Here is a 72,089-nt window from a genome sequence, read left to right on the forward strand (position 1 = left end):
TTAGTTGTATGCCCTTATCATAAAGGTGTTTCTTAGAATGCTTCTGTCTAGTTTTTATGTAAAGTTGTTTCCTTTTACACCGTAGGCTTCAAAGCACTCCTAATGAACACTTGCAAATACTGGAAAAAGACACTTTCAAAACTTCTGCATGAAAAGGAAAGTTCAACTCTGTGCGTTGAATTCACACATCATACAGGTGTTTCTGAGAATGCTTCTGTCTAGGTTTCATGTGAAGATATTTCCCTCTCCACCGTAGGCCTCAATGCACTCCAAATGAACACTTGCAGAGTCTACAAAAATGGTGCTGCAAAACGGCTCTATCAAAGGAAAGGTGCAACTCTGTGAGTTGAACACACACATCAGAAAGCAATTTATGAGAACGCTTCTGTCCAGTTTTTATTTGAAGATACTCCCGTTTCCAACGAAGGCCTCAAAGAGCTGCAAGTATCCACTTGCAGATTTTGTAAAAAGACTCTTTCAAAACTGCTCCATGAAAAAGAAGGTTCAACTCTGTGACTTGAATGCACACATCATAAAGAAGTTTCACAGAATGCTTCTGTCTAGATTTTATGTGATGATATTTCCTTTTCCACTGTAGGCCTCAAAGCACACCTAATGAACACTTGCAGATTCTACAAAAAGAGTGCTACAAAACTGTTCTATCTAAAGATGGATTCAAATCTGTGAGTTGAACGCATACAACAGAAAGCAGTTTCACAGAACACTTCTGTCTAGTTTTTATGTGAAGATAGTCCCGTTTCCAACGAACTCTTCAAAGAGCTCCAAATATCCACTTGCAGATTCTGCAAAAATATTGTTTCAAAACTGCTCTGTCCAAAGGAATGTTCAACTCTGTTAATTGAATGCACACATCATAAAAAAGTTTCAGAGAATGCTTCTGTGTAGTTTTTATGTGAAGTTGTTTCCTTTTCCTCCGTAGGCTTCTAAGTTCTCCCAATGAACACTTGCAAATTCTACAAAAAGAGTGTTTCAAAAGTGCTCTATCAAAACAAAGGTTGAGCTCTGTGTGTTGAGTGCACACAACACAAAGCAGTTTCTGAGAACACTTCTGTCTAGTTTTTATGTGAAGATATTCACGTTACCAACGAATGCCTCAAAGAGCTCCGTATGTCCAATTGCAGATTCCACAAAAAGACTCTTTAAAAACTGCTCCATCAAAAGGAAGTTTGAACTCTGTGAGTTGAAAGGTCACATCAGAAAGAATTTCAGAGAATGCTGCTGCCTGGATTTTATGTGAAGATATTTCCTTTTCCACTATTGGCCTCATAGCGCTCCTACTGAACAATTGCAGATTCTACAAAAAGAGGGTTTCAAAACTGCTCTTTGAAAAGAAGTGTTCAACTCTGTGAGTTGTTTTCACACTATGCAAAGCTGTTTCACAGAATGCTTCTGTCTAGTTTTTATTGAAGACAGTCCCGTTTCCAACGAAGGCCTGAAAAAGCTCCAAATATCCACCTGCAGATTCTGCAAAACACGGTTTCAAAACTGCTCTATCAAAAGGAAGGTTCAACTCTATGAGTTGAATGCACACGTCATAAAGATGTTTCTGAGAATGCTTCTGTGTGGTTTTCATGTGAAGATATTTCCTTTTCCACTATAGGACTCAAAGCGCTCCAAATGAACACTTGCAGAGTCTACAAAAAGGGTGTTTCAAAACTGCTGTATCAAACGAAAGATTCAACTCTGTGAGGTGAACACACACATCACAAAGCAGTTTGTGAGAATGCTTCTGTCCAGTTTTTATGTGAAGATATTCCCGTTTCCAATGAAGGCCTCAAAGAGCTCCAAATATCCACTTGCATATTTGACAAAAAGACTCTTTCAAAACTGCTCCATGAAAAGGATGGTTCAACCCTGTGAGTTGAATGCACACATCATAAAGCAGTTTCAGAGAATGTTTCTGTCTAGATTTTATGTGAAGATATTTCCTTTTCCACCATAGGCCTCAAAGCGCACCTAATGAACACTTGCAAATTCTACCAAAAGAGTGTTTCAAAAGTGCTCTTTCAGAAGATAGGTTCAACTCTGTGTGTCGAGTGCACACAACACAAAGTAGTTTCTTAGAATGCTTCTGTGTAGTTTTTATGTGAAGATATTCACGTTTCCAATGAAGGCCTCAAAGAGCTCCAAATATCCACTTGCAGATTCCAAAAAAAGAGTGTTTCAAAACTGCTATTTCAAAAGGAAGGGTGATTTCTGTGAGTTGAAAGCTCACCTCATAAAGAACTTTCAGAGAATGTTTCCGTCTGGATTTTATGTGAAGATATTTCGTTTTCCACCATAGGCCTCAAAGCGCTCCTAATGAACAATTGCAGATTCTGCAAAAAGAGTGTTTCAAAACTGGTCTTTCAAAAGAAGTGTTGAATTCTGTGAGTTGGATTCACACTACACAAAGCAGTTTCCCAGAACGCTTCTATCTAGCTTTTATGTGAAGATATTCCCGTTTCCAAAGAAGGCCTGAAAGAGCTGAAAATATCAGTTGCAGATTCTGCAAAAACACTGTTTCAAAAGTGCTCTATCTAAAGGAGTGTTCAATTCTGTGAGTTGAATGCACACATCATAAAGATGATTCTGAGGATGCTTCTGTCTAGTTTTTATGTGAAGATATTTCCTTTTCCACCATAGAACTCAAAGCCGACCAAATGAACACTAGCAGATTCTACAAAAAGAGTGTTTCAAAACTGCTCTATGAAAAGAAATATTCAAATCTGTGAGTTGAATACATACAACAGAAAGCAGTTTCAGAGAACACTTCTGTCTAATTTTTTTGGGAAGATATTCCGGTTTCCAACGAAGGCCTCAAGAGCTCCAAATATCCATTGCAGATTCTGCAAAAGCACTGTTTCAAAACAACTCTATCAAAAGGAAGGCTTATCCCTCTGAGTTGAATACACACATCATAAAGATGTTTCTGATAATGCTTCTGTCTAGTTTTTATGTGAAGATATTTCCTTTTCCATCATAGGCCTCAAAGTGCACCTAATGAACACTTGCAGGTTGTACAAAAAAGTGTTTCAGAACTGCTCTATCAAAAGAAAGATTCAACTCTGTGAGTTGAATGCATACAACACAAAGCAGTTTCAGAGAATATTTCTGTCTAGTTTTTATGTGAAGATATTCCCGTTTCCAACAAAGGCCTCAAGAGCTCAAAATATCCACTTGCAGATTCTGCAAAAACACTGTTTCAAAACTGCTCTATCCAAAGGAAGGTTTAACTCTGTTAGTTGAATGTACACATCATAAAGTTGTTTCTTAGTATGCTTCTGTCTAGTTTTTATGTGACGTTCTTTCCTTTTCCACAATAGGCTTGAAAGCGCCCCTAATGAACACTTGCAAATTCTACAACAAGAGTGTTTCAAAAGTACTGTTTCAAAAGAAAGGTTCAATTCCGTGTGCTGAGTGCACACAACACAAAGCAGAATGTGAGAATGCTTCTGTCTACTTTTTATGTGAAGATATTCACGTTTCCAACGAATGCCTCAAAGAGCTCCAAATATCCACTTGCAGACCCTATAAAAAGAATGTTTCAAAACTGCTCTTTCAAAAGGAATGTTGAACTCTGTGAGTTGAAAGCACACATCCAAAATAACTTTCAGAGAATGCTTCTGTCTGGATTTTATGTGAAGATACTTCGTTTTACACCACAGGCCCCAAAGCGCTCCTAATGAACAATTGCAGATTGTAGAAAAAGAGGGTTTCAAAACTGCTCTTTTAAAAGAAGTGTTCAACTCTGTGAGTTGGATTCACACGACACAAAGCAGTTTCACAGAACGCTTCTGTCTAGTTTTTATGTGAGGATATTCCCGTTTCCAACGAAGGCCTGAAAGAGCTGCAAATATCACTTGCAGATTCTGCAATAACACTGATTCAAAACTACTCTATCAAAATGAAGGTTCAGCTCTGTGAGTTGAATGCACACATCATAAATGTGTTTCCGAGAATGCTTCTGTCTAGTTTTTATGTGAAGATAATCCGGTTTCCAATGAAGGCCTCAAAGAGCTGCCAATATCCACTTGCAGATTTTTCAAAAACACTATTTCAAAACTGCTCTATCAAAAGGAAGGTTCAATTCTGTGAGTTGAATGCACACATAATAAAGATGTTTCCGAGAATGCTTCTGTCTAGTTTTTATGTGAAGATATTTCTTTTTCCACCATAGGCCTCAAAGCGCACCTAATGAACGCTTACAAATTCTACAAAATGAGTGTTTCAAAAATACTCTATCTAAGCAAATATTCAGCCCTGTGAGTTGAATGCATACAACACAAAGCAGTTTCAGAGAACACTTCTTCGGTCTATTTTTTTGTGAAGATATGCCCGTTTCCAATGAAGGCCTCAAGAGCTCCAAATATCCACTTGCAGATTCTGCAAAAACACTCCTTCAAAACTTCTCTATCAAAAGGAAGTCTCATCTGTTTGTATTGAATGCATACATCATAAAGATTGTTTGAGAAGTCTTCTGTGTAATTTTTAGGTGAAGATATTTCCTTTTCCACCATAAGCCTCAAAGTGCTCCAAATGAACATTTGAAGATTCTACAAAAAGGGTGTTTCAAACTGCTCTATCAAAAGAAAGGTTCAACACTGTGAGTTGAACACACACAACACAAAGCATTCTGAGAGAATGATTCTGTCCAGCTTTTATGTGAAGATATTTGCATTTCCTATGAAGGCCTCAAAGAGCTCCAAATATCCACTTGCAGATACTGCAAAAAGACTCTTTCAAAACTGCTCCATGAAAAGGAAGGTTCAACTCTGTGAGTTGAAAGCACACATCATAAAAAAGTTTCAGAGAATGCTTCTGTCTAGATTTTATGTGAAGATATTTCCTCTTCCACCATAGGCCTCAAAACGCACAGAATGAACACTTGCAGATTCTACAAAAAGAGTGTTTCAAAACCGTTCTAGCAAAGAAAAGTTCACCTCTGTGAGTTGAATGCATACAACACAAAGCAGTTTCAGAAAGCACTTCTGTCTAGTTTTATGTGAAGATAGTCCCGTTTCCAACGAACACCTCAAAGAACTCCAAATATCCTCTGGAAGATTCTTCAAAACCTCCGTTTAAAAACTGCTCTTTCCAAAGGAAAGTTCAACTCTGTTAGTTGAACGCACACATCATAAAGCTGTTTCTTAGAATGCTTCTGTCTAGTTTTAATGTGAAGTGGTTTCCTTTTCCACCGAATTCTTCAAATCACTCGTAATGTACACTTCCTAATTCTACAAAAGGAGTGTTTGAAAAGTGTTCTAACAAAAGAAAGGTTCAACTCTGTGTGTTGAGTGCACACAACACAGAGCAGTTTTTGGAAATGCTGCTGTCTGGTTTTTATGTGAAGATATTCACGTTTCCAATGAAGGCCTCAAAGAGCTCCAAATATCCACTTGCAGATTCTGCAAAAGACTCTTTCAAATCTGCTCCATCAAAAGGAAGGTTGAGCTGTCTGTGCTGAAAGCACACATCATAAGGAATTTTCAGAGAGTGCCTCTGTCTGGATTTTCTGTGAAGACATTACCTTTTCCACCATAGGCCTCAAAGCGCACCTAATGTACAACTGCAGATTCTACAAAAAGAGTGTTTCGAAACTGCTCTTTCAAAAGAAGTGTTCAAATCTGTGCGTTGGATTCACACTACACAAAGCAGTTACACAGAACGCTTCTGTCTAGTTATTATGTGAAAATATTAACGTTTACAACGAAGGCCTGAAAGAGCTCCAAATATCCACATGCAGATTCTGCAAAAACACTGTTTCAAAACTGCTATCAAAAGGAAGGTTCAACTCTCTGAGTTGAATGCACACATCATAAAGATGTTTCTGAGAATTCTTCTGTCTAGTTTTTATGTGAAGATATTTCCTTTTCCAACATACGCCTCAAAGCACACATAATGAACACTTGCAGATTCTACAAAAAGAGTGTTTCAAAACTGCTCAATCAAAAGAAAGATTTAACTCTGTGAGTTGAATGCATACAACACAAAGCAGTTTCAGAGAACGCTTCTGTCTCGTTTTTTTGTGAAGATATTCCCGTTTCCAATGAAGGCATCAAGAGTTCCAAATATCCACTTGCAGATTGTGCAAAAATACTTTTTCAATACTGCTCTATCCAAAGAAAGGCTTATCTGACTGGGTTGAGTGCACACATCATATAGATGTTTCTGAGAATGCTTCTGTCAATTTTTTATGTGAAAATACTTACTTTTCCACCATAGGCCTCAAAGTGCTGTGAATGAACACTTGCAGATTCTACAAAAAGGGTTTTTCAAAACTGCTCTGTCAATGGAAATGTTCAAATCGGTGAGTTGAACACACACATCACAAAGAAGTTTCTGAGGATGCTTCTGTCCAGGTTTTATGTGAAGATATTCCCGTTTCTAACGAAGGCCTCAAGAGCTCCAAATATCCACTTGCAGATTGTGCAAAAATACCTTTTCAATACTGCTATATCCAAATAAAGGCTTATCTGTCTGGGTTGAGTGCACACATCATATAGATGTTTCTGAGAATGCTTCTGTCAATTTTTTATGTGAAAATACTTGCTTTTCCACCATAGACCTCAAAGCGCTGTGAGTGAACACTTGCAGATTCTACAAAAAGGGTTTTTCAAAACTGCCCTGTCAAAGGAAATGTTCAAATCTGTGAGTTGAACACACACCTCACAAAGAAGTTTCTGAGGATGCTTCTGTCCAGTTTTTATGTGAAGATATTCCCGTTTCCAAAGGCCTCAAAGAACTCCAAATATCCACTTGCATATTCGACAAAAAGACTCTTTCAAAACTGCTCCATGAAAAGGATGGTTCAACCCTGTGAGTTGAATGCACACATCATAAAGCAGTTTCAGAGAATGTTTCTGTCTAGTTTTTATGTGAAGATATTTCCTTTTCCACCATAGGCCTCAAAGCGCACCTAACGAACACTTGCAGTTTCTACAAAACAGTGTTTCAAAACTGATCTATCAAAAGAAATGTTCAACTCAGTGAGTTGAATGTATACGACACAAAGCATTTACAGAGAACACTTCTGTCTAGGTTTTACGTGAAGATAGTCAGGTTTCCAACGAACGCTTCACAGAGCTCCAAATTTCCTCTTGCAGATTCTGCAAAAACACTGTTTCAAAAATGCTCTAAGAAAAGGAAGGTTCAACTCTGTTACTTGAATGCACACATCATAAAGGTGTTTCTTAGAATGCTTCTGTCTAGTTTTTATGTGAAGTTGTTTCCTTTTCCACCGTAGGCTTCAAAGCACTCCAAATGAACACTTGCAAATTCTACGAAAAGAATGTTTCAAAAGTGCTCTATCAAAAGAAACGTTCAACTCAGTGTGTCGAGTGCCCACAACATAAAGCCGTTTCTGAGAATCCTTCTGTCTAGTTTTTATGTGAAGATATTCACGTTTCCAACGGAGGCCTCTAAGAGCTCCAAATATCCACCTGTAGATCCTGCAAAAAGACCCTTTCAAAATTGCTCCATCAAAAGGAAGTTTGAACTCTGTGAGTTGAAACCACACATCATAAAGAACTTTCAGAGAATGCTTCTGTCTGGATTTTATGTGAAGATATTTCCTTTTCCACAATAGGAATCAAAGTGCTCCTAAAGAACAATTGCAGATTCTACAGAAAGAGTGTTTCAAAACTGCTCTTTTAAAAGAAGTGTTCAAATGTGTGTGAGTTGGATTCACACTACACAAAGAAGTTTTACAGAATGCTTCTTTCTGGATTTATGTCAAGATATTCCCGTTTCTAACGAAGGCCTCAAAGAGCTCCAAATATCCACTTGCAGATCCTGCAAAAACACTCTTTCAAAACTGCTCTATCAAAAGAAAGGTTCAACTCGGTGAGTGCAATGCACACATCATAAAGATGTTTCTGAGAATGCTTCTCTCTAGTTTTTATGTGAAGATATTTCCTTTTCCACCATAGGCCTCAAAGCGAACCAAATGAAAGCATGCAAATTCTACAAAAAAGTGTTTCAAAACTGCTCTATCAAAAGAAAGATTCAACTCTGTGAGTTGAGTTCATAGAATACAAAGCAGTTTCAGAGAACACTTCTGTCTAGTTTTTTTGTGAAAATATTCCCATTTCCAACGAAGACCTCAAGAGCTCCAAATATCCACTTGCAGATTCTGCAAAAACAGTTTCAGAACTGCTGTATCAAAAGGAAGGCTTATCTCTCTGAGTTGTATGCGCACAACATAAAGTTGTTTCTGAGAATGCTTCTGTCTATTTGTTATGTGAAGATATTTCCTTTTCCACCATAGACCTCAAAGCCCTCCAAATGAACACTTGTAGATTCTACAAAAAGGGTGTTTCAAAACTGCTCTATCCAAAGGAAGGTTCAACTCTGTGAGTTGAATGCATACAACACAAAGCAGTTTCAGAGAATGCTTCTGTCTAGTTTTTTTGTGAAGATATTCCCGTTTCCAGCGAAGGACTCAAAGAACTCCAAATATCCACTTGCAGATTCTGGAAAAAGACTCTTTCAAAACTGCTGCATGAAAAGGAAGGTTCAAGTCTGTAAGTTGAATGCAAACATCAAAAGGATGTTTCAGAGAATGCTTCTGTCTAGATTTTATGTGAAGATATTTTCTTTTCCACCATAGGCCTTAAAGCGCACCAAATGAACACTTGCAGGTTCTACAAAAAGAGTTTTTCAAAACTGCTCTACTAAAGAAAGATTCAACTCTGTGAGTTTAACCCACACATTGCAAAGCTGTTCCTCAGAATGCTTCTGTCCAGTTTTCAAGTGAAGATATTCCCGTTTCCAATGAACGCTACAAAGAGCTCCAAATATCCACATGCGGATTCTGTCAAAACACTGTTTCAAAACTGCTCTACCCAAAGGAAGGTTCAACCCTGTCAGTTGAATGTACACATCATGAAGTTGTTTCTTAGAATGCTTCTGTCTAGTTTCTATGTGAATTTGTTTCCTTTTCCACAGTAGGCTCCAAAGCGCTCCTAAAGAACACTTACAAAATCTACAAAAAGAGTGTTTCAAGAGTGCTCTGTCAAAAGAAAGGTTCAACTCTGTGTGTCAAGTGCACACAACACAAAGCAGTTTCTGAGAATGCTTCTGTCTAGTTTTTATGGGAAGATATTCACGTTTCCAACGAAGGCCTCAAAGAGTTCCAAATATCCACTTGCAGATATTTTAAAAAGAGTGTTTCAAAACTGCTCTTTCAAAAGGAAGGGTGAACTCTGTGATTTGAAAGCACACGTCATAAATAACCTTCAGAGAATGTTTCTGTCTGGATTTTATGTGAAGATATTTCCTCTTCCACAATAGGCCTCAAAGCACTCCTAATGAACAATTGCTGATACTACAAAAAGAGTGTTTCAAAACTGCTCTTTCAAAAGAAGTGTTCAACTCTGTGGGTTGTATTCACGCTACAGAAAGCAGTTTCACAGAACGCTTCTGTCTACTTTTTATTTGAAGGTATTCCCTTTTACAACGATGGCCTGTAAGTTCTCCAAATATCCACTTGCAGATTCGGCAAAAGCACTGTTTCAAAACTGCTCCATCAAAAGGAAGTTTCAACATTGTGTGTTGAATGCACACATCATAAAGATGTTTCTGAGAATGCTTCTGTCTAGTATTTATGTGAAAATATTTCCTTTTCCACCATAGGTCTCAAAGCGCACCAAAGGAAAACTTTTAGACTCTACAAAAAGAGTGTTTCAAAACTGCTTTATCAAAAGAAAGATTCAACTCTGTGAGTTGAATGCATACAACACAAAGCAATTTCAGGGAACACTTCTGTCTACTTTTTTGGTGAAGATATTCCCGTTTCCAACGAAGGCCTCAAGAGCTCCAAATATCCCCTTGCAGATTCTGCAAAAACACTGTTTCAAAACTGCTCTATCAAAAGGAAGGCTTATCTGTCTGAGTTGAATGCACACATCATAAAGATTTTTCTGAGAATGCTTCTGTCCAGTTTTTATGTGAAGCTATTTCGTTTTCCACCATAGGCCTCAAAGCCTTCCAAATGAACGCTTGCAGATTCTACAAAAAGGGTGTTTCAAAACTGCTGTATCCAAAGGAAAGTTCAACTCTGTTAGTTGTATGCCCTTATCATAAAGGTGTTTCTTAGAATGCTTCTGTCTAGTTTTTATGTAAAGTTGTTTCCTTTTACACCGTAGGCTTCAAAGCACTCCTAATGAACACTTGCAAATACTGGAAAAAGACACTTTCAAAACTTCTGCATGAAAAGGAAAGTTCAACTCTGTGCGTTGAATTCACACATCATACAGGTGTTTCTGAGAATGCTTCTGTCTAGGTTTCATGTGAAGATATTTCCCTCTCCACCGTAGGCCTCAATGCACTCCAAATGAACACTTGCAGAGTCTACAAAAATGGTGCTGCAAAACGGCTCTATCAAAGGAAAGGTGCAACTCTGTGAGTTGAACACACACATCAGAAAGCAATTTATGAGAACGCTTCTGTCCAGTTTTTATTTGAAGATACTCCCGTTTCCAACGAAGGCCTCAAAGAGCTGCAAGTATCCACTTGCAGATTTTGTAAAAAGACTCTTTCAAAACTGCTCCATGAAAAAGAAGGTTCAACTCTGTGACTTGAATGCACACATCATAAAGAAGTTTCACAGAATGCTTCTGTCTAGATTTTATGTGATGATATTTCCTTTTCCACTGTAGGCCTCAAAGCACACCTAATGAACACTTGCAGATTCTACAAAAAGAGTGCTACAAAACTGTTCTATCTAAAGATGGATTCAAATCTGTGAGTTGAACGCATACAACAGAAAGCAGTTTCACAGAACACTTCTGTCTAGTTTTTATGTGAAGATAGTCCCGTTTCCAACGAACTCTTCAAAGAGCTCCAAATATCCACTTGCAGATTCTGCAAAAATATTGTTTCAAAACTGCTCTGTCCAAAGGAATGTTCAACTCTGTTAATTGAATGCACACATCATAAAAAAGTTTCAGAGAATGCTTCTGTGTAGTTTTTATGTGAAGTTGTTTCCTTTTCCTCCGTAGGCTTCTAAGTTCTCCCAATGAACACTTGCAAATTCTACAAAAAGAGTGTTTCAAAAGTGCTCTATCAAAACAAAGGTTGAGCTCTGTGTGTTGAGTGCACACAACACAAAGCAGTTTCTGAGAACACTTCTGTCTAGTTTTTATGTGAAGATATTCACGTTACCAACGAATGCCTCAAAGAGCTCCGTATGTCCAATTGCAGATTCCACAAAAAGACTCTTTAAAAACTGCTCCATCAAAAGGAAGTTTGAACTCTGTGAGTTGAAAGGTCACATCAGAAAGAATTTCAGAGAATGCTGCTGCCTGGATTTTATGTGAAGATATTTCCTTTTCCACTATTGGCCTCATAGCGCTCCTACTGAACAATTGCAGATTCTACAAAAAGAGGGTTTCAAAACTGCTCTTTGAAAAGAAGTGTTCAACTCTGTGAGTTGTTTTCACACTATGCAAAGCTGTTTCACAGAATGCTTCTGTCTAGTTTTTATTGAAGACAGTCCCGTTTCCAACGAAGGCCTGAAAAAGCTCCAAATATCCACCTGCAGATTCTGCAAAACACGGTTTCAAAACTGCTCTATCAAAAGGAAGGTTCAACTCTATGAGTTGAATGCACACGTCATAAAGATGTTTCTGAGAATGCTTCTGTGTGGTTTTCATGTGAAGATATTTCCTTTTCCACTATAGGACTCAAAGCGCTCCAAATGAACACTTGCAGAGTCTACAAAAAGGGTGTTTCAAAACTGCTGTATCAAACGAAAGATTCAACTCTGTGAGGTGAACACACACATCACAAAGCAGTTTGTGAGAATGCTTCTGTCCAGTTTTTATGTGAAGATATTCCCGTTTCCAATGAAGGCCTCAAAGAGCTCCAAATATCCACTTGCATATTTGACAAAAAGACTCTTTCAAAACTGCTCCATGAAAAGGATGGTTCAACCCTGTGAGTTGAATGCACACATCATAAAGCAGTTTCAGAGAATGTTTCTGTCTAGATTTTATGTGAAGATATTTCCTTTTCCACCATAGGCCTCAAAGCGCACCTAATGAACACTTGCAAATTCTACCAAAAGAGTGTTTCAAAAGTGCTCTTTCAGAAGATAGGTTCAACTCTGTGTGTCGAGTGCACACAACACAAAGTAGTTTCTTAGAATGCTTCTGTGTAGTTTTTATGTGAAGATATTCACGTTTCCAATGAAGGCCTCAAAGAGCTCCAAATATCCACTTGCAGATTCCAAAAAAAGAGTGTTTCAAAACTGCTATTTCAAAAGGAAGGGTGATTTCTGTGAGTTGAAAGCTCACCTCATAAAGAACTTTCAGAGAATGTTTCCGTCTGGATTTTATGTGAAGATATTTCGTTTTCCACCATAGGCCTCAAAGCGCTCCTAATGAACAATTGCAGATTCTGCAAAAAGAGTGTTTCAAAACTGGTCTTTCAAAAGAAGTGTTGAATTCTGTGAGTTGGATTCACACTACACAAAGCAGTTTCCCAGAACGCTTCTATCTAGCTTTTATGTGAAGATATTCCCGTTTCCAAAGAAGGCCTGAAAGAGCTGAAAATATCAGTTGCAGATTCTGCAAAAACACTGTTTCAAAAGTGCTCTATCTAAAGGAGTGTTCAATTCTGTGAGTTGAATGCACACATCATAAAGATGATTCTGAGGATGCTTCTGTCTAGTTTTTATGTGAAGATATTTCCTTTTCCACCATAGAACTCAAAGCCGACCAAATGAACACTAGCAGATTCTACAAAAAGAGTGTTTCAAAACTGCTCTATGAAAAGAAATATTCAAATCTGTGAGTTGAATACATACAACAGAAAGCAGTTTCAGAGAACACTTCTGTCTAATTTTTTTGGGAAGATATTCCGGTTTCCAACGAAGGCCTCAAGAGCTCCAAATATCCATTGCAGATTCTGCAAAAGCACTGTTTCAAAACAACTCTATCAAAAGGAAGGCTTATCCCTCTGAGTTGAATACACACATCATAAAGATGTTTCTGATAATGCTTCTGTCTAGTTTTTATGTGAAGATATTTCCTTTTCCATCATAGGCCTCAAAGTGCACCTAATGAACACTTGCAGGTTGTACAAAAAAGTGTTTCAGAACTGCTCTATCAAAAGAAAGATTCAACTCTGTGAGTTGAATGCATACAACACAAAGCAGTTTCAGAGAATATTTCTGTCTAGTTTTTATGTGAAGATATTCCCGTTTCCAACAAAGGCCTCAAGAGCTCAAAATATCCACTTGCAGATTCTGCAAAAACACTGTTTCAAAACTGCTCTATCCAAAGGAAGGTTTAACTCTGTTAGTTGAATGTACACATCATAAAGTTGTTTCTTAGTATGCTTCTGTCTAGTTTTTATGTGACGTTCTTTCCTTTTCCACAATAGGCTTGAAAGCGCCCCTAATGAACACTTGCAAATTCTACAACAAGAGTGTTTCAAAAGTACTGTTTCAAAAGAAAGGTTCAATTCCGTGTGCTGAGTGCACACAACACAAAGCAGAATGTGAGAATGCTTCTGTCTACTTTTTATGTGAAGATATTCACGTTTCCAACGAATGCCTCAAAGAGCTCCAAATATCCACTTGCAGACCCTATAAAAAGAATGTTTCAAAACTGCTCTTTCAAAAGGAATGTTGAACTCTGTGAGTTGAAAGCACACATCCAAAATAACTTTCAGAGAATGCTTCTGTCTGGATTTTATGTGAAGATACTTCGTTTTACACCACAGGCCCCAAAGCGCTCCTAATGAACAATTGCAGATTGTAGAAAAAGAGGGTTTCAAAACTGCTCTTTTAAAAGAAGTGTTCAACTCTGTGAGTTGGATTCACACGACACAAAGCAGTTTCACAGAACGCTTCTGTCTAGTTTTTATGTGAGGATATTCCCGTTTCCAACGAAGGCCTGAAAGAGCTGCAAATATCACTTGCAGATTCTGCAATAACACTGATTCAAAACTACTCTATCAAAATGAAGGTTCAGCTCTGTGAGTTGAATGCACACATCATAAATGTGTTTCCGAGAATGCTTCTGTCTAGTTTTTATGTGAAGATAATCCGGTTTCCAATGAAGGCCTCAAAGAGCTGCCAATATCCACTTGCAGATTTTTCAAAAACACTATTTCAAAACTGCTCTATCAAAAGGAAGGTTCAATTCTGTGAGTTGAATGCACACATAATAAAGATGTTTCCGAGAATGCTTCTGTCTAGTTTTTATGTGAAGATATTTCTTTTTCCACCATAGGCCTCAAAGCGCACCTAATGAACGCTTACAAATTCTACAAAATGAGTGTTTCAAAAATACTCTATCTAAGCAAATATTCAGCCCTGTGAGTTGAATGCATACAACACAAAGCAGTTTCAGAGAACACTTCTTCGGTCTATTTTTTTGTGAAGATATGCCCGTTTCCAATGAAGGCCTCAAGAGCTCCAAATATCCACTTGCAGATTCTGCAAAAACACTCCTTCAAAACTTCTCTATCAAAAGGAAGTCTCATCTGTTTGTATTGAATGCATACATCATAAAGATTGTTTGAGAAGTCTTCTGTGTAATTTTTAGGTGAAGATATTTCCTTTTCCACCATAAGCCTCAAAGTGCTCCAAATGAACATTTGAAGATTCTACAAAAAGGGTGTTTCAAACTGCTCTATCAAAAGAAAGGTTCAACACTGTGAGTTGAACACACACAACACAAAGCATTCTGAGAGAATGATTCTGTCCAGCTTTTATGTGAAGATATTTGCATTTCCTATGAAGGCCTCAAAGAGCTCCAAATATCCACTTGCAGATACTGCAAAAAGACTCTTTCAAAACTGCTCCATGAAAAGGAAGGTTCAACTCTGTGAGTTGAAAGCACACATCATAAAAAAGTTTCAGAGAATGCTTCTGTCTAGATTTTATGTGAAGATATTTCCTCTTCCACCATAGGCCTCAAAACGCACAGAATGAACACTTGCAGATTCTACAAAAAGAGTGTTTCAAAACCGTTCTAGCAAAGAAAAGTTCACCTCTGTGAGTTGAATGCATACAACACAAAGCAGTTTCAGAAAGCACTTCTGTCTAGTTTTATGTGAAGATAGTCCCGTTTCCAACGAACACCTCAAAGAACTCCAAATATCCTCTGGAAGATTCTTCAAAACCTCCGTTTAAAAACTGCTCTTTCCAAAGGAAAGTTCAACTCTGTTAGTTGAACGCACACATCATAAAGCTGTTTCTTAGAATGCTTCTGTCTAGTTTTAATGTGAAGTGGTTTCCTTTTCCACCGAATTCTTCAAATCACTCGTAATGTACACTTCCTAATTCTACAAAAGGAGTGTTTGAAAAGTGTTCTAACAAAAGAAAGGTTCAACTCTGTGTGTTGAGTGCACACAACACAGAGCAGTTTTTGGAAATGCTGCTGTCTGGTTTTTATGTGAAGATATTCACGTTTCCAATGAAGGCCTCAAAGAGCTCCAAATATCCACTTGCAGATTCTGCAAAAGACTCTTTCAAATCTGCTCCATCAAAAGGAAGGTTGAGCTGTCTGTGCTGAAAGCACACATCATAAGGAATTTTCAGAGAGTGCCTCTGTCTGGATTTTCTGTGAAGACATTACCTTTTCCACCATAGGCCTCAAAGCGCACCTAATGTACAACTGCAGATTCTACAAAAAGAGTGTTTCGAAACTGCTCTTTCAAAAGAAGTGTTCAAATCTGTGCGTTGGATTCACACTACACAAAGCAGTTACACAGAACGCTTCTGTCTAGTTATTATGTGAAAATATTAACGTTTACAACGAAGGCCTGAAAGAGCTCCAAATATCCACATGCAGATTCTGCAAAAACACTGTTTCAAAACTGCTATCAAAAGGAAGGTTCAACTCTCTGAGTTGAATGCACACATCATAAAGATGTTTCTGAGAATTCTTCTGTCTAGTTTTTATGTGAAGATATTTCCTTTTCCAACATACGCCTCAAAGCACACATAATGAACACTTGCAGATTCTACAAAAAGAGTGTTTCAAAACTGCTCAATCAAAAGAAAGATTTAACTCTGTGAGTTGAATGCATACAACACAAAGCAGTTTCAGAGAACGCTTCTGTCTCGTTTTTTTGTGAAGATATTCCCGTTTCCAATGAAGGCATCAAGAGTTCCAAATATCCACTTGCAGATTGTGCAAAAATACTTTTTCAATACTGCTCTATCCAAAGAAAGGCTTATCTGACTGGGTTGAGTGCACACATCATATAGATGTTTCTGAGAATGCTTCTGTCAATTTTTTATGTGAAAATACTTACTTTTCCACCATAGGCCTCAAAGTGCTGTGAATGAACACTTGCAGATTCTACAAAAAGGGTTTTTCAAAACTGCTCTGTCAATGGAAATGTTCAAATCGGTGAGTTGAACACACACATCACAAAGAAGTTTCTGAGGATGCTTCTGTCCAGGTTTTATGTGAAGATATTCCCGTTTCTAACGAAGGCCTCAAGAGCTCCAAATATCCACTTGCAGATTGTGCAAAAATACCTTTTCAATACTGCTATATCCAAATAAAGGCTTATCTGTCTGGGTTGAGTGCACACATCATATAGATGTTTCTGAGAATGCTTCTGTCAATTTTTTATGTGAAAATACTTGCTTTTCCACCATAGACCTCAAAGCGCTGTGAGTGAACACTTGCAGATTCTACAAAAAGGGTTTTTCAAAACTGCCCTGTCAAAGGAAATGTTCAAATCTGTGAGTTGAACACACACCTCACAAAGAAGTTTCTGAGGATGCTTCTGTCCAGTTTTTATGTGAAGATATTCCCGTTTCCAAAGGCCTCAAAGAACTCCAAATATCCACTTGCATATTCGACAAAAAGACTCTTTCAAAACTGCTCCATGAAAAGGATGGTTCAACCCTGTGAGTTGAATGCACACATCATAAAGCAGTTTCAGAGAATGTTTCTGTCTAGTTTTTATGTGAAGATATTTCCTTTTCCACCATAGGCCTCAAAGCGCACCTAACGAACACTTGCAGTTTCTACAAAACAGTGTTTCAAAACTGATCTATCAAAAGAAATGTTCAACTCAGTGAGTTGAATGTATACGACACAAAGCATTTACAGAGAACACTTCTGTCTAGGTTTTACGTGAAGATAGTCAGGTTTCCAACGAACGCTTCACAGAGCTCCAAATTTCCTCTTGCAGATTCTGCAAAAACACTGTTTCAAAAATGCTCTAAGAAAAGGAAGGTTCAACTCTGTTACTTGAATGCACACATCATAAAGGTGTTTCTTAGAATGCTTCTGTCTAGTTTTTATGTGAAGTTGTTTCCTTTTCCACCGTAGGCTTCAAAGCACTCCAAATGAACACTTGCAAATTCTACGAAAAGAATGTTTCAAAAGTGCTCTATCAAAAGAAACGTTCAACTCAGTGTGTCGAGTGCCCACAACATAAAGCCGTTTCTGAGAATCCTTCTGTCTAGTTTTTATGTGAAGATATTCACGTTTCCAACGGAGGCCTCTAAGAGCTCCAAATATCCACCTGTAGATCCTGCAAAAAGACCCTTTCAAAATTGCTCCATCAAAAGGAAGTTTGAACTCTGTGAGTTGAAACCACACATCATAAAGAACTTTCAGAGAATGCTTCTGTCTGGATTTTATGTGAAGATATTTCCTTTTCCACAATAGGAATCAAAGTGCTCCTAAAGAACAATTGCAGATTCTACAGAAAGAGTGTTTCAAAACTGCTCTTTTAAAAGAAGTGTTCAAATGTGTGTGAGTTGGATTCACACTACACAAAGAAGTTTTACAGAATGCTTCTTTCTGGATTTATGTCAAGATATTCCCGTTTCTAACGAAGGCCTCAAAGAGCTCCAAATATCCACTTGCAGATCCTGCAAAAACACTCTTTCAAAACTGCTCTATCAAAAGAAAGGTTCAACTCGGTGAGTGCAATGCACACATCATAAAGATGTTTCTGAGAATGCTTCTCTCTAGTTTTTATGTGAAGATATTTCCTTTTCCACCATAGGCCTCAAAGCGAACCAAATGAAAGCATGCAAATTCTACAAAAAAGTGTTTCAAAACTGCTCTATCAAAAGAAAGATTCAACTCTGTGAGTTGAGTTCATAGAATACAAAGCAGTTTCAGAGAACACTTCTGTCTAGTTTTTTTGTGAAAATATTCCCATTTCCAACGAAGACCTCAAGAGCTCCAAATATCCACTTGCAGATTCTGCAAAAACAGTTTCAGAACTGCTGTATCAAAAGGAAGGCTTATCTCTCTGAGTTGTATGCGCACAACATAAAGTTGTTTCTGAGAATGCTTCTGTCTATTTGTTATGTGAAGATATTTCCTTTTCCACCATAGACCTCAAAGCCCTCCAAATGAACACTTGTAGATTCTACAAAAAGGGTGTTTCAAAACTGCTCTATCCAAAGGAAGGTTCAACTCTGTGAGTTGAATGCATACAACACAAAGCAGTTTCAGAGAATGCTTCTGTCTAGTTTTTTTGTGAAGATATTCCCGTTTCCAGCGAAGGACTCAAAGAACTCCAAATATCCACTTGCAGATTCTGGAAAAAGACTCTTTCAAAACTGCTGCATGAAAAGGAAGGTTCAAGTCTGTAAGTTGAATGCAAACATCAAAAGGATGTTTCAGAGAATGCTTCTGTCTAGATTTTATGTGAAGATATTTTCTTTTCCACCATAGGCCTTAAAGCGCACCAAATGAACACTTGCAGGTTCTACAAAAAGAGTTTTTCAAAACTGCTCTACTAAAGAAAGATTCAACTCTGTGAGTTTAACCCACACATTGCAAAGCTGTTCCTCAGAATGCTTCTGTCCAGTTTTCAAGTGAAGATATTCCCGTTTCCAATGAACGCTACAAAGAGCTCCAAATATCCACATGCGGATTCTGTCAAAACACTGTTTCAAAACTGCTCTACCCAAAGGAAGGTTCAACCCTGTCAGTTGAATGTACACATCATGAAGTTGTTTCTTAGAATGCTTCTGTCTAGTTTCTATGTGAATTTGTTTCCTTTTCCACAGTAGGCTCCAAAGCGCTCCTAAAGAACACTTACAAAATCTACAAAAAGAGTGTTTCAAGAGTGCTCTGTCAAAAGAAAGGTTCAACTCTGTGTGTCAAGTGCACACAACACAAAGCAGTTTCTGAGAATGCTTCTGTCTAGTTTTTATGGGAAGATATTCACGTTTCCAACGAAGGCCTCAAAGAGTTCCAAATATCCACTTGCAGATATTTTAAAAAGAGTGTTTCAAAACTGCTCTTTCAAAAGGAAGGGTGAACTCTGTGATTTGAAAGCACACGTCATAAATAACCTTCAGAGAATGTTTCTGTCTGGATTTTATGTGAAGATATTTCCTCTTCCACAATAGGCCTCAAAGCACTCCTAATGAACAATTGCTGATACTACAAAAAGAGTGTTTCAAAACTGCTCTTTCAAAAGAAGTGTTCAACTCTGTGGGTTGTATTCACGCTACAGAAAGCAGTTTCACAGAACGCTTCTGTCTACTTTTTATTTGAAGGTATTCCCTTTTACAACGATGGCCTGTAAGTTCTCCAAATATCCACTTGCAGATTCGGCAAAAGCACTGTTTCAAAACTGCTCCATCAAAAGGAAGTTTCAACATTGTGTGTTGAATGCACACATCATAAAGATGTTTCTGAGAATGCTTCTGTCTAGTATTTATGTGAAAATATTTCCTTTTCCACCATAGGTCTCAAAGCGCACCAAAGGAAAACTTTTAGACTCTACAAAAAGAGTGTTTCAAAACTGCTTTATCAAAAGAAAGATTCAACTCTGTGAGTTGAATGCATACAACACAAAGCAATTTCAGGGAACACTTCTGTCTACTTTTTTGGTGAAGATATTCCCGTTTCCAACGAAGGCCTCAAGAGCTCCAAATATCCCCTTGCAGATTCTGCAAAAACACTGTTTCAAAACTGCTCTATCAAAAGGAAGGCTTATCTGTCTGAGTTGAATGCACACATCATAAAGATTTTTCTGAGAATGCTTCTGTCCAGTTTTTATGTGAAGCTATTTCGTTTTCCACCATAGGCCTCAAAGCCTTCCAAATGAACGCTTGCAGATTCTACAAAAAGGGTGTTTCAAAACTGCTGTATCCAAAGGAAAGTTCAACTCTGTTAGTTGTATGCCCTTATCATAAAGGTGTTTCTTAGAATGCTTCTGTCTAGTTTTTATGTAAAGTTGTTTCCTTTTACACCGTAGGCTTCAAAGCACTCCTAATGAACACTTGCAAATACTGGAAAAAGACACTTTCAAAACTTCTGCATGAAAAGGAAAGTTCAACTCTGTGCGTTGAATTCACACATCATACAGGTGTTTCTGAGAATGCTTCTGTCTAGGTTTCATGTGAAGATATTTCCCTCTCCACCGTAGGCCTCAATGCACTCCAAATGAACACTTGCAGAGTCTACAAAAATGGTGCTGCAAAACGGCTCTATCAAAGGAAAGGTGCAACTCTGTGAGTTGAACACACACATCAGAAAGCAATTTATGAGAACGCTTCTGTCCAGTTTTTATTTGAAGATACTCCCGTTTCCAACGAAGGCCTCAAAGAGCTGCAAGTATCCACTTGCAGATTTTGTAAAAAGACTCTTTCAAAACTGCTCCATGAAAAAGAAGGTTCAACTCTGTGACTTGAATGCACACATCATAAAGAAGTTTCACAGAATGCTTCTGTCTAGATTTTATGTGATGATATTTCCTTTTCCACTGTAGGCCTCAAAGCACACCTAATGAACACTTGCAGATTCTACAAAAAGAGTGCTACAAAACTGTTCTATCTAAAGATGGATTCAAATCTGTGAGTTGAACGCATACAACAGAAAGCAGTTTCACAGAACACTTCTGTCTAGTTTTTATGTGAAGATAGTCCCGTTTCCAACGAACTCTTCAAAGAGCTCCAAATATCCACTTGCAGATTCTGCAAAAATATTGTTTCAAAACTGCTCTATCCAAAGGAATGTTCAACTCTGTTAATTGAATGCACACATCATAAAAAAGTTTCAGAGAATGCTTCTGTGTAGTTTTTATGTGAAGTTGTTTCCTTTTCCTCCGTAGGCTTCTAAGTTCTCCCAATGAACACTTGCAAATTCTACAAAAAGAGTGTTTCAAAAGTGCTCTATCAAAACAAAGGTTGAGCTCTGTGTGTTGAGTGCACACAACACAAAGCAGTTTCTGAGAACACTTCTGTCTAGTTTTTATGTGAAGATATTCACGTTACCAACGAATGCCTCAAAGAGCTCCGTATGTCCAATTGCAGATTCCACAAAAAGACTCTTTAAAAACTGCTCCATCAAAAGGAAGTTTGAACTCTGTGAGTTGAAAGGTCACATCAGAAAGAATTTCAGAGAATGCTGCTGCCTGGATTTTATGTGAAGATATTTCCTTTTCCACTATTGGCCTCATAGCGCTCCTACTGAACAATTGCAGATTCTACAAAAAGAGGGTTTCAAAACTGCTCTTTGAAAAGAAGTGTTCAACTCTGTGAGTTGTTTTCACACTATGCAAAGCTGTTTCACAGAATGCTTCTGTCTAGTTTTTATTGAAGACAGTCCCGTTTCCAACGAAGGCCTGAAAAAGCTCCAAATATCCACCTGCAGATTCTGCAAAACACGGTTTCAAAACTGCTCTATCAAAAGGAAGGTTCAACTCTATGAGTTGAATGCACACGTCATAAAGATGTTTCTGAGAATGCTTCTGTGTGGTTTTTATGTGAAGATATTTCCTTTTCCACTATAGGACTCAAAGCGCTCCAAATGAACACTTGCAGAGTCTACAAAAAGGGTGTTTCAAAACTGCTGTATCAAACGAAAGATTCAACTCTGTGAGATGAACACACACATCACAAAGCAGTTTGTGAGAATGCTTCTGTCCAGTTTTTATGTGAAGATATTCCCGTTTCCAATGAAGGCCTCAAAGAGCTCCAAATATCCACTTGCATATTTGACAAAAAGACTCTTTCAAAACTGCTCCATGAAAAGGATGGTTCAACCCTGTGAGTTGAATGCACACATCATAAAGCAGTTTCAGAGAATGTTTCTGTCTAGATTTTATGTGAAGATATTTCCTTTTCCACCATAGGCCTCAAAGCGCACCTAATGAACACTTGCAAATTCTACCAAAAGAGTGTTTCAAAAGTGCTCTTTCAGAAGATAGGTTCAACTCTGTGTGTCGAGTGCACACAACACAAAGTAGTTTCTTAGAATGCTTCTGTGTAGTTTTTATGTGAAGATATTCACGTTTCCAATGAAGGCCTCAAAGAGCTCCAAATATCCACTTGCAGATTCCAAAAAAAGAGTGTTTCAAAACTGCTATTTCAAAAGGAAGGGTGATTTCTGTGAGTTGAAAGCTCACCTCATAAAGAACTTTCAGAGAATGTTTCTGTCTGGATTTTATGTGAAGATATTTCGTTTTCCACCATAGGCCTCAAAGCGCTCCTAATGAACAATTGCAGATTCTGCAAAAAGAGTGTTTCAAAACTGGTCTTTCAAAAGAAGTGTTGAATTCTGTGAGTTGGATTCACACTACACAAAGCAGTTTCCCAGAACGCTTCTATCTAGCTTTTATGTGAAGATATTCCCGTTTCCAAAGAAGGCCTGAAAGAGCTGAAAATATCAGTTGCAGATTCTGCAAAAACACTGTTTCAAAAGTGCTCTATCTAAAGGAGTGTTCAATTCTGTGAGTTGAATGCACACATCATAAAGATGATTCTGAGGATGCTTCTGTCTAGTTTTTATGTGAAGATATTTCCTTTTCCACCATAGAACTCAAAGCCGACCAAATGAACACTAGCAGATTCTACAAAAAGAGTGTTTCAAAACTGCTCTATGAAAAGAAATATTCAAATCTGTGAGTTGAATACATACAACAGAAAGCAGTTTCAGAGAACACTTCTGTCTAATTTTTTTGGGAAGATATTCCGGTTTCCAACGAAGGCCTCAAGAGCTCCAAATATCCATTGCAGATTCTGCAAAAGCACTGTTTCAAAACAACTCTATCAAAAGGAAGGCTTATCCCTCTGAGTTGAATACACACATCATAAAGATGTTTCTGATAATGCTTCTGTCTAGTTTTTATGTGAAGATATTTCCTTTTCCATCATAGGCCTCAAAGTGCACCTAATGAACACTTGCAGGTTGTACAAAAAAGTGTTTCAGAACTGCTCTATCAAAAGAAAGATTCAACTCTGTGAGTTGAATGCATACAACACAAAGCAGTTTCAGAGAATATTTCTGTCTAGTTTTTATGTGAAGATATTCCCGTTTCCAACAAAGGCCTCAAGAGCTCAAAATATCCACTTGCAGATTCTGCAAAAACACTGTTTCAAAACTGCTCTATCCAAAGGAAGGTTTAACTCTGTTAGTTGAATGTACACATCATAAAGTTGTTTCTTAGTATGCTTCTGTCTAGTTTTTATGTGACGTTCTTTCCTTTTCCACAATAGGCTTGAAAGCGCCCCTAATGAACACTTGCAAATTCTACAACAAGAGTGTTTCAAAAGTACTGTTTCAAAAGAAAGGTTCAATTCCGTGTGCTGAGTGCACACAACACAAAGCAGAATGTGAGAATGCTTCTGTCTACTTTTTATGTGAAGATATTCACGTTTCCAACGAATGCCTCAAAGAGCTCCAAATATCCACTTGCAGACCCTATAAAAAGAATGTTTCAAAACTGCTCTTTCAAAAGGAATGTTGAACTCTGTGAGTTGAAAGCACACATCCAAAATAACTTTCAGAGAATGCTTCTGTCTGGATTTTATGTGAAGATACTTCGTTTTACACCACAGGCCCCAAAGCGCTCCTAATGAACAATTGCAGATTGTAGAAAAAGAGGGTTTCAAAACTGCTCTTTTAAAAGAAGTGTTCAACTCTGTGAGTTGGATTCACACGACACAAAGCAGTTTCACAGAACGCTTCTGTCTAGTTTTTATGTGAGGATATTCCCGTTTCCAACGAAGGCCTGAAAGAGCTGCAAATATCACTTGCAGATTCTGCAATAACACTGATTCAAAACTACTCTATCAAAATGAAGGTTCAGCTCTGTGAGTTGAATGCACACATCATAAATGTGTTTCCGAGAATGCTTCTGTCTAGTTTTTATGTGAAGATAATCCGGTTTCCAATGAAGGCCTCAAAGAGCTGCCAATATCCACTTGCAGATTTTTCAAAAACACTATTTCAAAACTGCTCTATCAAAAGGAAGGTTCAATTCTGTGAGTTGAATGCACACATAATAAAGATGTTTCCGAGAATGCTTCTGTCTAGTTTTTATGTGAAGATGTTTCTTTTTCCACCATAGGCCTCAAAGCGCACCTAATGAACGCTTACAAATTCTACAAAATGAGTGTTTCAAAAATACTCTATCTAAGCAAATATTCAGCCCTGTGAGTTGAATGCATACAACACAAAGCAGTTTCAGAGAACACTTCTTCGGTCTATTTTTTTGTGAAGATATGCCCGTTTCCAATGAAGGCCTCAAGAGCTCCAAATATCCACTTGCAGATTCTGCAAAAACACTCCTTCAAAACTTCTCTATCAAAAGGAAGTCTCATCTGTTTGTATTGAATGCATACATCATAAAGATTGTTTGAGAAGTCTTCTGTGTAATTTTTAGGTGAAGATATTTCCTTTTCCACCATAAGCCTCAAAGTGCTCCAAATGAACATTTGAAGATTCTACAAAAAGGGTGTTTCAAACTGCTCTATCAAAAGAAAGGTTCAACACTGTGAGTTGAACACACACAACACAAAGCATTCTGAGAGAATGATTCTGTCCAGCTTTTATGTGAAGATATTTGCATTTCCTATGAAGGCCTCAAAGAGCTCCAAATATCCACTTGCAGATACTGCAAAAAGACTCTTTCAAAACTGCTCCATGAAAAGGAAGGTTCAACTCCGTGAGTTGAAAGCACCCATCATAAAGAAGTTTCAGAGAATGCTTCTGTCTAGATTTTATGTGAAGATATTTCCACTTCCACCATAGGCCTCAAAACGCACAGAATGAACACTTGCAGATTCTACAAAAAGAGTGTTTCAAAACCGTTCTAGCAAAGAAAAGTTCACCTCTGTGAGTTGAATGCATACAACACAAAGCAGTTTCAGAAAGCACTTCTGTCTAGTTTTATGTGAAGATAGTCCCGTTTCCAACGAACACCTCAAAGAACTCCAAATATCCTCTGGAAGATTCTTCAAAACCTCCGTTTAAAAACTGCTCTTTCCAAAGGAAAGTTCAACTCTGTTAGTTGAACGCACACATCATAAAGCTGTTTCTTAGAATGCTTCTGTCTAGTTTTAATGTGAAGTGGTTTCCTTTTCCACCGAATTCTTCAAATCACTCGTAATGTACACTTCCTAATTCTACAAAAGGAGTGTTTGAAAAGTGTTCTAACAAAAGAAAGGTTCAACTCTGTGTGTTGAGTGCACACAACACAGAGCAGTTTTTGGAAATGCTGCTGTCTGGTTTTTATGTGAAGATATTCATGTTTCCAATGAAGGCCTCAAAGAGCTCCAAATATCCACTTGCAGAATCTGCAAAAGACTCTTTCAAATCTGCTCCATCAAAAGGAAGGTTGAGCTGTCTGTGCTGAAAGCACACATCATAAGGAATTTTCAGAGAGTGCCTCTGTCTGGATTTTCTGTGAAGACATTACCTTTTCCACCATAGGCCTCAAAGCGCACCTAATGTACAACTGCAGATTCTACAAAAAGAGTGTTTCGAAACTGCTCTTTCAAAAGAAGTGTTCAAATCTGTGCGTTGGATTCACACTACACAAAGCAGTTACACAGAACGCTTCTGTCTAGTTATTATGTGAAAATATTAACGTTTACAACGAAGGCCTGAAAGAGCTCCAAATATCCACATGCAGATTCTGCAAAAACACTGTTTCAAAACTGCTATCAAAAGGAAGGTTCAACTCTCTGAGTTGAATGCACACATCATAAAGATGTTTCTGAGAATTCTTCTGTCTAGTTTTTATGTGAAGATATTTCCTTTTCCAACATACGCCTCAAAGCACACATAATGAACACTTGCAGATTCTACAAAAAGAGTGTTTCAAAACTGCTCAATCAAAAGAAAGATTTAACTCTGTGAGTTGAATGCATACAACACAAAGCAGTTTCAGAGAACGCTTCTGTCTCGTTTTTTTGTGAAGATATTCCCGTTTCCAGCGAAGGACTCAAAGAACTCCAAATATCCACTTGCAGATTCTGGAAAAAGACTCTTTCAAAACTGCTGCATGAAAAGGAAGGTTCAAGTCTGTAAGTTGAATGCAAACATCAAAAGGATGTTTCAGAGAATGCTTCTGTCTAGATTTTATGTGAAGATATTTTCTTTTCCACCATAGGCCTTAAAGCGCACCAAATGAACACTTGCAGGTTCTACAAAAAGAGTTTTTCAAAACTGCTCTACTAAAGAAAGATTCAACTCTGTGAGTTTAACCCACACATTGCAAAGCTGTTCCTCAGAATGCTTCTGTCCAGTTTTCAAGTGAAGATATTCCCGTTTCCAATGAACGCTACAAAGAGCTCCAAATATCCACATGCGGATTCTGTCAAAACACTGTTTCAAAACTGCTCTACCCAAAGGAAGGTTCAACCCTGTCAGTTGAATGTACACATCATGAAGTTGTTTCTTAGAATGCTTCTGTCTAGTTTCTATGTGAATTTGTTTCCTTTTCCACAGTAGGCTCCAAAGCGCTCCTAATGAACACTTACAAAATCTACAAAAAGAGTGTTTCAAGAGTGCTCTGTCAAAAGAAAGGTTCAACTCTGTGTGTCAAGTGCACACAACACAAAGCAGTTTCTGAGAATGCTTCTGTCTAGTTTTTATGGGAAGATATTCACGTTTCCAACGAAGGCCTCAAAGAGTTCCAAATATCCACTTGCAGATATTTTTAAAAGAGTGTTTCAAAACTGCTCTTTCAAAAGGAAGGTTGAACTCTGTGAGTTGAAAGCACACATCATAAAGAACTTTCAGAGAATGCTTCTGTCTGGATTTTATGTGAAGATGTTTCGTTTTCCACCATAGGCCTCAAAGCAGTCCTAATGAACAATTGCAGATTCTACAAAAAGAGTGTTTCAAAACTGCTCTTTCAAAAGAAGTGTTCAACTCTGTGAGTTGATTCACACTACACAAAGTAGTGTCACAGAACTTTTCTGTCTAGTTTTTATTTGAAGATATTCCCGTTTCCAAAGGCCTGTAAGAGCTCCAAATATCCACTTGCAGATTCTGCAAAAACACTGTTTCAAAACTATTTTATCAAAAGGAAGGTTGAACACTGTGAGTTGAATGCACACATCATAGAGGTGTTTCTGAGAATGCTTCTGTCTAGTTTTTACGTGAAGATATTTCCTTTTCCACCATAGGTCCCTAAGAACACCAAATGAACACTTGCAGATTCTTCACAAAGTGTTTTTCAAAACTGCTCTATTGCAACTCTGTGAGTTGAATGCATAAAAACAAAGAAATTTCAGAGAACACTTCAGTCTTCTCTTTTGTTGAAGATATTCATGTTTCCAACGAAGGACTCAAGAGCTCCAAATATCCACTTGCAGATTCTGTAAAAACTCTGTTTCAGAACTGTTCTATCAAAAGAAAGGCTTATCTGTCTGAGTTGAATGAGCACATCATAAAGTTGTTTCTGAGAATGCTTCTGTCTATTTGTTATGTGAAGATATTTCCTTTTCCACCATAGACCTTAAAGCCCTCCAAATGAACACTTGTAGATTCTACAAAAAGGGTGTTTCAAAACTGCTCTATCCAAAGGAAGGTTCAACTCTGTGAGTTGAATGCATACAACACAAAGCAGTTTCAGAGAATGCTTCTGTCTAGTTTTTTTGTGAAGATATTCCCGTTTCCAGCGAAGGACTCAAAGAACTCCAAATATCCACTTGCAGATTCTGGAAAAAGACTCTTTCAAAACTGCTGCATGAAAAGGAAGGTTCAAGTCTGTAAGTTGAATGCAAACATCAAAAGGATGTTTCAGAGAATGCTTCTGTCTAGATTTTATGTGAAGATATTTTCTTTTCCACCATAGGCCTTAAAGCGCACCAAATGAACACTTGCAGGTTCTACAAAAAGAGTTTTTCAAAACTGCTCTACTAAAGAAAGATTCAACTCTGTGAGTTTAACCCACACATTGCAAAGCTGTTCCTCAGAATGCTTCTGTCCAGTTTTCAAGTGAAGATATTCCCGTTTCCAATGAATGCTACAAAGAACTCCAAATATCCACATGCGGATTCTGTCAAAACACTGTTTCAAAACTGCTCTACCCAAAGGAAGGTTCAACCCTGTCAGTTGAATGTACACATCATGAAGTTGTTTCTTAGAATGCTTCTGTCTAGTTTCTATGTGAATTTGTTTCCTTTTCCACAGTAGGCTCCAAAGCGCTCCTAATGAACACTTACAAAATCTACAAAAAGAGTGTTTCAAGAGTGCTCTGTCAAAAGAAAGGTTCAACTCTGTGTGTCAAGTGCACACAACACAAAGCAGTTTCTGAGAATGCTTCTGTCTAGTTTTTATGGGAAGATATTCACGTTTCCAACGAAGGCCTCAAAGAGTTCCAAATATCCACTTGCGGATTCTGCAAAAAGACTCTTTCAAATCTGCTCGATCAAAAGGAAGTATGAACTCTGTGAGTTGAAAGCACACATCATAAAGAACTTTCAGAGAATGCTTCTGTCTGGATTTTATATGAAGATATTTCCTTTTCCACCATAGGACTCAAAGCTCTCCAAATGAACAATTGCAGATTCTACAAAAAGAGTGTTTGAAAACTGCCCTTTTAAAAGAAGAGTTCAACACTGTGAGTTGGTTTCATACTACACAAAGCAGTTTCACAGAACGGTTCTGTCTAATTTTTATGTGACGATATTCCAGTTTCCACCGAAGGCCTGAAACAGCTCCAAATATCCACTTGCAGATTCTGCAAAAACACTGTTTAAAAACGGCTCTATGAAAAGGAAGGTTCAACTCTGTGAGTTCAACGCACACATCATAAAGTTGTTTCCGAGATTGCTTCTCTCTATTTTTTATGTGAAGATATTTCCTTTCAACCATAGGCCTCAAACTCACGTAGTGAAAACTTTCAGATTCTACCAAAAGAGTGTTTCAAAACTGCTCTCTCAAAAGAAAGATTCAACTTTGTGAGTTGAATGCATACAACACAAAGTAGTTTCAGAGAAAACTTCTGTCTAGTTTTTTTGTGAAGATATTCCCGTTTCCAGCGAAGACCTCAAGAGCTCCAAATATCCACTTGTATACTCTGCAAAAACACTGTTTCAAAACTGTTCTATCAAAAGGAAGGCTTATCTCTCTGAGTTGAATGCACACATTTAAAGATGTTTCTGAGATTGCTACTGTCTAGTTTTTATGTGAAGATATTTCCTTTCACGCCATAGGCCTCAAAGCTCTCCAAATGAACACTTGCAGATTCTACAAAAAGGGTGTTTTAAAACTGCTCTCCCAAAGGAAAGTTTCAAATTTGTGAGTTGAACACACACATCAAAAAGTAGTTTCTGAGAATGCTTTTGTCCAGCTTTTATGTAAAGTTATTCTCGTTTCCAACGAACGTTTCAAAGAGTTCCAAATATCAACTTGCAGATTCTGCAAAAAAGACTCTTTCACAACTGCTCCATGAAAAGGAAGGTTCAACTCTGTGAGCTGAATGCACACATCATAAAGAAGTTTCAGAGAATGCTTCTGTCTAGATTTTATGGAAGATATTTCCTTTTCCAACATAGGCCTCGAAGCCCACTGAATGAACACTTGCAGATTCTACAAAAAGAGTGTTTCAAAACTGCTCTATCAAAAGAAAGTTTCAACACTGTGCATTGAATGCAAACAACACAAAGCAGTTTTAGAGAACACTTCTGTCTAGTTTTTATGTGAAGATAGTCCCGTTTCCAATGAACGCTTAAAGAGCTCCAAATATCCACATGCAGATTCTGCAAATACATTGTTTCAAAACTGCTCTGTCAAATGGAAGGCTTATATGTCTGTGTTGAATGCATACATAATAAAGATGTTTCTGAGAATGCTTGTGTCTAGCTTTTATGTGAAGATATTTCCTTTTCCAACGTAAGCCTCAAAGCGCTCCTAATGAACACTTGCAGATTCTACAAAAAGTGTGTTTCAAAACCACTCTATCAAAAGACAGATTCTACTCTGTGAGTTGAACGCATGCAACACAAAGCTGTTTCCGAGAACACTTCTGTCTAGTTTTTATGTGAAGATAGTCTCCTTTCCAACGAAGGCCTCAAAGAGCTCCAAATATCCACATGCAGATTCTGCAAAAACACTGTTTCAAAACTGCTCTATCCAAAGGAAAGTTCCACACTGTTAGTTGAATGCACACATCATAGAGAAGTTTGAGAGAATTCTTCTGTCTAGTTTTTATATGAAGTTGTTTCGTTTTCCACCTTAGGCTTCAAAGTTCTCCTAATCAACACTTGCAAATTCTACAGAAAGAGTGTTTCAAAAGTGCTCTATCAAAAGAAAGTTTCCAATCTGTGTGTTGAGTTCACACAACAGAAAGCAGTTTCTAAGAACACTTCTGTCTAGTTTTTATGTGAAGATATTCAGGTTTCCAATAGAGGCCTCAAAGAGCTCCAAATATTCACATACAGATTCGGTAAAAACACTGTTTCAAAACTGCTCTATCCAAAGTAACTTTCAACTCTTTTAGTTCAATGCATGCATCAACAAGCTGTTTCTTAGAATGCTTCTGTCTACTTTTTATGTGAAGTTGCTTCCTTTTCCACCGTAGGCTTCAAAGCGCTCCTAGTGGACAACTGCCGATTCTACAAAAAGTGTGTTTCAAAACTGCATTTTCAAAAGACGTGTTCAATTCTAAGTTGGATTCACACTACACAAACCAGTTTCAGAGAACGCTTCTGTCCAATTTTTATGTGAAGATTGTCCCGTTTCCAACGAAGGCCTGTAAGAACTCCAAATATCCACTTGCAGATTCTACAAAAACACTCTTTCAAAACTGCTCTATCCAAAGGAATTTTCAACTCTGTTAGTGAAATGCAGACATCATAAGGAAGTTTCAGAGAATGCTTCTGTCTTGTTTTTATGTGAAGTTGATTCCTTTTCCACCGTAGGCTTCAATGTGCTCCTAATGAAAACAAGCAAATTCTACAAAAAGAGTGTTTCAAAAGTGCTCTATCAAAAGAAAGGTTCAAATCTGTGTCTTGACTGCACACACACAAAGCAGTTTCTGAGAATACTTCTGTCTAGTTTTTATGTGAAGATATTCATGTTTCCAATGAAGGCCTCAAAGAACTCAAAATATCCACTTGCAGATACTTTAAAAAGAGTGTTTCAAAACTGATCTTCCAAAAGGAAGTTTGAGCCCTGTGAGTTGCAAGCACACATCATAAAGAACTTTCAGAGAATGCTTCTGTCTGGAATTTATGTGAAGATATCTCATTTACCATCATAGGCCTCAAAGCGCTCCTAATGAACAATTGCAGATTCTCCAAAAAGTGTGTTTCAAAACTGCCCTTTCAAAAGGAGTGTTCAACTCTGTGAGTTGAACTCACACTACAAAAAGCAGTTTCACAGAACGCTTCTATCTAATTTTTATGTGAAAACAGTCCCGTTTCCAACAAAGGCCTGAAAGAGCTCCAGTTATCTACTTGCAGATTCTGCAAAAACAGTTTCAAAACTGCTCTATGAAAAGGAACGTTCAACTATGTGAGTTGAGTGCACACATCATAAAGGTGTTTCTGAGAATTCTTCTCTCTAGTTTTTATGTGAAGTTGTTTCCTTTTCCACCAAAGGCTTCAAATCGCTCGTAATGGACACTTGCTAATTCTACAAAAAGAGTGTTTCAAAAGTACTCTAACAAAAGAAAGGTTCAACTCTTTGTGTCCAGTGCACACAACAGAGAGCAATTTCTGGGAATGATTCTGTCTAGTTTTGTTGGAAGATATTCACGTTTCCAATGAAGGCCTCAAAGAGCTCCAAATATCCACTTGCAGATTCTGCAAAAGGCTCTTTCAAATCTGCTCCATCAAAAGGAAGTTTGAACTGTCTGAGTTGAAAGCACACATAACAAAGAACTTTCAGAGAATGCTTCTGTCTGGATTTTATATGAAGATATTTCATTTTCCACCATAGGCCTCAAAGTGCTCCTAATGAACAATTACCGATTCTACAAAAAGAGTGTTTCAAAACTGCTCTTTCAAAAGACATGTTCAAATCTGTGCATTGGATTCACCATGCACAAAGCAGTTTCACAGAACGCTTCTGTGTAGTTTTTATGTAAAGATAATCCCATTTCCAAAAAGGCCGGAAAGAGCTCCAAATATCCAAATAGAGATTCTGCAAAAACACTGTTTCAAAACTGCTCTATCAAAAGGAAGGTTCAACTCTTTGAGTCGAATGCACACATCATAAAGATGTTTCTGAGAATGCTTCTGTCTAGTTTTTATGTGAAGATATTTCCTTTTCCACCATAGGCCTCAAAGTGAACCTAATGAACACTTGCAGATTCTACAAAAAGAGTGTTTCAAACCTGCTCAATCAAATGAAAGATTCAACTCTGTGAGTTGAATGCATACAACACAAAGCAGTTTCAGAGAAGAGTTCTGTGTAGTTTTTGTGTGAAGATATTCCCGTTTCCAATGAAGGCCTCAACAGCTCCAAATATCCACTTGCAGACTCTGCAAAAATACTTTTTCAATACTGCTGTATCAAATTATCTGTCTGAGTTGAATGCACTCATCATAAAGATGTTTCTGAGAATCTCTCTGTCTAGTTTTTATGTGAAGATATTTTCTTTTCCACATAGGCCTCAAAGTGCTCCAAATGAACACTTGCAGATTCTATAAAAAGGGTGTTTCAAAACTGCTCTATCAAAGGAAAGCTTCAACTCTGTGCCTTGAACACAAATAACAAAGCAGTTTCTGGGAATGCTTCTGTCCAGTTTTTATATGAAGATATTCCCGTTTCCACCGAAGGCCTCAAAGAGGTAAAAATATACACTTGCAGATTCTGCAAAAAGCCTCTTTCAAAACTGCTCCATGGAAAGGATGGTTCAACTCTGTTAGTTGAATTCAGACATCAAAAAGTAGTTTCAGAGAATGCTTCTGTCTAGATTTTATGTGAAAATATTTCCTTTTCCACCATAGGCCTCAAAGCGCACCTAAAGAACACTGGCAAATTCTACCAAAAGAGTGTTTCAAAACTGCTCTATCAAAAGAAAGGTTCACCACCTCTGTGAGTTGAATGTATACAACACAAAGCAGTTCCAGAGAACACTTCTGTCTATTTTTTATGTGACGATAGTCCCGTTTCCAACGAATGCTTCAAAGAACTCCAAGTATCCTCCTGCAGATTCTGCAAAAACACTGTTTCAAAACAGCTCTATCCAAAGAAAGGTTCAACTCTGTTCGTTAAACGCTCACATCATAAAGGTGTTTCTTAGAATGCTTCTGTCTAGTTTTTATGTGAAGTTGTTTCCTTTTCCACCGTAGGCTTCAAAGTACACATAATGAACACTTCCAAATTCAACAAAAGGAGTGTTTCAAAATTGCTCTATCAAAAGAAAGTTTCAACTCTGTGTATTGAGTGCACACAACACAAAGCAGTTTCTGAGAATTCTTCTGTCTAATTTTTAAGTGAAGATATTCATGTTTCCAACGAAGGCCTCAAAGAGCTCCAAATATCCACTTGCAGATTCTTTAAAAGAGTGTTTCAAAACTGCTCTTTCAAAAGGAAGGTTGAACTCTGTGAGTTGAAAGCACACATCATAAATAACTTTCATAGACTGCTTCAGTCTAGATTTTATGTGAAGATATTTCGTTTTCCACCATAGGCCCCAAAGCGCTCCTAATGAACAATTGCAGATTCTACAAAAAGAGTGTGTCAAAACTGGTCTTTCAAAAGAACTGTTCAATTCTGTGAGTTGGATTCACGCAATGCAAAGCAGTTTCAAAGAACTCTTCTGTCTAGGTTTTATTTGAAGATATTCCCGATTCCAACGAAGGCCTGTAAGAGCTCCAAATATCCACTTGCAGATTCTGCAAAAACATTGTGTCAAATCTGCTTTATCAAAGCAAGTTGCAACTCTGTGAGCTTAATGCGCATATCATAAAGATGTTTCTGAGAATGCTTCTGTCTAGTTTTTATGAGAAGATATTTCCTTTTCTACTATAGGCCTCAAAGCGCTCCAAATGAACACTTGCAGATTCTACAAAAAGAGTGTTTCAAAACTGCTCTATCAAAGGAAAGTTTCAACTTTGTGAGTTGAAGACACACATCACAAAGCAGTTTCTGAGAATTCTGCTGTCCAGTTTTTATGCGAAGATATTCCCACTTCCAACGAAGGCCTCAAAGAGCTCCAAATATCCACTTAGAGATTCTGCAAAAAGACTCTTTCAAAACTGCTCCATGAAAAGGATGGTTCAACTCTGTGAGTTGAATCCACACATCATAAAGAAGTTTCAGAGAATACTTCTGTCTAGATTGTATGTGAAGGTGTTTCTTTTTCACCATAGGCCTCAAAGTGCACCTAATGAACACCTGCAGATTCTACAAAAAGAGTATTTCCAAACTGCTCTATCAAAAGAAAGATTCAACTCTGTGAGTTTAATGCATACAACACAAAGCAGTTTCAGAGAACACTTCTGTCTAGTTTTTTTGTGAAGATATTCACGTTTCCAATGAATGCCTGTAAGAGCTCCAAATATCCACTTACAAATTCTGCAAAAACACTGTTTCAAAACTGCTCTATCAAAATGACGTTTCAACCCTGTGACTTCAATGCACACACCATAAAGATGTTTCTGAGAATGCTTCTGTCTACTTTTTATGTGAAGATACTTCCTTTTCTACTGTAGGCCTCAAAGTGCTCCAAATGAACACTAGCGGACACTACAAAAAGGGTGTTTCAAAATTGCTCTATCGAAAGAAATCTTCACCTCTGTCAGTTGAACACAAATATCACAAAGCACTATCTGAGAATGCTTCTGTCCAGTTTTTATGTCAAGATATTCCCGTTTCCAACGAAGTCCTCAAAGAGCTCCAAATATCCTCTTACAGATTCTGAAAAAAGACTCTTTCAAAACTGCTCCATGAAAAGGAAGGTTCAACCCTGTGAGTTGAATGCACACATCATAAAGAAGATTTAGAGAATGTTTCTCTCTAGATTTTATGTGAAGAGATTTGCTTTTCCACCATAGGCCTCAAAGCACTCCTAATGAAAAAGAGCAGATTCTACAAAAAGAGTGTTTTAAAACTGCTCTTTCAAAAGAAGTGTTCAACTCTGTGAGTTGGATTCACACTACACAAAGCAGTTTCACAGAACGCCTCTGTCCAGTTTTTATGTGAAGATAGTCCCATTTCCAACGAAGGCTTGTAAGAGCTCCAAACACCCAATTGCAGATTCTGCAAAAACATGGTTTCAAAACTGCTCTATGAAAAGGAAGGTTCAACTCTGTGAGTTGAATGCACACATTTTAAAGATGTTTAGGACAATGCTTCTGTCTATTTTTTATGTGAAGATATTTCCTTTTCACCATAGGTCTCAAAGTGCACCAAATGAACACTTGGAGATCCTACAAAAAGGGTATTTCAAAACTGCTCTATCAAAAGAAAGATTCAATTATGTGAGTTGAATGCATACAACACAAAGCAGTTTCAGAGAACACTTCGGTCTTGTTTTCTGGTGAAGATATTCCCGTTTCCAACGAAGGCCTCAAGAGCTCCAAATATCCACTTGCAGATTCTGCAAAGACACTGTTTCAAAACTGCTCTATCAAACGGAAGGCTTATCTCTCTGAGTTGAATGCACAGATCATAAAGATGTTTGTGAGAAGGCTTCTGTCTAGTTTTTATGTGAAGATATTTCCTATTCCACCGTAGGCCTCAATGTGCTAGAAATAAACCCTTGCAGGTTCTACAAAATGGTGTTTCAAAGCTGCCCTATGAAAGGAAAGTTTCAACACTGTGAGTTGAACACACACATCACAAAGCAGTTTCAGAGAACACTTCTGTTCAATTTTTATGTGAAGATATTCCCGTTTCCAATGAAGACCTCAAAGAGCTCCAAATATCCACTAGTAGGTTCTGCAAAAAGACTCATTCAAAACTGCTCCAACAAAGGGTAGGTTTAACCCAGTGAGTTGAATGCACACATCATAAAGTAGTTTCAGAGAATGCTGCTGTCTAGGTTTTATGTGAAGAGATTTCCTTTTCCACCATAGGCCTCAAAGCGCACCTAAGGAACACTTGCAGATCCTACAAAAAGAGTGTTTCAAAACTGCTCTATCAAAAGAAAGATTCAGCTCTGTGAGTTGAATGCATACAACATAAAGCAGTTTCAGGGAACACTTCTGTCTAGTTTTTATGTGAAGATAGTCCCGTTTCCAATGAACGCATCAAAGAGAGGCAAATATCCTCTTGCAGTTTCTGCAAAAACAGTTTCAAAACTGCTCTATCGAAAGGAAAGTTCAACTGTGTTAGTTGAATGCACACATCATAAAGGTTTTTCTTAGAATGCTTCTGTCTAGTTTTTATGTGAAGTTGTTTTCTTTTTCACCGTAAGTTTCAAAGCCCTCCTAATGAACACTTGCAAATTCAACAAAAAGAGTGTTTCAAAAGTGATCTATCAAAAGAAAGGTTGAAATCTGTGTGTTTAGTGCACACAACACAAAGCAGTTTCTGAGAATGCTTCTGTCTAGTTTTTATGTGAAGATATTCCGGTTTCCAACGTAGGCCTGAAAGAGCTCCAAATATCCACCTGCAGATTCTGCAAAAAGACTCTTTCAAAACTGCTGTTTCTATTGGAAGGTTGAACTCTGTGAGTTGAAAGCACACATTATAAAGTACTTTCAGAGAATGCTTCTGTGTGGATTTTATGTGAAGATATTTCCTTTTCCACCATAGGCCTCAAAGCGCTCCTAATGAACAATTGCAGATTCTACAAAAAGAGTGTTTCAAAACTGCTCTTTCAAAAGAAGTGTTCAACTCTGTGAGTTGGATTCACGCTACAGAAGGCAGTTTCACAGAACGCTTCTCTGTAGTTTTTATGTCAAAGTATTCCCTTTTCCAAAGAATGCCTGTAAGAGCTGCAAATATCCACTTGCAGATTCTGCAAAAAACGTTGTTTCAAAACTGCTCTATCAAAAGGAAGGTTCAACTCTGAAAGTTGAATGTGCACATCATAAAAATGTTTCTGACAATGCTTCTTTCTAGTTTTTATGTGAAGATATTTCCTTTTCCACCACAGGCCTGAAAGTGAACCTAATGAACACTTGCAGATTCTACAGAAAGAATGTTTCAAAACTGCTCTATCAAAAGAAAGATTCATCTCTGTGTGTTCAATGCATACAACACAAAGCAGTTTCAGAGAACACTTCGGTCTAGTTTTTTTGTGAAGGTATTCCCGTTTCCAACGAAGGCCTCAAAGAGCTCCAAATATCCACTTGCAGATCCTGTAAAAACACTGTTTCAAAACTGCTCTATCAAAAGGAAGGTCCAACTCTGTTGGTTGAATGCACACATCTTAAAGTTGTTTCTGAGAATGCTTCAGTCTAGTTTTTATGCGAAGATATTTCTTTTTCAGCATAGGTCTCAAAGTGCACCAAATGAACACTTGCAGATTATACAAAAAGAGTGTTTCAAACCTGCTCTATGAAAAGAAGGATTCAACTCTGTGAGTTGAATGGATACAACACAAGGCAGTTCAAGAGAACACTTCTGTCTAGTTTTTTTCTGAAGATAATCCCGTTTCCAATGAAGACCTCAAGAGCTCCAAATATCCACTTGCAGATACTGCAAAAACACTGTTTCAAAACTGCTCTATGTAAAGGAAGGTTCAAATCTGTGAGTTGAATGCACCCATCATAAAGGTGTTTCTGAGAGTGCTTCTATCTAGTTTTTATGTGAAGATATTTCCTTTTCCACCATAGGCCTCCAAGCGTTCCAAATGAAAACTTGGAGATTTTATAAAAATGGTGTTTCAAAACTGCTCTATCAAAGGAAAGGTTGAACTCTGTGAGTTGAACTCACCCATGACAAAGCAGTTTCTGAGAATGCTGCTCTCTAGTTTTTATGTGAAGATATTCCCGTTTTCAGCAAAGGCCTCAAAGAATTCCAAATATCCACTTGCAGGTTCTGCAAAAAGATTTTTTCAAAACTGCTCCATTAAAGGGAATGTTCAACTTTGTGAGTGGAATGCACACATCATAAAGAAGTTTCAGAGAATGCTTCTGTCTAGATTCAGTGTGAAGATATTCATTTTTCGACCATAGGCCTCAAAGCACACCAAATGAACAATGGCAGATTCTACAAAAAGAGTGTTTCCACACTGCTCTATCAAAGGAAAGATTCAAATCCGTGAGTTGAATGCACACAACACAAAGCAGTTTCAGAGAACACTTCTGTCTATTTTTTTTTGTGAATATATGCCCGTTTCCAACGAAGGCCTCAAGAGCTCCAAATATCTACTTGCAGATTCTGCAAAAACAGTGTTTCAAAACTGCTCTATCCAAGGTAAGGTTCAACTCTGTTAGTTGAATGCACATATCATAAAGTTGTTTCTCAGAATGCTTCTGTCTATTTTTTATGTGAAGATATTACCTTTTCCACCATAGGCCTCAAAGCACACCAAATGAACACTTGCAAATTCTACAAAAAGAGTGTTTCCAAACTGCTCTATCAAAAGAAAGATTCAACTCTTTGAGTTGAATGCATACAACACAAAGCAGTTTTAGAGAACATTTCTGTCTAGTTTTTTTGTGAAGATATTCCCATTTCCAACGAAGGCCTCAAGAGCTCCAAATATACACTTGCAGATTCTGTAAAAACGCTGTTTCAAAACCGCTCTATCAAAAGGAAGACTTATCTCTCTGAGTTGAATGCACACATCATAAAGATGTTTCTGAGAATGCTTCTGTCTAATTTTTATGTGAAGATATTTCCTTTTCCACCATAGGCCTCAAAGCGCACCTAGTGAACACTTGCAGATCCTACAAAAAGAGTGTTTCAAAACTGCTCTATCAAAAGAAAGATTCAGCTCTGCGAGTTGAAGGCATACAATGCAAAGCAGGTTCAGAGAACACTTCTGTGTAATTTTTATGTGAAGTTAGACCCGTTTCCAACGTTCGCTTCAAAGAGCTCAAAATGGCCACATGCAGATAGTGCAAAAAGACTCCTTCAAAACTGCTCCATCAAAAGGAAGGTTGAATTCTGTGAGTTGAAAGTGCACATCATAAAGAACTTTCAGAGAATGCTTCTGTCTGGATTTTATGTGAAGATATTCCCGTTTTCAGCAAAGGCCTCAAAGCGCTCCTAATGAACAATTTCAGATTCTACAAAAAGAGTGTTTCAAAACTGCTCTTTCAAAAGAAGTGTTCAACTCTTTGAGTTGGATTCAAACTACATAAAGCAGCTTCACAGAATTACTCTGTCTAGTTTTTATGTGAAGATAGACCCATTTCCAACGAAGGCCTGCAAAGCTCGAAATATCCACTTGCAGATTCTGCAAAATCACTTTTTCAAAACTTCTCAATCAAAAGGAAGGCTTGCATCTCTGAGTTAAATGCACACATCAGAAATACGTTTCTGAGAATGCCTCTGTCTAGTTTTTTTGTGAAGATATTTCCTTTTCCACCATTGGCCTCAAAGCGCACCTAATGAACACTTGCACATTCTACATAAAGAGTGTTTCCAAACTGCTCTATCAAAAGAAAGATTCAAGTCTGTGAGTTGAATGCATACAACACAAAGCAGTTTCAGAGGACATTTCTGTCTAGTTTTTTTGTGAAGATATGCCCGTTTCAAATGAAGGCCTCAAGAGCTCCAAATATCCACTTGCAGATACTGCAAAAACATTGTTACAAAACTGCTCTATCAAAAGGAAGGCTTATCTGTCTGAGTTGAATGTCTACAACATAAAGTTGTTTCTGAGAATGCTTCTGTATATTTTTTATGTGAAGGTATTTCCTTTTCCACCATAGGCCTCAAAGTGCTCCAAATGAACACTTGCAGATTCCACAAATAGGGGTTTTCAAAGCTTCTCTATGAGATGAAAGGTTCAACTCTGTGAGTTGAACACACACGTCACAAAGAAGTTTCTGAGAATGCTGCTGTCCAGTTTTTATGTGGAGATAGTCCTGTTTCCAACGAACGCTTCAAAGAACTCCAAACATCCTCTTGCAGTTTCTGCAGAAACACTGTTCCAAAACTGCTCTATAAAAAGAAAAATTCAAATCTGTTAGTTGAATGCACCCATCATAAGAGTGTTTCTTAGAATGCTTCTGTCTAGTTTTTATGTGAAGTTGTTTCCTTTTCCACCATAGCCTTCAAAGCGCTCCAAATGAACACTTGCAAATTCTACAAAAAGAGTGTTTCAATAGTGCTCTATCAAAAAAAGGTTCAACTCGGTGTGTCAAGTGTACACAACAGAAGACAGTTTCTGAGAATTCTTCTGTCTAGTTTTTATGTGAAGATATTCACGTTTCCAACGAAGGCCTCTAAGAGTTCCAAATATCCACTTGCGGATTCTGCAAAAAGACTATTTCAAAACTGTTGCATCAAAAGGAAGGTTGAACTCTGTGAGTTGAAAGCACACATCATAAAGTACTTCCAGAGAATGATTCTGTCGGGATTTTATATGAAGATATTTCCTTTTCCACCATAGGCCTCAAAGCGCTCCCAAGGAACACATGCAGATTCTCCAAAAAGAGTGTTTCAAAACTACTCTTTCAAAAGAAGGATTTAAGTCTGTGAGTTGGGTTCACACTACACAAAGCAGTTTTATGGAACGCTTCTGTCTAGTTGTTATGTGAAGATATTACCGTTTCCACCGAAGGCCTGAAACAGCTCCAAATATCCACTTGCACATTCTGCAAAAACACTGTTTCGAAACTGCTCTATCAAAAGGAAGTTTCAACTCTGTGAGTTCAATACACACATCATAAAGTTGTTTCTGAGAATGCCTCTGTCTGGTTTTTATGTGAAGATATTTCCTTTTCCACCATAGGCCTCAAAGCTCACGTAATGAACAATTGCAGATTCTACAAAAAGAGTGCTTCAAAACTGCCCTCTCAAAAGAAAGTTTCAACTCTGTGAGTTGAATGCATACAACACAAAGCAGTTTCAGAGAACACTTCTGTCTAGTTTTTTTGCGAAGATATACCCGTTTCCAACGATGACCTCAAGAGCTCCAAATATCCAGTTGTGTGTTATACAAAAACACTGTTTCAAAACTGCTCTATATAAAGGAAGGCTTATCTGTCTGAGTTGAATGCACACATGATGAAGATGTTTCTGAGAATGCTACTGTCCAGTTTTTATGTCAAAATATTTCCTTTTACGCCATAGGTCTCAAAGCGCTCCAAATGAACACTTGCAGATTCTACAAAAAGAGTGTTTCAAAACTGCTCTCTCAAAGGAAAGGTTCAACTCTGTGAGTTGAACACACAAATCAAAAAGTAGTTTCTGATAATGCTTCTGTCCTGTTGTTATGGGAAGATATTCTCTTTTCCAATGAACGCCTCAAAGACCTCCAAATATCCACTTGCAGATTCTGCAAAAAGACTCTTTCAAAACTGCTCCATGAAAAGGAAGTTTCAACTCTGTGAGCTGAATGCACACATCATATAGAAGTTTCAGAGAATGCTTCTCTCTAGATTTTATGTGAAGATATTTCCTTTTCCAATATAGGCTTCGAAGCCCACCTAATGAACAATTGCAGATTCTATAAAAAGAGTGTTTCAAAACTGCTCTATCAAAAGAAAGATTCAGCTCTGTGAGTTGAATGCATACAACATAAAGCAGTTTCAGGGAACACTTCTGTCTAGTTTTTATGTGAAGATAGTCCCGTTTCCAATGAACGCATCAAAGAGGGCCAAATATCCTCTTGCAGTTTCTGCAAAAACAGTTTCAAAACTGCTCTATCCAAAGGAAAGTTCAACACTGTTAGTTGAATGCACACATTATAAAGGTGTTTCTTAGAATGCTTCTGTCTACTTTTTATGTGAAGTTGTTTCCTTTCTCACCGTAGGCTTCAAAGTGCTGTTAATGAACACTTGCAAATACCACAAAAAGAGTTTTTCAAATGTTCTCTATCAAAAGAAAAGTTCAACACTGTGTGTCCAGTGCACACAACACAAAGTAGCTTCTGAGCATGCTTCTGTCCAGTTTTAATGTGAAGATATTCACGTTTCGAACGAAGGCCTCAAAGAGCTCCAAATATCCACTTGCAGATTCTACAAATAGTCTCTTTCAAAACTACTCCATCAAAAGAAAGTTTGAACTCTGTGAGTTGAAATCACACATCATAAAGAAATTTCAGGGAATGCTTCTGTCTGGATTTGATGTGAACATATTTCCTTTTTCACCACAGGCCTCAATTCACACCTAATAAACACATGCAGATTCTACGAAAAGTGTGTTTCAAAACTACTCTTTCAAAAGAAGTGTTCAACTCGGTGAGCTGGATTCACAGTACAGAAAGCAGTTTCACAGAACGCTTCTGTCTAGATTTTATGTGAAGATATTCCCGTTTCCAACGAAGGCCTGAAAGAGCCCCAAATATCCACTTGCAGTTTCTGCAAAAACACTGTTTCAAAACTGCGCTATCAAAAGGAAACTTCAAGTCTGTGATTTCAATGCACACATCGTGAAGATGTTTCTGAGAATGCTTCTGTCTAGTTTTTATGTGAAGATATTTCCTTTTCCACCATAGGCCTCACAGCACACGTAATGTACACTTACAGATTGTACAAAAAGACTTTTTCAAAACTGCTCTATCAAAAGAAAAGTTCACCTCTGTGAGTTGAATGCATACAACACAAAGCAGTTTCAGAGAACACTTCTGTTTAGTTTTTATGTGACGATATCCCCGTTTCCAATGAATGCTTCAAAGAGCTGCAAGTATCCTCTTGCAGATTCTGCAGAACACTGTTGCAAAACTGCACTATCCAAAGGAAAGTTCAACTTTGTTAGTTGAATGCACACATCATAAAGTTGTCTCTTAGAATGCTTCTGTCAAGCTTTTATGTGAACTTGTTTTCTTTTCCGCTGTAGGCTTCAAAGCACTCCGAATGAACACTTGCAAATACTACAAAAAGAGTTTTTAAAAAGTGCTCTTTCAAAAGAAAGTTTCAACTCTGTGGGTCGAGTGCACACAACACAAAGCAGTTTCTGAGAATTCTTCTGTCTAGTTTTTATGTGGAGATATTCACGTTTCCAACGGAGGTATCAAAGAGCTCCATATAACCACTTGCAGATTCTGGAAAAAGATTCTTTCAAAACTCTCCCTGAAAAGGAAGTTTCAACTCTGTGAGCTGAATGCACCCATCATAAAGAAGCGTCAGAGAATGCTTCTGTCTAGATTTTATGTGAAGATATTTCTTTTTCCAACATTGGCCTCGAAGCCCACCTAATGAACACTTGCAGATTCTACAAAAAGAGTGTTTCAAAACTGCTTTATCAAAAGAAAGATTCAACTCTGAGTGTTGAATTCATACAACAATAAACAGTTTCAGAGAACACTTTTGTCTAGTTTTTATGTTAAGATAATCCAGTTTTGAACGAAAGCTTCAAAGAGCTCCAAATATCCTGTTGCATATTCTGCAAAAACACTGTTTCAAAAATGCTCTATCCAAAGGAAGATTCAACTCTGTTACTTGAATGCACACATCATTAAGGTGTTTGTTAGAATTCTTCTGACTAGTTTTTATGTGAAGTTGCTTCCTTTTCCACCGTAGGCTTCAAAGCACTCCTAATGAACACTTGCAAATGCTAGAAAAAGAGTGTTTCAAAAGTGCTCTCTCAAAAGAAAGGTTCAACTCTTTCTGTCGAGTGCGCACAACACAAAGCAGTTTCTGAGAATGCTTCTGTCTAATTTTTATGTGAAGATATTCACGTTTCCAACGAAGGCCTCAAGGAGCTCCAGATATCCACTTGCAGCATCTGCAAAAATACTCTTTCAAAACTGCTCCATCAAAAGGAAGGTTGAACTCTGTGTGATGAAAGCACACATCATAAAGAACTTTCAGAGAATGCTTCCGTCTGGATGTTATGTGAAGATATTTCATTTTCCACCATAAGCCTCACAGCGCATCTAATGAACAATTGCAGATTCTACAAGAAGAGTGTTTTAAAACTGCTATATCAAAAGAAGAGTTCACTTCTGAGGGTTAGATTCACACTACACAAAGCAGTTTCAGAGAACGCTTCTGCCTAGTTTTTATGTGAAGATATTCCCGTTTCCAAAATGAATGGAAAGAGCTCCAAATATTAACTTGCAGATTCTGCAAAAACACTGTTTAAAAACTCCTCTATGAAAAGGAAGGTTCAACTCTGTGAATTGAAAGCACACATCATAAAGAACTTTCAGATAATGCTTCTATCTGTGTTTTATATGAAGATATTTCCTTTTCCACAATAGGCCTCAAAGTATTCCTAATGAAAAATTGTTCCTTTTCCAAAAGATTCTACAAAAAGAGTGTTTCAAAACTGCTTTTTGAAAAAGAAGTGTTCAAACCTGTGGGTTGGATTCACACCTCACAAAGCAGTTTCACAGAACGCTTCTGTCTAGTTTCTATGTGAAGATATTCCTGTTTCCAACGAAGGCCTCAAAGAGCTCCAAATATCCACTTGCAGATTCTGCAAAAACACTGTTTCAAAACTGCTCTTTCAAAAGGAAGGTTCAACCCTGTGAGTTGAATGCACACATCATAAAGGTGTTTCTGAGAATGATTCTGTCTAGTTTTCATGTGAAGGTATTTCCTTTTCCACCATAGGCCTCAAAGCGATCATAATGAACACCTGCAGATTCTACAAAAAGAGTGTTTCAAAACTGCTCTATAAAAAGAAAGATTCACCTCTGTGAATTGAATGCATACAACACAAAGCAGTTTCAGAGAACACTTCTGTCTAGTTTTTATGTGAAGATAGTCCCGTTTCCAATGAACAGTTCAAGGAGCTCCAAACATCCTCTTGCAATTTCTGCGAAAACACTGTTTCAAAACTGCTCTATGCAAAGGAAAGTTCAACTTTGTTAGTTGAATGCACACATCATAAATGTGTTTCTTAGAATGCTTCTGTCTAGTTTTTATGTGATGTTATTTCCTTTTCGACCATTGGCTTCAAAACGCTCCAAATGAACAGTTGCAAATTCCACAAAAAGAGTGTTTCAAAGGTGCTCTATCAAAAGAAAGGTTCAAATCGGTGTGTCGAGTGCACACAACACAAAGAACTTTCTGAGAATGCTTCTGTCTAGTTTTTATGTGAAGATATTCACGATTCCAACGAAGGCCTCTAAGAGCTCCAAATATCCACTTGCGGATTCTGCAAAAAGACTCTTTCAAAACTGCTCCATCAAAAAGAAGGTTGAACTCTGTGAGTTGAAAGCACACATCTAAAGAACTTTCAGAGAATGCTTCAGTCAGGATTTTATATGAAGATATTTCCTTTTGCATCATAGGCCTCAAAGCACTCCAAATGAACAATTGCATATTCTACAAAAAGAGTGTTTGAAAACTGCTCTTTCAAAAGAAGTGTTCAACTCTGTGAGTTGGATTCACACTACACAAAGCAGTTTCACAGAACACTTCTGCCTAGTTTTTATGTGAAGACATTCCGGTGTCCACCGAAGGCCTGAAACAGCTCCAAATATCAACTTGCAGCTTCTGCAAAAACACTGTTTCAAAACTGCTCTATCAAAATAAAGGTTCAACTCTGTGAGTTCAATGCACGCATCATAAAGTTGTTTCTGAGAATGCTTCTCTCTAATTTTTATGTGAAGATATTTCCATTTCTACCATAGGCCTCAAACTCACGTAATGAACACTTGCAGATTCTACAAAAAGAGTGTTTCAAAACTGCTCTCTCAAAAGAAAGATTGAACTCTGTGAGTTGAATGCGTACAACACAGAGCAGTTTCACAGAACTCTTCTGTCTAGTTTTTTTGTGAAGATGATATTCCCGTTTCCAGTAAAGACGTCAAGAGCTCCAAATATCCAGTTGCATATTCAGCAAAAACACTGTTTCAAAAATATTCTATTAAAAGGAAGGCTTATCTCTCTCAGTTGAATGCACACATGTTAAAGATGTTTCTGAGAATGCTACTGTCTAGTTTTTATGTGAAGATATTTCCTTTCACGCCATAGACCTCAAAGCGCTCCAAATGAACACTTGCAGATTCTACAAAAAGGGTGTTTCAAAACTGCTCTCTCAAAGGAAAGGTTCAACTCTGTGATTGAATACACACATCAAAAAGTAGTTTCTGAGAATGCTTCTGGCCAGTTTTTATGTAAAGATATTCTCGTTTCCAAGGAACGCCTCAAGAAGTTCCAAATATCCTCTTGCAGATTGTGCAAAAAGACTCTTTCAAAACTGCTCCAAGAAAGGGAAGGTTCAACTCTGTGAGCTGAATGCACACATCATAAAGAAGTTTCAGATAATGCTTCTGCCTAGATTTTATGTGAAGATATTTCCTTTTCCAACATATGCCTCAAAGCCCACCTAATGAACACTTGCAGATTCTACAAAAAGAGTGTTTCAAAACTGCTTTATCAAAAGAAATATTCAACACTGTGAGTTGAATGCAAGCAACACAAAGCAGTTTCAGAGAACACTTCTGTCTAGTTTTATGTGAAGATAGTCCCGTTTCCAATGAATGCTTCAAAGAGCTCCAAATATCCACATGCAGATTCTGCAAAAACACTGTTTCAAAACTGCTCTATCAAATGGAAGGCTTTTCTGTATTTGTTGAATGCATACATAATAAAGATGTTTCTGAGAATGCTTGTGTCTAGTTTTTATATGAAGATATTTCCTTTTCCACCGTAGGCCTCAAAGCACTCCAAATGAACACTTGCAGATTCTACAAAAAGGGTGTTTCAAAACTGCTCTATCGAAAGACAGATTCAACTCTGTGAGTTGAACGCATGCAACACGAAGAAGTTTCAGAGAACCCTTCTGTCTAGTTTTTATGTGAAGATAGTCTCCTTTCCAACAAAGGCCTCAAAGAGCTCCAAATATCCACATGCAGATTCTGCAAATCACTGTTTCAAAACTGCTCTATCCACAGGAAGGTTCAACTCTGTTAGTTGAATGCACACATCATAAAGAAGTTTGAGAGAATGCTTCTGTCTAGTTTTTATGTGAAGCTGTTTCGTTTTCCACCTTAGGCTTCAAAGTGCTCCTAATGAACACTTGCAAATTCTACAGAAAGAGTGTTTCAAAAGTGCTCTACCAAAAGAAAGTTTCCAATCTTTGTGTTGAGTGCACACAACAGAAAGCAGTTTCTAAAACACTTCTGTCTAGTTGTTATGTGAAGATATTCAGGTTTCCAATGGAAGCCTCAAAGAGCTCCAAATATCCTCTTGCAGATTCTGCAAAACGACTCTTTCAAAACTGCTCCATGAAAAGGAAGGTTGAACTTTTTGAATTGAATGCACACATCATAATGAAGTTTCAGAGAATGCTTCTGTCCAGATTTTATGTGAAGTTATTTCCTTTTTACACCATAGGCCTCAAAGCGCAGCAATGAACACCTGCAAATTCTACAAAAAGCGTGTTCCAAAACTGCTCTATGAAAAGAAAGATTCTACTCTGTGAGTTGAATTCATACAAAGCAAAGCTGGTTCAGAGAACATTTCTCTCTAGTTTTTATGTGAAGTTAGTCCCGTTTCCAACGAACGCTTCAAATAGCTTCAAATATCCACATGCAGATTCTGTAAAAACACTGTTTCAAAACTGCTCTATCCAAAGTAACGTTCAAATCTTTTAGTTGAATGCACGCGTCATCAAGGTGTTTTTCAGAATGTTTCCGTCTAGTTTTTATGTGAAGTTGTTTCCTTTTCCACCATAAGCTTCAAAGCACTCCTACTGAATACTTGCAAATTCTACAAAAAGGGTGTTTCAAAAGTTCTCTATGAAAAGAAAGGTTCAACTCTGTGTGTTGAGTGCACACAACAGAAAGCAGTTTCCGAGAACAGTTCTGTCTAGTTTACATGTGAAGATATTCAGGTTTCCAACGAAGGCCTCACAGAGCTCAAAATATCCTCTTGCAGATTCTGCGAAAAGACTCTTTCAAAACTGCTCCATCAAATGGAAGGTTGAACTCTGTGAGATGAAAGCACACATCATAAAGAACTTTCAGAGAATGCTTCTGTCTGGATTTTATGTGAAGATATCTCGTTTTCCACCATAGGCCTCAAAGCACACCTAATGAACAATTGCAGATTTTACAAAAAGCGTTTTTCAAAACTGCTCTTTCAAAAGAAGTGTTCAACTCTGTGAGTTGGATTCATACTACACAAAGCAGTTTCACAGAATGCTTCTATCTAGTTTTTATTTGAAGATAGTCCCGTTTCCAGCGAAAGCTTGAAAGAGCTGCAAATATACACATGCACATTCTGCAAAAACGCTGTTTCAAAACTGCTCTATCAAAAGGAAGGTTCAACTCAGTGAGTTGAATGCACAAATTAAAAAGATGTTTCTGAGAATGCTTCTGTCTAGTTTTTATTTGAAGATATTTCCTTTTCCTCCATAGGCCTCAAAGCGCACCTAATGAACACTTGCAGTTTTTACAAAAAGAGTGTTTCAAAACTGTTCTATTGAAAGACAGATTCAACTCTGTGAGTTGAACACATACAACAGAAAGCAGTTTCACAGAACACTTCTGTCTAGTTTTTATGTGAAGATAGTCCCATTTCCAAGAAACCTTCAAAGGTCTCCAAATATCCACTTGCAGATTCTTCAAAAACACTCTTTCAAAACTGCTCTGTCCACAGGAAGTTTCAACTCTGTAAGTTGAATGCACACATCATAAAGAAGTTTCAGAGAATGCTTCTGTCTAGTTTTTATGTGAAGTTGTTTCCTTTTCCACCGTAGGGTTCAAAGCACTCCCTATGAACACTTGCAAATTCTACAAAAAGAGTGTTTCAAAACTGCTCTATCAAAAGAAAGATTCAACTCTATGAGATGAATGGATACAACACAAAGCAGTTTCAGAGAACACTTCTGTCTAGTTTTTATGTGAAGTTAGTCCGGTTTCCAATGAACGCTTCCAAGAGCTTCAAATATCCACATGCAGATTTTGTAAAAACACTGTTTCAAAACTGCTTTATCCTAAGTAAAGTACAACTCTTTTAGTTGAATGCATGCATCATCAAGATGTTTCTTAGAATGCTTCTGTCTAGTTTTTACCTGAATTTGTTTCCTTTCCCACAGGAGGCTTCAAAGTGCTCCTAAAGAACTCCTGAAAATTCACCAAAAAGAATGTTTCAAAAGTGACCTGTCAAAAGAAAGGTTCAACTCTGTGTGTTGAGTGCCCATAACACAGAGCCGTTTCTGAGAACACTTCTGTGCAGTTTTTACGTGAAGATATTCACGTTTCCAACGAACCCTTCAAAGAGCTCCAAATATCCACATGCAGATTCTGCAAAAACACTGTTTCATATCTGCTCTGTCAAAAGGAAGGTTCAACTCTCTTAGTTGAATACACACATCATAATGTAGTTTCGGAGAATGCTTCTGTCTAGATTTTATGTGAAGATATTTCCTTTTCCACCATAGGCCTCAAACCGCACATAATGAACAGTTGAAGATTCTACAAAAGGAGTGTTTCAAAACTGTTCTATTGAAAGACAGATTTACCTCTGTGAGTTGAACACATACAACCCAAAGCAGTTTCAGAGAAGACTTCTGTCTAGGTTTTAGTTGAAGACATTCAAGTTTCCAACGAAGGCCTCAAAGAGATTCAAATATCCACTTGGAGAATCTGCTAAAAGACTCTTTCAAAACTGCTCCATCAGAAGAAGGGTTGAATTCTGTGAGTTGAAAGCACACATCATAAAGGACTTTCAGAGAATGCTTGTGTCTGGATTTTATGTGAAGATATTTCCTTTTCCAAAATTGGCATCAAAGCACACCTAATGAACAATTGCAGATTCTACAAAAGGAGTATTTCAAAATGCTCTTTCAAAAGAAGTGTTCAAATCTGTGAGTTTGATTCATGCTACACCAACCAGTTTCACAGAATGCTTTTGTCTAGTATTTATGTGAAGATATTCCCGTTTCCAAGGAAGGCCTCTAAGAGCTACATATATCCACTTGCAGATCCTGCAAAAAGACTCTTTCAAAACTGCACCATGAAAAGGAAGGTTCAACTCTGTGAATTGAATGCACACATCATAAGGAAGTTTCAGAGAATGCCTCTGTCTAGATTTTATGTGAAGTTATACCCTTTTCCATCATAGGCCTCAAAGCGCACCAAATGAACACTTGCAGATACTACAAAGAGACTGTTTCAAAACTGTTCTATTGAAAGACAGATTCAAATCTGTGAGTCAAACGCATACAACACAAAGCAGTTTCAGAGAACACTTCTGTCTACTTTTTATGTGAAGATAGTCCCATTTCCAACAAACGCTTCAAAGAGCTCCATATATCCCCATGCAGATTCTGCAAAAACACTGTTTCAAAACTGCTCTATCCAAAGGAATGTTCAACTCTGTTAGTTGAATGCACTCATCATAAATGTGTTTCTCAGAATGGTTCTGTCTAGTTTTTATGTGAAGTTGTTTCCTTTTCCACTGTAGGCTTCAAAGCACTCCTAATGAACATTTGCAAATTCTACAAAAAGAGTGTTTCAAAAGTGCTCTATCAAAAGAAAGGTTCAACTCTGTGTGTTGAGTGCACACAACACAAAGCAGTTTCTGAGAACACTTCTGTCTAGTTTTTATGTGAAGATATTCACTTTTCCAACAAAGGTCTCAAAGAGCTGCAAATATCCAGTTGCAGATACTGTGAAAAGACTCTTTCAAAACTGCTCCATCAATGGAAATGTTCAAGTCTCTGAGTTGAATGCACACATCTTAAAGAAGTTTCAGAGAATGCTTCTGTCTGAACTTCATGTGAAGATATTTCCTTTTCCACCATTGTCCTCAAAGCACACCAAATGAACACTTGCAGATTTTATAAAAAAAGTATTTCAAAACTGCTCTATCAAAAGAAAGATTCTGCTTTGTGAGTTGAATGCATACAACACAAAGCAGATTCAGAGAACACTTCTGTCTAGTTTTTATGTGAAGATAGTACAGGTTCCAACGTATGCCTCAAAGAGCTCCAAATATCCACATGCAGATTCTGCAGGAACACTCTTTCAAAACTGCTCAAACAAAGGAAGATTCAAATCTGTTAGTTAAATGCACACATCATAAAGCTGTTTCTTAGAATGCTTCCGTCTTGTTTTTATGTGACATTGTTTCCTTTTCCGCCATGGGCTTCAATGCCCTCCAAATGAACACTTGCAAATTCTACAAAAGGAGTGTTTCAAAAGTGCTGTATCAAAAGAAATGTTCAACTCTTTGTTGATTGCACACAAAACAAAGAACTTTCTGAGAATACCTCTGTCTGGTTTTTATGTGAAGATATTCACGTTTCCAACGAAGGCCTCAAAGAGCTCCAAATATACACTTGCAGATAATATAAAAAGAATGTTTCAAAACTGCTCTTTCAAAAGGAAGTTGAACTCCGTGAGTTGAAGGCACATATCACAAAGAACTTTCAGAGAATGCTTCTGTCTGGATTTTACGTGAAGATATTTCGTTTTCCACCATAGGCCTCAAAGCACTCCTAATGAACAATTGCAGATTCTACAAAAAGAGTGTTTCAAAATTGCTCTTTGAAAGGAAAGGTTCAACTCTGTGAGTTGAACACACAGATCACAAAGCAGTTTCTGCGAATGCTTCTGAACAGTTTTTATGTGAAGATATTCCCGTTTCCAATGAAGGCCTCAAAGAGCTCCAAATATATACCTGCAGATTCTGCAAAAAGACTCTTTCAAAACTGCTCTATCAAAAGGAAGGATGAACTCTGTGAGTTGAAAGCACACATCATAAAGAACTTTCAGAGAATGCTTCTGTCTGGATTTTATGTGAAGATAATTCCTTTTCCAACATAGGCCTCAAAGTGCTCCTAATGAAAAATTGTAGATTCTACAAAGAATATTTCAAAACTACTCTTTCAAAAGAAGTGTTCAACTCTGTGAGTTGGATTCACGCTAAACAAACCAGTTTCACAGAATGCTTCTGTCTAGTTTTTATTTGAAGATATTACCGTTTCCAATGACGGCCTGTAAGTGCTCCAAATAACCACTTGCAGATTCTGCAAAAACACTTTTTCAAAACTGCTCTAACAAAAGGAAGTTTCAACTCTGTGAGTTGAATACACACCTCATAAAGATGTTTCTGAGAATGCTTCCATCTAGTTTTTATGTGAAGATATTTCCTTTTCCACGATAGACCTGAAAGCCCACCACGTGAACACTTTCAGATTGTAGAAAAAGAGTGTTTCAAAAATACTCCATCGAAAGAAAGATTCAACACTGTGAGGTGAAGGCATACAACACAAAGAAGTTTCTGAGAACACTTCTGTTTAGTTTTTTTGTGTGAGATATTCCCATTTCAAACGAATGCCTCAAGAACTCCAAATATCCACTTGCAGATTCTGCAAAAACACTGTTTCAAAACTGCTCTATGAAAAGGAAGGATGATCTCTCTGAGTTGAGTGCACACATCATAAAGATGTTTCTGAGAATGCTTCTGTCTATTTTTTATGTGAAGATATTTCCTTTTCCAACATAGGCCTCAAAGCGCTCCAAAAGAACACTTGCAGTTTCTAGTAAGGGGTGTTTCAAAACTGTTTTATCAAGGGAAATATTCAATTCTGTGATTTGAACACACACATCACAAAGCAGTTTTTGAGAATGCTGCTGTCCAGTTTTTATGTGAAGATATTTCCGTTTCCAACAAAGCCTCAAAGAGCTAGAAATATCCACTTGCAGATTCTTCAAGAAGACTTTTTGAAAATTACACAGAGATAAGGAAGATTCAACTCTGTGAGTTGAATGCACACATCATTAAGAAGTATCAGAGAATGCTTCTGTCTAGATTTTATGTGAAGATACTTCCTTTTCCACCATAGGCCTCAAAGCGCACCTAATGAACACTTGAAGATTCTACAGAAAGAGTGTTTCAAAACTGTTCTATCGAAAGACAGATTGAATTCTCTGAGTCGAACGCATACAACAGTAAGAAGTTTCAGAGAACATTTCTGTCTAGTTTTTATGTGAAGATAGTCTCGTTTCCAAAGAACCCTTCAAAGAGCTCCATATATCCCCATGCATATTCTGCAAAAACACTGTTTCAAAACTGCTCTATCCAAAGGAAGGTTCAACTCTGTTAGTTGAATGTAAACATCATAAAGAAGTTTCAGAGAATGCTTCTGTCTAGCTTTTATGTTAAGTTGTTTCCTTTTCCAACGTAGGTTTCAAAGTGCTCCTAATGAACACACGCAAATCCTACAAAAATAATGTTTCAAAAGTGCTCTATCAAAAGAAAGGTTCAACTCTGAGTGTTGAGTGCACACAACACAAAGCAGTTTCTGTGAACACTTCTGTATAGTTTTTATGTGAAGATATTCACGTTTCCAACGAAGGTTTCAAAGAGCTCCAAATATCCACTTGGGGATCCTGCAAAAAGACTCCTTCAAAAGTGCTCCATAAAAAGGAAGGTTCAGCTTTCTGAGTTTAGTGCACACATCTTAAATCAGTTTCAGAGAATGCTTCTGCCTAGATTTTATATGAAGATATTTCGTTTTCCACCATAGGCGTCAAAGCACACTTAATGAACACTTGCAGATTCTACAAAAAGAGTGTTGCAAAACTGCTCTGTCAAAAGAAAGATTCAACTTTGTGAGTTGAATGCATACAACACAAAGCAGGTTCAGAGAACACTACCATCAAGTTTTTATGGGAAGATAGTCCCGTTTCCAAACAACGCCTCAAAGAGCTCCAAATATCCAAATACAGATTCTGCAAAAACACTGTTTCAAAGCTGCTCAATCCAAAGGAAGATTGAACTCTGGTAGTTGAATGCATACATCATAAAGGTGTTTCTTAGAATGCTTCCGTGTAGTTTTAAGTGAAGTTGTTTCCTTTTCCACCGTCGGCTTTAATGCGCTCCTAATGAAAACATGCAAATTCTACAAAAAGAGTGTATCAAAAGCGCTGCATCAAAAGAAAGGTTCAACTCTGTGTGTTGAGTGCACACAACACAAAGAAGTTTCTGAGAATACCTCTGTCTAGTTTTCATGTGAAGATATTCACGTTTCCAACGAAGGCCTCAAAGAGCTCCAAATATCCACTTGCAGATTCTGTAAAAAGACTTTCAAAACTGCTCTATCAAAGGGAAGGTTGAACTCTGTGAGTTGAAAGCACACATCATAAAGAAGTTTCAGACAATGCTTCTGACTAGATTTTATGTGAAGATATTATCTTTTCTACCAGAAGCCTCAAAGTGCTCCTAATGAACAATTGCAGATTCTACAAAGAGTATTTCAAAACTGCTTTTTCAAAAGAAGTGTTCAACTCTGTGAGTTGGATTCACGGTACACAAACCAGTTTCACAGAATGCTTCTGTCTATTTTTTATGTGAAGATATTCCCATTTCCAACGAAGGCCTGCAAGTGCTCCGAATATCAACTTGCAGATTCGGCAAAAACACTGTTTCAAAACTGCTCTATCAAAAGAAAGGTTCAACTCTGTGAGTTGAATGCCCCCATCATAAAGATGTTTGAGAGATTGCTTCTGTCTAGTTTTTATGTGAAGATACTTCCTTTTCACCATAGGCCTCAAAGTGCACCTAATGAACACTTGCAGATACTACAAAAAGAGTGTTTCAAAACTGTTCTATCGAAAGACATATTCAAATCTGAGTCGAATGCATACAACACAAAGCAGTTTCAGAGAACATTTCTGTGTAGTTTTTATGTGAAGTCAGTCCCGTTTCCAAATGAACCCTTCAAAGAGCTCCATATATCCAAAAGCAGATCCTGCAAAAACACAGTTTCAAAACTGCTGTATCCAAAGGAAGTTTCAACTCTGTTAGTGGAATGCACACATCATAAAGGTGTTTCATAGAATACTTAAGTCTAGTTTTTATGTGAAGTTGTTTACTTTTCCACCATGGGCTTCAATGCGCTCCAAATGAACACTTGCAAATTCTACAAAAGGAGTGTCTCAAAAGTGCTGTATCAAAAGAAATGTTCACCTCTGTGTGTTGAGGGAACACAACACAAAGAAATTTCTGAGAATACCTCTTTCTACTTTTTATTTGAAGATATTAACGTTTCCAATGAAGACCTCAAAGAGCTTCAAATATCAACTCGCAGATAATATAAAAAGAGTGTTTCAAAACTTCGCTTTCAAAGGAAGGTTGAACTCTGTAAGTTGAAAGCACACATCATAAATAACTTTTAGAGAATGCTTCTCTCTGGATTTTATGTGAAGATACTTCCTTTTCCAACATAGGCCTCAAAGTGCTCCTAATGAACAATTGCACATTCTACAAAGAATATTTCAAAACTGCTCTTTCAAAAAAAGTTTTTCAACTCTGTGAGTTGGATTCACGCTACACAAACCAGTTTCACAGAACGCATCCATCTAGTTTTTATTTGAAGATGTTACCATTTCCAACGATGGCCTGTAAGTGCTCCAAATATCCACTTGCAGATTCTGGAAAAACACTGTTTCAAAACTGCTCTAAGAAAAAGAAGGTTCAACCCTGTGAGTTGAATGCACACATCAAAAAATTGTTTCTGAGAATGCTTCTGTCTAGTTTTTATATGAAGATATTTCCTTTTCCACGATAGACCTCAAAGCACACCCCATGAACACTTGCAGATTCTACAAAAAAAGAGTGTTTCAAAACTGCTCTATCAAAAGAAAGATTCAACATTGTGAGTTGAAGGCATACAACACAAAGCAGTTTCTGAGAACACTTCTGTCTAGTTTTTTTGTGTGAGATATTCTGGTTTCCAACGAAGGCCTCAAGAGACCCAAATGTCCACTTGCATATTCTGCAAAAACACTGTTTCAAAACTCCTCTATCAAAAGGAAGGATTATCTCTCTGAGTTCAATGCACACATCATAAAGGTGTTTCTGAGAAACCTTCTGTCTGGTTTTTATATGAAGATATTTCCTTTTCCACCATAGGCCACAAAGCCCTCCAAAATAAAACTTGCAGATTCTACAAAAAGGGTGTTTCAAAACTGTTCTATCAAGGGAAATGTTCAATTCTGTGGGTTGAAGACACATATCACAAAGCAGTTTCTGAGAATGCTGCTGTCCAGTATTTATGTGAAGATATTCCCGTTTCCAACGAAAGCCTGAAAGAGCTACAAATATCCACTTGCAGATTCTGCAAAATGACGCTTTGAAAACTGCTCCACGAAAAGGAAGTTTCAAGTCTGTGAGTTGAATGCACACATCGTAAAGAAGTTTCAGAGAATGCTTCTGTCTAGATTTTATGTGAAAGTATTTCCGTTTCCACCATTGGCCTCAAAGCATACAAAATGAACACTTGCAGATTCTACAAAAAGATTTTTTCAAAACTGTTCTATCAAAATACAGATTCAACTCTGGGTGACGAACGCATACAACAGAAAGTAGTTTCAGAGAACAATTCTGTCTGGTTTTTATGTGAAGATAGTCCCGTTTCCAACGAACGCTTCAAAGAGCTCCATATATATCCTTATGCAGATTCTGCAAAAATACTATTTCAAAACTGCTCTACCCAAAGGAAGGTTGAACTCTGTTTGTTGAATGCACACATCATAAGGAAGTTTCAGAAAATGCTTCTGTCTAGTTTTTATGTGAAGTTGTTTCCTTTCCCACCGTAGGCTTCAAAGCGCACCTAATGAACATTTGCAAATTCTACAAAAAGAGTGTTTCAAAAGTGCTGTATCAAAAGAAAGGTTCAACTCTGTGTGTTGCATGCACGCAACACAAAGCAGTTTCTGAGAACACTTCTGTCTAGTTTTTATGTGAAGATATTCACGTTTCCAACGAAGGTCTCAAAGAGCTCCAAATATCCACTTGCAGATTCTGCGAAAAGTCTCTTTCAAGACTGCTCCATCGAAAGGAAGGTTCAAGTCTCTGAGTTGAATACACACATCTTAAAGAAGTTTCAGAGAATGCTTCTGTCTAGATTTTATGTGAAGATATTTCCTTTTCCACCATTGGCCTCAAACCACAACGAATGAAAACTTGCAGATTCTATAAAAAAAAGTGTTTCAAAACTGCTGTATTAAAAGAAAGATTCAACTCTGTTAGTTGAATGTGTACAACACAAAGCAGGTTCAGAGAACACTTCTGTCTAGTTTTATGTGAAGATTGTACCATTTCCAACGAACGCCTCAAAAAGCTCCAAATATCCACATGCATATTCTGCAAAAACACTGTTTCAGAACTGCTCAAACAATGGAAGATTCAACTCTGTTAGTTAAATGCACACATCATAAAGGTGTTTCTTAGAATGCTTCCATCATGTTTTTATGTGACATTGTTTCCTTTTCCACCGTGGGCTTCAATTCCCTCCAAATGAACACTTGCAAATTCTACCAAAAGAGTGTTTGAAAAGTGCTCTATCAAAAGAAAGGTTCAACTCTGTGTGTTGAGTGCACACAACACAAAGAAGTTTCTGAGAATACCTCTGTCTAGTATTTATGTGAAGATATTCACGTTTCCAACGAAGGCCTCAAAGAGCTCCAAATATCCACTTGCAGATAACATAAAAAGAATATTTCAAAACTGCTCTTTCAAAAGGAAGGTTGAACTCTGTGTGTTGAAAGCACACATCATAAATAACTTTCAGAGAATGCTTCTCTCTGGATTTTATGTGAAGATACTTCCTTTTCCAACATAGGCCTCAAAGTGCTCCTAATGAACAATTGCACATTCTACAAAGAATATTTCAAAACTGCTCTTTCAAAAAAAGTTTTTCAACTCTGTGAGTTGGATTCACGCTACACAAACCAGTTTCACAGAACGCATCCATCTAGTTTTTATTTGAAGATGTTACCATTTCCAACGATGGCCTGTAAGTGCTCCAAATATCCACTTGCAGATTCTGGAAAAACACTGTTTCAAAACTGCTCTAAGAAAAAGAAGGTTCAACTCTGTGAGTTGAATGCACACATCAAAAAATTGTTTCTCAGAATGCTTCTGTCTAGTTTTTATATGAAGATATTTCCTTTTCCACGATAGACCTCAAAGCACACCCCATGAACACTTGCAGATTCTACAAAAAAAGAGTGTTTCAAAACTGCTCTATCAAAAGAAAGATTCAACATTGTGAGTTGAAGGCATACAACACGAAGCAGTTTCTGAGAACACTTCTGTCTAGTTTTTTTGTGTGAGATATTCTGGTTTCCAACGAAGGCCTCGAGAGATCCAAATGTCCACTTGCATATTCTGCAAAAACACTGTTTCACAACTGCTCTATCAAAAGGAAGGATTATCTCTCTGAGTTCAATGCACACACCATAAAGGTGTTTCTGAGAAACCTTCTGTCTGGTTTTTATATGAAGATATTTCCTTTTCCACCATAGGCCACAAAGCCCTCCAAAAGAAAACTTGCAGATTCTACAAAAAGGGTGTTTCAAAACTGTTCTATCAAGGGAAATGTTCAATTCTGTGGGTTGAAGAAACACATCACAAAGCAGTTTCTGAGAATGCTGCTGTCCAGTATTTATGTGAAGATATTCCCGTTTCCAACGAAAGCCTGAAAGAGCTACAAATATCCACTTGCAGATTCTGCAAAATGACGCTTTGAAAACTGCTCCACGAAAAGGAAGTTTCAAGTCTGTGAGTTGAATGCACACATCGTAAAGAAGTTTCAGAGAATGCTTCTGTCTAGATTTTATGTGAAAGTATTTCCGTTTCCACCATTGGCCTCAAAGCATACCAAATGAACACTTGCAGATTCTACAAAAAGACTTTTCCAAAACTGTTCTATCAAAATACAGATTCAACTCTGGATGACGAACGCATACAACAGAAAGTAGTTTCAGAGAACAATTCTGTCTGGTTTTTATGTGAAGATAGTCCCGTTTCCAACGAACGCTTCAAAGAGCTCCATATATATCCTTAATGCAGATTCTGCAAAAATACTATTTCAAAACTGCTCTACCCAAAGGAAGGTTGAACTCTGTTTGTTGAATGCACACATCATAAGGAAGTTTCAGAAAATGCTTCTGTCTAGTTTTTATGTGAAGTTGTTTCCTTTTCCACCGTAGGCTTCAAAGCGCTCCTAATGAACATTTGCAAATTCTACAAAAAGAGTGTTTCAAAAGTGCTGTATCAAAAGAAAGGTTCAACTCTGTGTGTTGCGTGCACGCAACACAAAGTAGTTTCTGAGAACACTTCTGTCTAGTTTTTATGTGAAGATATTCACGTTTCCAACGAAGGTCTCAAAGAGCTCCAAATATCCACTTGCAGATTCTGCGAAAAGTCTCTTTCAAGACTGCTCCATCGAAAGGAAGGTTCAGGTCTCTGAGTTGAATACACACATCTTAAAGAAGTTTCAGAAAATGCTTCTGTCTAGATTTTATGTGAAGATATTTCCTTTTCCACCATTGGCCTCAAAGCACAACGAATGAAAACTTGCAGATTCTATAAAAAAAAGTGTTTCAAAACTGCTGTATTAAAAGAAAGATTCAACGCTGTTAGTTGAATGTGTACAACACAAAGCAGGTTCAGAGAACACTTCTGTCTAGTTTTATGTGAAGATTGTACCATTTCCAACGAACGCCTCAAAAAGCTCCAAATATCCACATGCATATTCTGCAAAAACACTGTTTCAGAACTGCTCAAACAATGGAAGATTCAACTCTGTTAGTTAAATGCACACATCATAAAGGAGTTTCTTAGAATGCTTCCGTCATGTTTTTATGTGACATTGTTTCCTTTTCCACCGTGGGCTTCAATTCCCTCCAAATGAACACTTGCAAATTCTACCAAAAGAGTGTTTGAAAAGTGCTCTATCAAAAGAAAGGTTCAAATCTGTGTGTTGAGTGCACACAACACAAAGAAGTTTCTGAGATTACCTCTGTCTAGTATTTATGTGAAGATATTCACGTTTCCAACGAAGGCCTCAAAGAGCTCCAAATATCCACTTGCAGATAACATAAAAAGAATGTTTCAAAACTGCTCTTTCAAAAGGAAGGTTGAACTCTGTGAGTTGAAAGCACACATCATAAATAACTTTCACAGAATGCTTCTGTCTGGATTTTTTGTGAAGATACTTCCTTTTCCAACATAGGCCTCAAAGTGCTCCTAATGAACAATTGCACATTCTACAAAGAATATTTCAAAACTGCTCTTTCAAAAAAAGTTTTTCAACTCTGTGAGTTGGATTCACGCTACACAAACCAGTTTCACATAATGCATCCATCTAGTTTTTATTTGAAGATGTTACCATTTCCAACGATGGCCTGTAAGTGCTCCAAATATCCACTTGCAGATTCTGGAAAAACACTGTTTCAAAACTGCTCTAAGAAAAAGAAGGTTCAACTCTGTGAGTTGAATGCACACATCAAAAAATTGTTTCTGAGAATGCTTCTGTCTAGTTTTTATATGAAGATATTTCCTTTTCCACGATAGACCTCAAAGCACACCCCATGAACACTTGCAGATTCTACAAAAAAAGAGTGTTTCAAAACTGCTCTATCAAAAGAAAGATTCAACATTGTGAGTTGAAGGCATACAACACAAAGCAGTTTCTGAGAACACTTCTGTCTAGTTTTTTTGTGTGAGATATTCTGGTTTCCAACGAAGGCCTCAAGAGACCCAAATGTCCACTTGCATATTCTGCAAAAACACTGTTTCAAAACTCCTCTATCAAAAGGAAGGATTATCTCTCTGAGTTCAATGCACACATCATAAAGGTGTTTCTGAGAAACCTTCTGTCTGGTTTTTATATGAAGATATTTCCTTTTCCACCATAGGCCACAAAGCCCTCCAAAAGAAAACTTGCAGATTCTACAAAAAGGGTGTTTCAAAACTGTTCTATCAAGGGAAATGTTCAATTCTGTGGGTTGAAGACACACATCACAAAGCAGTTTCTGAGAATGCTGCTGTCCAGTATTTATGTGAAGATATTCCCGTTTCCAACGAAAGCCTGAAAGAGCTACAAATATCCACTTGCAGATTCTGCAAAATGACGCTTTGAAAACTGCTCCACGAAAAGGAAGTTTCAAGTCTGTGAGTTGAATGCACACATCGTAAAGAAGTTTCAGAGAATGCTTCTGTCTAGATTTTATGTGAAAGTATTTCCGTTTCCACCATTGGCCTCAAAGCATACAAAATGAACACTTGCAGATTCTACAAAAAGATTTTTTCAAAACTGTTCTATCAAAATACAGATTCAACTCTGGGTGACGAACGCATACAACAGAAAGTAGTTTCAGAGAACAATTCTGTCTGGTTTTTATGTGAAGATAGTCCCATTTCCAACGAACGCTTCAAAGAGCTCCATATATATCCTTATGCAGATTCTGCAAAAATACTATTTCAAAACTGCTCTACCCAAAGGAAGGTTGAACTCTGTTTGTTGAATGCACACATCATAAGGAAGTTTCAGAAAATGCTTCTGTCTAGTTTTTATGTGAAGTTGTTTCCTTTTCCACCGTAGGCTTCAAAGCGCTCCTAATGAACATTTGCAAATTCTACAAAAAGAGTGTTTCAAAAGTGCTGTATCAAAAGAAAGGTTCAACTCTGTGTGTTGTGTGCACGCAACACAAAGCAGTTTCTGAGAACACTTCTGTCTAGTTTTTATGTGAAGATATTCACGTTTCCAACGAAGGTCTCAAAGAGCTCCAAATATCCACTTGCAGATTCTCTGAAAAGAGTCTTTCAAAACTGTTCCATAAAAAGGAAGGTTCAAGTCTCTGAGTTCCATGCACACATCTTAAAGAAGTTTCAGAGAATGCTTCTGTCTAGATTTTATGTGAAGATATTTCCTTTTCCACCATTGGCCTCAAAGCGCACCTACTGAACACTTGTAGATTCTATAAAAAAAGTGTTTCAAAACTGCTCTATGAAAAGGAAGATTCAACTCTGTGAGTTGAATGCATACAACAAAAAGCAGGTCCAGAGAACACTTCTGTCTAGTTTTTATGTGAAGATAGTATCGTTTCCAATGAACGCCTCAAAGAGCTCCAAATATCCACATGCAGATTCTGCAAAAACACTGTTTCAAAACTGCTCAAACAAAGGAAGATTCAACTCTGTTAGTTAAATGCACACATCATAAAATTGTTTCTTAGAATGCTTCCGTCTTGATAATATGTGAAGTTGTTTCCTTTTCCAACGTGGGCTTCAATGCCCTCCAAATGATCACTTGGAAATTCTACAAAAGGAAAGTTTCAAAAGTGCTGTATCAAAGGAAAGGTTCAACTCTGTGTGTTGAGTGCACACAACACAAAGAAGTTTCTGAGAATACCTCTGTCTAGTTTTTATGTGAAGATATTCCTGTTTCCAACGAAGGCCTCAAAGAGCTCCAAATATCCACTTGCAGATAATATAAAAAGAATGTTTCAAAACTGCTCTTTCAAAAGGAAGGTTGAACTCTGTGAGTTGAAAGCACACATCATAAATAACTTTCAGAGAATGCTTCTGTTTGGGTTTCATGTGAAGATATCTCGTTTTCTACCTTAGGCCTCAAAGCGCTCCTAATGAACAGTTGCAGATTCTACAAAAAGAGTGTTTCAAAACTGCTCTTTCGAAGAAAAGATTCAACTCTGTGAGTTGAACGCACACATTACAAAGAAGTTTGTGCAAATGCTTCTGTCCAGTTTTTATGTGAAGATATTCCTGTTTCCAATGAAGGCCTCAAAGAGCTCCAAATGTATGCTTGCAGATACTGCAAAAAGACTCTTTCAAAACTGCTCTATCAAAAGGACGGTTGAACTCTGAGTTGAAAGCACACATCATAAAGAACTTTTAGTGAATGCTTTTTTCTGGATTTTATGTGAAGATAATTCTCTTTCCAACATAGGCCTCAAAGTGCTCCTAATGAACAATTGCACATTCTACAAAGAATATTTCAAAACTGCTCTTTCAAAAGAAGTTTTCAACTCTGTGAGTTGGATTCACGCTACACAAACCAGTTTCACTGACTGCTTCTGTCTAGCTTTTATTTGAAGATTTCACCGTTTCCAATGACGGCCTGTAAGTCTCCAAATATCCAATTGCAGATTCTGCAAAAAAAACAATGTTTCAAAACTTCTCTAACAAAAGGAAAGTTCAACTCTGTGAGTTGAATGCACACATCATAAAGATTTTTCTGAGAATGCTTCTGTCTAGTTTTATGTGAAGATATTTCCTTTCCCAAGATAGAACTCAAAGCGCACCACATGAACACTTGCAGATTCTACAAAGAGAGTGTTTCAATACTGCTTTATCAAAAGAAAGATTCAAAACTGTGAGTTTAAGGCATACAACATAAAGCAGTTTCTGGCAACACTTCTGTCTAGTTTTTTTGTGTGAGATATTCCCGTTTCCAACGAAGGCCTCAAGGGCTCCTAATATCCACTTGCAGATTCTGCAAAAACATTGTTTAAAAACCGCTGTATCAAAAGGAAAAATTATCTCTCTGAGTTGAATGCACACATCATAAAGATGTTTCTGAGAATGCTACTGTCTAGTTTTTATGTGAAGATATTACTTTTTCCACCATAGGCCTCAAAGTTCTCCAAAAGAACCCTTGCAGATTCTACTAAAGGCTGTTTCAAAACTGTTCTATCAAGGGAAATGTTCAACTCTGTGATTTGAAGACACACATCACAAAGCAGTTTCTGAGAATGCTGCTGTCCAGTTTTTTTGTGAAGATATTCCCGTTTCCAAAGAAGGCCTCAAGAGCTCCAAATATCCACTTGCAGATTCTGCAAAAACACTGTTTCAAAACTGCTGTATCAAAAGGAAGGCTCAACTCTGTGATTTGAATGCACACATCACAAAGAATTTTCAGAGATTTCTTCAGCCTAGACTTAATGTGAAGATATTTCCTTTTCCACCATAGGCCTCAAAGCGCACCTAATGAACACATGCAGATTCTACAAAAAGAGTGTTTCAAAACTGTTCTATCGAAAGACAGATTCAACTCTGTGAGTCCAAAGCATACAACACAAAGCACTTTCAGAGAACACTTCTGTCCAGTTTTTATGTGAAGATAGTCCCGTTTCCAACCAACCCTTCAAAAAGCTCCATATATCCACATGCAGATTTTGCAAAAATACTGTTTCAAAACTGCTCTATCCAAAGGAAGTTTCAACTCTGTTAGTTGAATCCACACATCATAAAGTGGTTTCAGAGAATGCTTCTGTCTAGTTTTTATGTGAAGTTGTTTCCTTTTCCACCATAGGCTTCAAAGCACTCCTAATGAACACTTGCAAATTCTACTAAAAGAATGTTGGAAAAGTGCTCTATCAAAATAAAGGTTCAAATCAGTGTGTTGAGTGCACACAACACAAAGCAGTTTCTAAGAACACTTCTGTCTAGTTTTTATGTGAAGATATTCATGTTTCCAACGAAGCCCCCAAAGAGCTCCAAATATCCACTTGCAGATTCTGAGAAAAGAATCATTCAAAACTGCTCTATCAAACGGAATGTTGAACTCTGTGAGTTGAAAGCACACAACATAAAGAACTTTCAGAGAATGCTTCTGTCTGGATTTCATGGGAAGATATTTCCTTTTCCACCATAGTCCTCAATGTTCACCTAATGAACAATTGCAGATTCTACAAAGAGTATTTCAAAACTGCTTTTCAAAAGAAGTGTTCAACTCTGTGATTTGGATTCATGCTGCAAAAACCAGTTTCACAGACGTCTTCTGTCTAGTTTTTATGTGAAGATATTCCCGTTTCCAACGAAGGCCTGTAAGTGCTCGAAATATCCACTTGCAGATTCTTCAAAAACACTGTTACAAAACTGCTCTATCAAAAGGAAGGTTCAACTCTGTGATTTGAATGCACACATCGTAAAGAAGTTTCAGAGAATGCTTCTGTCTAGATTTATGTGAAGATATTTCCTTTTGCAAAACAGACCTCAAAGCACACCTAATGAACACTTGCAGATTCTACAAAAAGAGTGTTTCAAAACTGTTCTATCAAAAGACATATTCAACTCTGGGAGTCGAATGCATACAACACAAAGCAGTTTCAGAGAACACTTTGGTCTAGTTTTTTTGTGTGAGATATTTCCGTTTCCAATGAAGGCCTTAAAGAGCTCCAAATATCCAGTTGCAGACGCTATAAAAAGAGTGTTTCAAAACTGCTCTTTCAAAAGGAAGGTTTGACTCTGTGTGTTGAAAGCACTCATAAAAAAGAAATTTCTGTCTGGATTTTATGTGATGATAGTCCCGTTTCCAAGGAAGACCTGAAACAACTCCAAATATCCACTTGCAGATTCGGGAAAAACACTGTTTCAAAACTCTTCTATCAAAAGGAAAGTTCAACTCTGTGAGTTGAGTGCACATATCATAAAGATGTTTCTGAGAATGCTTCTGTCTAGTTTTTATATGAAGATATTTCCTTTTCCACCATAGGCCCCAAAGCGCTCCAAATGAACAATTCCAGATTCTACAAAAAGGGTGTTTCAAAACTGCTCTATGAAAGGAAAGTTTCAACACTGTGAGTTGAACACACACAACACAAAGCAGTTTCTGCGAATGCTTCTGTCCACTTTTTATGTGAAGATATTCCCGTATCCATCGAAGGCCTCAATGAGCTACAAGTATCCACTTACAGATTTTATAAAAAGACTCTTTCAAAACTGCTCTATCTAAAGGAAGGTTGAACTCTGTGTGTTGAAAGTGCACATCATAAAGTAATTTCAGAGAATGCTTCTGTCTGGAATTTATGTGAAGATATTTCCTTTTCCACCGTAGGCCTCAAAGGGCTCCTAATGAACAATTGCAGGTTCTAGAAAGAGTAATTCAAAACGGCTCTTTCAAAAGAAGTGCTCAACTGTGTGAGATGGATTTACGCTACACAAACCAGTTTCACAGAACGCTTCTGTATAGTTTTTATGTGAAGATATTCCCGTTTCCAACGAAGGCCTAAATGAGCTCCAAATATTCACTTGCAGATTCTACAAAAAGACTCTTTCAAAACTGCTGTATCAAAACGAAGGTTCAACTGTGTGAGTTGAATGCACACATCATAAAGATATTTCTAAGAATGCTTCTGTATGGTTTTTATGGGAAGATATTTCCTTTTCCACCAAAGGCCTCAAAGCCCTCCAAATGAACACTTGCAGATCCTACAAAAAGGGTGTTTCAAAACTGCTCTATCAATGGAAAAGTTCTACTGCATGAATTGAACACACACATCACAAAACAGTTTCACAGAATGCTTCTGTCCAGTTTTAATGTGAAGATATTTCCGTTTCCAATGAAGGCCTCAAAGAGCTCCAAATATCCACTTGCAGATACTTTGAAAAGAGTGATTCAAAACTGCTCTTTCAAAAGGAAGGTTGAACGCTGTGAGTTGAAAGCACACATCACAAAGAAGTTTCAGAGACTGCTTCTGTCTGGATTTTATGAGAAGATCGTTCCTTTTCCACCACAGGCCTCAAAGCGCACCTAGTGGAGACCAGCAGATCCTACAAAAAGAGTGTTTCAAAACTGCTCTTTCAAAAGAAGTGTTCAAGTCTGTGATTTGGATTCACGCTACACAAATTAGTTTCACAGAACGCTTCTGTCTAGTTTTTAAGTGAAGATATACAGCTTTCCAATGAAGGCCTGTAAGAGCCCCAAATATCCACTTGCAGATTCTGCAAAAACACTGTTTCAAAACTGCTCTATCAAAGGGAAGGTTCACCTCTGTGAGGTGAATCCACACATCATAAACATGTTTCTGATAATTCTTCTGTCTAGTTTTTATGTGACAATATTCCTTTTCCACCATAGTACTCAAAGCGCTCCAAATGAACAGTTGCAGATTCTACAAAAAGGGGATTTCAAAACTGTTCTATCAAAGGAAAGGTTCAACCCTGTGAGTTGAACACACAAATCACAAAGCAGTTTCTGAGAATGCTTCTGTCCAGTTTTTACGTGAATATATTCCCGTTTTCAATGAAGGCCTGAAAGAGATCCGTATATCCACTTGGAGATCCTGCAAAAATATTCTTTGAAAACTGCTCCACGAAAAGTAAAGTTGAACTCTGTGAGTTGAAAGCAGACATCACAAAGAAGTTTCTGAGAACGTCTCTGTCTAGTTTTTATGTGAAGATATTTCCTTTTCCAGCATAGGCCTCAAAGCCCTCCAAATATCCGCTGGCAGATTCTACAAAAAGTGTGCTTCAAATCTGCTCTATAAAAAGGAAGGTTCAACTGTATGAGTTGAATGCACACATCACTAAGGAGTATCCGAGAATTCTTCTGTCTACTTTTCATGTGAAGATATTTCCTTTCTCATGCAAGACCTCCAAGCAATACCAATATCCACTTGCAGATACTACAAAAAGAGTGTTTGAAAACTGCTCTATCAAAAGGAAGGTTCAACTCTGTGGGTTGAATGCACACACAACAAAGAAGTTTTGGAGAATGTTTCTGTGTAGTTTTCATGTAAAGATATTTCCTTTTCCATCATAGGCATCAAAGAGCTCCAAATATCCACTTGCAGATTCTACAAAAAGAGTGTTTCAAAACTTCCCTATCCAAAGAAAGGTTCAACTCTGTTTGTTGAATGCACACATCACAAAGAAGTTTCTGAGAATGCATCTGTCTAGTTTTTATGGGAAGATATTTTCTTTTCCAGCACAGGCTTCAAAGTGCTCAAAATATCCACTTGCAGATACTATTAAAAGAGTGTTTTAAAACTGCTGTTTCAAAAGGAAGGTTCAACTCTGTAAGTTGAAAGCACTCATCACAAAGAAGTTTCTCAGAGTGCTTCTGTCTAGTTTTTATGTGAAGATATTTCCTTTTCCAGCATAGGCCAAAAAGCGCTTGAAATATCCATTTGCAGATTCTACAAACAGAGTGTTTCAAAACAGCTCTAGCAAAAGGAAGGTTGACATCTGAGAGTTGAATGCACACATCACAAGGAAACTTCTGAGAACGCAACTGTCTATTATTTATGTGAAGTTATATCCTTTTACAGCATAGGCCTCAAAATGCTGCAAATATCCACTTGCAGATTTTACAAAAAGAGTGTTTCAAAACTATTCTATCAAAAGGAAGGTTCAACTCTTTCAGTTTAATGCACACATCATAAAGTAGTTTCTGAGAATACTTCTGTCTAGTTTTTATGTGACGATATTTCCTTTTCCAGCATAGGCCTCAAATCGCTCCAAATATCTACTTGCAGATTCTACAAAAAGAGTGTTTCAAAGCTTCTCTATCAAAAGGAATGTTCAACTCTGTGAGTTGAATGCACACAAAACACAAAGAAGTTTCTGAGCATGCTTCTGTCTTGTTTTTATGTGAAGCTATTTCCTTTTCCAACTTGGGCACAAAAATGCTCCAAATATCCACTTGCAGATTCTACACAAACAGTGCTTCAAATCTTCTCTATCGATGGGAGGTTCAACTCGGTGATTTGAATGCACACATCATGGAGAAGTTTCTGAGAATCCTTCTGTCTAGTTTTTATGTGAAGATATTTCCTTTTCCACCACAGGACTCAAAGGGCTCAAAATATCCACTTGCAGATACTAGGCAAAGAGTGTCTCAAAACTGTTCTATCAAAAGGAAGTTTCAACTTTGTGAGTTGAAAGCACAAATCACAAAGAAGCTTCTGAGAATGCTTCTGTCTAGTTTCTATGTGAAGATATTTCCTTTTCCAGCATAGGCCTAAAAACACTAGAAATATCCACTTGCAGATTCTACAAATAGAGTGTGTCAAAACTGCTCTATCAAAAGGAAGTTCAAGTCTGTGAGTTGAATGCACATATCACAAGGAAACTACTGGGAACACTTCTGTCTAGTTTTTAGGTGAAGATATTTCCTTTTCCATCCTAGGACTCAAAGCGCTCCAAATATCCACTTGCAGATTCTACAAAGAGTGTTTCAAAACTGCTCTATCAAAAGGAAAGTTCAACCTTTTGTGTTGAATGTACACATCACAAAGAAACTTCTGAGAATGCTTCTGACTAGTTTTTATATAAAGATATTCCCTTTTCCATCGTAGTCCTCAAAGCACTGCAAATATCCACCTGCAGGTTTTACGAAAAGTGTGTTTCAAGACTGCTCTATCAAAAGGAAAATTCAACTCTGTGAGTAGAATGCACACATCACAAAGAAGTTTCTCAGAATGCTTGTTTCTAGTTTATATCTGATGATATTTTCTTTTCCAGCATAGACCTCGAAGCGCTCCAAATATCTACTTGCAGATACTAGAAAAAGAGTTTTTCAAAACTACTCTATCAAACGCAAGGTTCATCTCTTTGAGTTGAATGCACACATCACAAATGAGTTTCTGAGAATGCTTCTGTCTAGTTTTTATGTGAAGATATTTCCTTTTCCAGCACAGGCTTCAAAGTGCTCCAAATATCGACTTGCAGATTCTGCAAAAAGAGTGTTTCAAATCTGCTCTATCCAAAGGAATGTTCAAGTCTGTTATTTGAGAGCACACATCACAAAGAAGTTTCTGAGAATTCTTCTGTCTAGTTTTTATGAGAAGGTATTTCCTTTTCCAGCACAGGCCTCAAAGTGCTCGAAATATCCACTTGCAGACACTACGAAAAGAGTTTTTCAAAACTGTTCTATGAAAAGGAAGTTTCACCTCTGTGTTTTGAATGCACGCATCACAAAGAAACTTTTGAGAATGCTTCTGACTAGTTTTTAAATAAAGATATTTCCTTTTCCGGCATATTGGTCAAAGCATTTCAAATATCCACTTACAGATTTTACAAAAAGTGTGTTTCAACATTGTTCTATCAAAAAAGGTTCAAGTCTCTGAGTTGAATGCACAAATCACAAAGAAGTTCCTCAGAATGCTTCTGTGTAGTATTTATCTGAAGATATTTGCATTTCCAGCATAGACCTCAAAGCATTGCAAGTATCCACTTTCAGATACTAGAAAAAGAGTGTTTCAAAACTCCTCTATCAAAAGCAATGTTCATCTCTGTGACTTGAATGCATACATCACAAAGGAGTTTCTGAGAATGCTGCTGTCTAGTTTTTATGTGAAGTTATTTCCTTTTCCAGCATAGGCCTGAAAGCACTCCAAATATCCAATTGCAGACCCTACAAAAAAAGTGTTTCAAAGCTGCTCTATAAAAGGAAGATTCAACTCTGTGAGTTGAATGCACACAACGTAAAGAAGTTTCTGAGAATGCTTCTGTCTAGTTTTCATGTGAAGATAGTTCCTTTTCCGTCATAGGCCTCATAGAGCTCCATGTATCCAATAGAAGATTCTACAAAAACAGTGTTTCAAAATTGCTCTATCAAAATCAATGTTAAACTCTGTGAGTTGAATGCACACATCACAAAGTGTTTCTGAGAATGTTTCTCTCTAGTATTTGTGTGAAAATATTACCTTTTCCATCATAGGCCTCAAAGCGCTCTAAATAGCCACATTCCAATTCTGAAAAAAGAGTGTTTAAAAACTGCTCTATCAAAAGGAAGGTTCAACTCAGTGAGTTGAATGTATATATCACAAAGAAGTTTCTGAGAATGATTTTGTCTAGTTTTTATGTGAAGACATTTCCTCCACTGGCATAGGCCTCAAAGCACTCCAAATATCCACTGGCAGATTCTACAAAAAGAGTGTTTCAAAACTGGTCTATCAAAAGGAAGTTTCATCTCTGTAACTTGAATGCACACATCATAAAAAAGTTTCGGAGAATGCTTCTGTCTAGCTTTCATGTGAAGATATTTCCTTTTCCATCACAGGCCTCAAAGTGCTCCAAATATCCACTTGCAGACACTACAAAAATAGAGATTCAAAACTGCTCTATCAAGAGCAAGGTTTAACTCTGCGTATTGAATGCACACATCAAAAAGAAGTTTCTGAGAATTCTTCTGTCTAGTTTTCATGTGAAGATAATTCCTTTTCCATCATAAGCCTAATAGCGCTCTAAATATCCATTTGCAGATTCTACAAAAAGAGTGTTTCAAAACTGCTCTATCAAAAGGAAGGTTGAATCATGTGAGGTGAAAGCACACATCAGAAATAAGTTTCCGAGAGTGCTTCTGTCAAATTTTCATGTGAAGATATTTCCTTTCACATCATAGGCATCAAAGCACTCCAAATATTCACTTTCAGATACTACAAAATGAGTGCTTCAAAACTGTTCTATCAAAAGGAAGTTTCACCTCTTTGAGTTGAATGCACACATCTCAAAGAAGTTTCTTAGAATGCTTCTGTCTATTTTTTATGTGAAACTATTTACTTTTCCATCATAGGCCACAAAGCGCTCCATTTATCCACTTGAAGATTCTACAAAAGGAGTGTTTCCAAACTGCTCTATCAAAGGAAGATTCAACTCTTTGATTTGAATGCACACATCATGGAGAAGTTTCTGAGAATGCTTCTGTATATTTTTTATGTGAAGATATTTCCTTTTCCAGCATAGGCCTCAAAGTGCTCCAAATATCCACTTGCGGTTTCTACAAAAAGAGTATTTCAAAACTGCTCTATCAAAAGGATGGTTTCGTTCTGTGAGTTTAATGCACACATCAGAAAGAAGTTTCTGAGAATGCTTCTATCTCGATGTTATTTGAAGATATTTCCTTTTACAGCATAGTCTTCGTAGCGTTGCAAATATCCACTTCCAGATTCTACAAAAAGAGTGTTTCAAAACTGCTCTATGAAAAGGAAGGTTAAACTCTGTGAGTTGAATGCACACATCACAAAGAAGCTTGTGAGAATGCTTCTGCCTGTTTTTCATGTGGAGATATTTCCTTTTCCATCATAGGCCACAAAGCTCTCCAAATATCAACTTGCAGATTCGACAAAAAGAGTGTTTCAAAACTGCTTTATCAAAAGGAAGTTTCAACTCTGTGATTTGAATGCACACATCACTAAGAAGTTTCTGTAATTATTCTCTCTACTTTCTGTGTAAAGGTATTTCCTTTTCCAGCTTAGGCCTCTAAGCACTCCAAATATCCACTTGCTATTCTGCAAAAAGAGTGTTTCAATATTGCTCTATCAAAACAAAAGTTCAACCCTGTTATTTAAATTCATACATCACAAAGATTTTTCTGAAATACTTCTGTCTACTTTTTGACTGAATGTATTTCCTTTTCCAGCTTAGGCCT

Source organism: Pongo pygmaeus, chromosome 13, assembly GCF_028885625.2.
Source record: "Pongo pygmaeus isolate AG05252 chromosome 13, NHGRI_mPonPyg2-v2.0_pri, whole genome shotgun sequence".
Lineage (NCBI taxonomy): Eukaryota > Metazoa > Chordata > Mammalia > Primates > Hominidae > Pongo > Pongo pygmaeus.